Below are 72,089 nucleotides of genomic sequence, written 5' to 3'. Positions count from 1 at the left end.
AATGTCCTGTTTATCCCAAAGGCAGCCTACCAAACCTGAAAATGTGCTTTAGTAAAATTTCATGGTAAGAGCAGCATTTCTCTAACGCTCAGCTCAAAAAAATGTTTCAATTATATCACCACAGAAATTAAGTCGCTATTCTCGAGGATTTAATTATGTTGACTGGAAAAACAGATTGATCGATATGCTTATTGTGTTTTAACTGAAATTATCTTTGATTGCAGTTGAAGAAAATGTGTAAAGAAGGTGCTTATTGGGGTGAGTAATCTGCACCAAGTTCCACCCGTATATAATTCAAAATGGACGGTTAGAAAAGAGTTTCTTAGTTTCCCAATTTCTTGAAATGTTCGAGTGGATTATCTAACAATTCTTGTCTCTTTATTCAGGGACTGTTGCAGGGGTATATGCTGGAATGGAGTATGGAGCGGAGAGGATCCGTGGAACCAGAGATTGGGTAATTTGTATTGCATTTATATGAATCTGCCCAACCAATTGAATTTGAGGGCATGTACCATGTTACAATCTGTCAACACGGTACAGGCCCAATAGATGGAATTTAATCCTGCTTGCATATTCTGTTCTATCAACTCACGCATAGTAACAACATTCCCCACTATCTTTCCTTATGATAGACTCTGCGTCTCCAAACTGTGTATGGCTATATAGTCTCAGCAGGAATGCATCCACCTCGTCATCTTCGAATCCTGTTGAAGTCTTCTGACGTTGTGCCCCATGACCTTTGTTTTCCATCCGTTGGTAGAACCTTAGCTATTGCGATCCTCTTATCATTAGCTTATGAGAATAAGCTAGGGATGTAATCTTCCAGGGTATCATCTCCATACCATACATTAAGCCAAAATCGGATTCTATTCTCATTTCTGTCAAAAAGTGCAATGAACTTGGGAAAGTCCACTTTCTTATCATGATCCAATTTCACCAACTCGTCCTGTTGTGGGACAATACCCTCCTTTATGAACCAAGGTTAACTATTTTAACCATGTTTCACAGAGATAACCTTCATCCGGATGGTCCGGTTTTTATTGCAAATTTCAAATAGACCCTTGTGGTCCGCCCTTCCCCAGAACCCGTACATAGCGGGAGCTTAGTGCACCGGGCTGCCCTTTGCCTCTATATCCATTTTCCGAACAATGCTCGATTAAATATTTCCAACTTCTGAGATGTGCAATCCCCCAACTGCAACCAGTGGTTGACTATGAATGCTCAGTCTCCCATTTACCAGTAGAACCCAGCATTAATGAGGTTACCGCACTGACTACTGGTTACTAAAGTACCCCTTGATGAAGACTAGCAATTTGTATTTGCATTTACTTTTGGATTGCTGGAATCAGGATTTTAGTTATGTTAGATCTCCCTGAATCGAACTTTATGTAGTTTAAATCATAAGGTAAAGAGAAATCACTCTGGTTTAAGGTATTTTGAATGCTCTCTTCTGTAACAAGAGTCTATCGTTTGATATTCTTCAATATGTTTGCAGAAGAATGCGATGATTGGGGGTGCATTGACTGGGGCTCTCATATCTGCTGCAAGCAACAACAATCGTGACAAGATTGTGATGGATGCCATTACAGGAGGTGCTGTTGCAACTGCTGCAGAGTTCCTTAATTATCTCACATGAATTTCTTACCAGCTACTAAGAACATTGCAAAGCATTTGCTTTATTTCTTGAGTTGCATCCATTTAAAAGTACAAGCTTGTGACTGATGAATCTTAGACTATTTGACTATTTTTAAGTGAATCTATAAATTAGCCATCTTTTTCAATCATTTGCTTTACATATCAAGATGAATCAATAGCAGTGCCTCCTCTGGTTTAGTTTTATTCTTTGGCTTCTTAAAATCAAGAATTTATTTCTTCGCACCTCCATGCAAGCCTTTCAGTATATTTTAGAAGACTACTGTCACGACCCAAGCCCATCACATGTATTATCTGCTTTGGGCCTAGGTCTGCACAAATTTGTCTTTTGGACTACGTCACAACGAGCTCTAAAAGTGCTCGTACCATGTGAATTTGTGACATGCCTTATATCTTCACTTTCATATTCCATTCCAATGTAGGATTCACGTAAGGTGACATATGCACCCTTATTCAGAAGCTCGCCAGTCTATAAGCACGTCAATCCTTCTTGACCCGGCCTCCGTCAAGGGCATCACACTACCCTCATTTCTTCCAATTGGGCATGTCAGTCCTTCTTGACCCGGCCTCCGTCAAGGGCATCACACTACCCTCATTGCTTCCAATTGGGCGAGAGCTACACCTAACATGGGAAATTACTTATGTGCAATCAGTGTTTATATCATATCAAACAATTCAACCATAAAAGTTATAGATTAAAGAGCGAATACATATTATTTAACCATGGTTAAATGTTTATATAAGAAATATGTTTTATACTCATTTGCTTGTTATAAATATCAGGATCGACCTTTTATTTTTACAATCATGAAACTGTATAATCTATGCCTTACTGGGATTGACTTATAATGGAAGCGTACGCTTGTCCACAAGGCCACTAGATTCTAGATATGGAATATGGATTACTACTAGCATGCACATATATCTTAGTATCTTACGTATAATTTTATGTGAAATAGAACGCAGAATCTGAATGTGTGTATTAACGACTCAGGGATAAAAGTATCTAAAGAAAAAAGTGCCTTCTTGCAACTATGTTTTGTATTATATATATATATATATATATATATATATATATATATATATATATATATATATATATATATATATATATATATATATATTACGTGTTGTTGGCGGAGCTAAAATTTCATGTAAGAGTTTATGGACTTGCACATATATTTTGTATTAAGAATAATTGTATGTTGGTTGCTATTATTAAAAGGTTGACCCAAATTAAAAGTGATCTGCTAAGATTTAAAGTTAAATAGGTCTATAAGACACCTCCTAAAGTATGAGGTCTTATGTGTAGATACCCAGATGTAATTTCTAATTTAATGATGAGCTAAATTAGAATTACATAAACATGTGCAACTATAAATCAGTTTGGAAGAACACTAACCGCAAGACAACGAGTTTCATCCATTCATATGGATTCAGGTACACTTCCGGATCTAGTTTTTATTCTCGATGATTTGACATGATAGGTCTTGGATAAAAGATGAAGGATTTCATCTTGAAGTATTTTGATTCCAACAATTGGTATCAGAGCCTATGTCTGTGGAATCATTGAGATATATAAAATATCTATATCTATATATCTATATCTATATATATATTAAAGCAACAAAGTTTGCCTTCTCATTTAGCCAAGTGGAAAGTTATTAGAAATCCAAGTGGCAACCTATTAAAAATACACATGGCAACTTAATTTATTTAAACTTAATTTAACAAAAATGTAAGTTGTAACAACCAGATTTTTCGGGCTAGCAACTAACTGGGGAATCCCAAATGCATAGGCCTCTATTTTGTAAAATTTCCTATATTTAATATTAAAATAATACTAAATTATTGTATTTCATATCTCTAAGACAGATTTTTCGGGCTAGCAACTAACTGTGGAATCCCAAATGCATAGGCCTCTATTTTGTAAAATTTTCTATATTTAATATTAAAATAATACTAAATTATCGTATTTCATAACTCTAAGCCAGATTTTTCGGGCTAGCAACTAACTGGGGAATCCCAAATTTATTGCCTCTGTTTTGTAAAATTTCCTATATTTAATATTAAAATAATACTAAAATATGGTATTTCATATCTCTAAGCTAGATTTTTCGGCCTAGCAACTAATTTTATGGGCTGATCACACATTTTACGGATCTTTTTATGGAAATTTATTTTTCACAAATTTAATGCCCCTAAACACACGTATTTTGTTTCTTATTTATAGCAAGTAAATAAGATTATGCCAATATATATATATATATATATATATATATATATATATATATATATATACACGACATTTGACGGCATTTGACAGACAATCCTCTTATCAAATTTTCTCTAAGAAGAAATATGACGGCATTTGACTATATCAACAATATATCGAGTAACAAGATGAGTTGGAATTTGAAGGTACGAGTAGTGAGATTGTGGCACGTTCTAGACCGCGACAAATCAGACAACACCATCTCCTTTGAATTAATTATTCAAGACGAAAAGGTGCATTCTTTTTTAGTTGCATTTATTTTTTCAACCAATTTGACTACAATCTCCATCTTCTGCTTTGTACTATGAAATTCATTAGGTTACGCATGTATTTAATCAACTGCAATTTCAATTTTTTATGATCTAGATGGAGATACCTCGAATAATAAAAGATTTAATTTAGTAATGGGATTGCATATATAATTCTTAACCGGCTTTTCCTTATTTGATAATGAGGTGTGAATGATGCTAACTCTTAATCTGCAATTTTAGTAGAAAAGATTTTTGGTCAACTTGAAATCATTTGTAGTTTGTTCTAAAGGTTTTTTTAGTATTTTATGTGCGAGAACTTTTTTGGAGATCTTAGACAATAAAATATCTAAATTATTGTCATATGAACAGTACTTACCATAAAATATGCAGTATGTGTTATTTTGGAAAGGCAAGCATTCACATATTATGTTTTACCCATTGATGCTTGATTGTTTAATATACTCTGTGACCAGAGGCGGACCCAGGATTTGAGCACGACGGGGGCACCACTGTATGCTAATCACTAGCGATAAAATTCGGCGAGCAACTCTTTGAAAACTTAACGATTATGATAACTTATCATCCAAGTATTATTAAAAAAAAGTTCTAAAGAAAAAAAAGGAACCGAACATATATATATATATATATATATATATATATATATATATATATATATATATATATATAGAGAGAGAGAGAGAGAGAGAGAGAGGGAGAGAGAAAGAGAGATTTCTTCGCAAAATGGGTGCTATGGGAAGAAAAGGAATAAAATTAATTAAGTTGACTATTGTGTATTAGTACTAAACTATAAATAAATTCAAAAAAAAAGATAAAAGTAAAAAATAAAGCAATTTGCTATTAAATATAAATTACATTGTATTCAAAGAACTAAAATATTAATTAAGTTGACTATTATATATTAGTACTAAATTTTAATTGAATTCAAAAAAAAAGAGATAAAAGTAAAAGATAAAGCAATTTGCTATTAAATATAAATTACATTGTACTCAAAGAATAAAAATAGAAAGGAGGAGGAAAAAGTTGAACGTGGGTTTCGAACTTGCGTCACCAGCAAAGTTGGGAATTTAAGTGCTCAAAGCAACAAGTTCTCCCATTTGCCTCTTTGTTTATGGGGGCACATTTAAAATATTTAAGGGGTCCCATATAAATGTACATATATATATATATATATATATATATATATATATATATATATATATATAAAATACTATATACATACTTTTTGCCGAGGCTAACGGGTTCACGTGACCCCTTAACCCTTAACGTAGGTCCGCCTCTGTCTGTGACAACACTGTACAATTGAATATTTGCCTGACTTAATATTATTTATGAATTGTTTGTTTCTAGGGCGATCGAATTCATGCGACTGTTGGTCGGTCTCTTATACGTATGTTCAAACCAAAGATGAAGGAATTGAGTTTGTACTTTATGAAGAACTTTGTGGTTGGATCAAATAATATGAAACTTAAATACACGCGGTATAAATTGAAGTTGACATTTACTCATAAGACGATTGTAGAGGAATCAAATGTTCATCTTTTTGGTATGAGTATCTTCGACTTAAGACCTTACGAGTATTTGATAAACAAAATTGATGTGGAAGAAAGTGAACTCTTCGGTAAGTATTCCATTCGCAGTTCTTTTATTTGAATGTCTTATCAACTTTGTCCTGATCATTTTTTTAAAATTATTATAGATGTCATTGGAGAGGTTGTAAGTTATGGTGAAATAGAATCTTATAACCAAGGTGATAAGATGTCACGACCCGAAATTCTTACCTTCGGACCGTGATGACGCCTAATATTTGACTTGCTAGGCAAGCCAACGTTAGAATAATATTATCCATTTTAAAAATAATTTCTAAAATTTATTAATAACAAAGAACAAATGCAGAAGTAAAGTCTGAAATGTAGTGAATAATACATAATAAAAAAATAACGATGTCTAAATATCATCCCAGAATTGGTGTCACAAGTGCACGAGTTTCTAGAATAATACAAATAAAGGTCTGAATAAAATAAAGTTGTATGAAAATAAACACACAGCTAAAGTAAAATAGACGGGGACTTCAGAACTGCGGACGCCATGCAGTTATACCTCAAGTCTCCTCTGGGTAGCTGATATCCGAGCAAATCTACGGTACGCCGCTGGGACCAACTCCGAAATCTGTACAAGAAGTGCAGAGTGTAGTATCAGTACAACTGACCCCATGTACTGGTAAGTGCTGAGCCTAATCTCGACGAAATAGTGACGAGGGTAAGGCGGGTCACTTACATTAACCTGTACGCAATATTAGTAACAACAACAAATAATAGAAATAAATCAGGTAACTCATTTATAATAATTAAAGCCAATTCAGCAGTCTTAACCAATTATCATTTCCATCAAATCTGTTACAGCGTGCAACCCGCTCTCACAACATATTCACATTCAATTCTGTTGCAGCGTGCAACCCGCTCTCCCAATATATTGCTTTTAATCAAGTCTGTCATATATTTATTTCAATCAAGTATATATAGACTTTTAAATAAGTCTGTTGCGGCGTGCAGTTCGATCCCCCAATATTGACTTTTAATAAGTCTGTTACGGCGTGCAATCCGATCCCCCAATATTGACTTTTAATAAGTCTGTTGCGGCGTGCAACCCGATCCTCCAATATGGACTTTTTAATAAGTATGTTGCGGCTTGCAACCCAATCCTCCAATATAGACTTTTTAATAAGTCTGTTGCGGCGTGCAACCCGATCCTCCAATATGGACTTTTTAATAATTCTGTTGCGGCGTGCAACCCGATCCTCTAATATATCCATTTCAATCAATTTTGTTGCGGCGTGCAACCTGATCCTCCAATATATCCATTTACCAATTCTTATAAAAGAAATTTCTCCAATAAATACAACAATTAATATAAAATTATAAGACAACAAACATACAATAATTATGAAACAAACAATGACAAATAGCAAATTATTATGGAAATCAGGGAGAAAATAGACAGTTTAATATTTAATATGCTAAATGTCAAATAACAATTAAAATACATAATTCAAATAGCATGTAACAATTAATGCATGAATTCAAGAATTAATATTTGACAAAGAATAGGAGAAAAATAATTATTATAATAATTAATTTATGATTTAAAACAATTTATGATTTTTCAAGTAAGCAGGCAAACAATTAATTTGACGATGTATAGACACTCGTCACCTCGCCTATATGTCGTTCACATGCATTTCACATAACAAATAATTTAAGGGTTCTATTCCCTCAAGTTAAGGTTAACCACGACACTTACATCGCTTTACAAATTCCAATCAATTACTCGACCACAACCTTTCCTTATAAATTTGCCTCCAAAAGCTTCAAATCTATTCACAAACAATTCGATATACTCAATATGAATCATAGGAATTAATTCCATATGAATTTACTAATTTTTCGGATAAAAATTTAAATTTATTTAAATATTCGACAGTGGGACCCACGTCTCAAATCCCGGGAAAACTCATGAAATTCGAACATCCGTTCCGCTACGAGTTCAACCATACAAAAATTATCCAATTCCGATATCAAATGGACCTTCAAATCTTAAATTCTCGTTTTTGGAAGATTTTATAAAAATCTGATTTTTGTTCCCTAGATTCACGGATTCATGATGTAAATGAATATGGAATCATGAAATATAATCAATATAGGATAATGAACACTTACCCCAAGAATCATACTCTTAATCACCCATCGTTACCCAAACTCGAAATTGAAGATTAGGGGTTAGAACCTTACCTCTTTGATGAAGAACTTGAGGAATTTCTTGTTGGTTTTCAAGGCTTGGACAAGAATTTGATGAACAAGACACTTCATCTACTTCCTCTCTCTAGAACACTCTCACTTCTCTCTAAAATTATCAGATAAATGCCCCAAAATAAATCCCAAAGCCTATTTATCAAAATGGGGTCGGGTTATGAAAATAGAAAAATACCCCTCCGAAAATAGGTATGCGGTCGTATAATGGACCGCACAATTAGTTTGCGGGTCGCAAAATGACCGCATAAATCGGTGCCCAGAACTGGGCTGTTCTGGACCATTTTGCGACCAGCTTGCAGTCGCATAACCATTTTGCGATCTCATAATGGTCGCAGAATCGCATTCTATCAGCCTTTGGTAATTTGGTTATAACTTCTTGTAGGAATGTCCAAATGACAAACGGTTTGAAGCTTTAGAAACTAGACTCAAAGTTCTTTCATTTGATAGGTAATACACCATACACAACTTCGTATCATGAGAGTTATGCTCATTTGAAGTTAGCTCTTGTGCGTACTCACTTGAAACTTTAAACTTATGAAATTTCTAACTTCTACATTCGATGCCGAAACCTATCGAATCAAGTCCGATTGACCTCAAATTTTGCATACAAGTAATAAATGACATAACAGAGCTATAAAAAGTTTTAAAACTAGATTCCGACTCCGACATCAAAAAGTCAACCCTGTGGTCAAACTTGAAAATCTTTAGCCTTTAAATTACTAGTTTTCGTTAAATGGTCATAACTTGAGCTAGGGACCTCCAAATTAAATTTCGGGCATACGCCCAAATTCCAAATCACGATACGGACCTACCGAAACTATCAAAATACTGATGCGGGTTCGTTTACTCAAAATATTGACCAAAATTAACTCAGTTGAGTTTTAAGGCTCTATTTCATATTTCAATCCATCTTTCACATAAAAACTTTCCGGAAAATTTTACGGACTGTGTACGCAAGTAGAGGAATGATAAATAGTGCTTTTCGAGGTCTTAGAACATATAATTACTTATTAAATTTAAAGATGACACGTCCGACTAGGACTCCCAAGTAGATGCCTCTACCGGGTGACCTCTCTATTGCACTCGAACTGAAGGATAATTCTTAGACCTCAAATGTCGGACTTGCCGAGCTAGAGTAGCCACCGGCTCCTCTTCGTAAGTCAAATCTTTATCCAATTGGACTGAGCTGAAATCTAACACATAGGACGGGTTGCCATGGTATTTTCGGAGCATAGACACATGGAACACCGGATGAACCGCTGATAAACTAGGTGGTAATGCAAGCCTGTAAGCTACTTCACCCACCCTTTCAAGAATTTCAAAGGGTCCGATATACCTGGGGCTCAACTTGCCCTTCTTTCCGAAACTCATTACACCTTTCATAGGTGAAACCCAGAGCAATATTCTTTCTCCAACCATGAATGCAATATCACAAACTTTACGGTCGGCATAACTCTTTTGCCTAGACTGAGCTGTGCGAAGTTGTTCCTGAATAATCTTGACCTTATCCAAGGCATCCTGTACCAAATCGGTACCCAACAACCGAGCCTCTACCGGGTCAAACCAACCAACTGGCGATCGGCATTGCCTTCCGTATAATGCCTCATATGGAGCCATCTGAATGCTCGACTGGCAGCAATTATTATAAGCAAACTCCGCAAGTGGCAAGAAATGATCCCAAGAACCTCCAAAGTCTATAGCACAAACGCAGAGCATATCTTCCAATATCTGAAGAGTACGCTCTGACTGTCCGTCTGTCTGTGGATGAAATGCTGTACTCAACTCCACCCGCGTGCCCAACTCACATTGTACAGCCCTCCAAAAATGTGAGGTAAACTACGTACCTCGATATGAAATAATAGACACAGGTACACCGTGAAGGTGGACAATCTCACGAATGTAAATTTCAACTAACCTCTCTGAAGAATAGGTAACTGCCACTGGAATGAAATGTGCTGATTTGGTTAACCTGTCCACAATGACCCAAACTGCATCAAATTTTCTCTGAGTCCATAAGAGCCCAACAACAAAATCCATAGTGATACGCTCCCACTTCCACTCAGGAATCTCTAACTTCTGAAACAAACCACCAGGTCTCTGATGCTCGTGTTTAACTTGCTGACAATTCAGACACCGAGCTATATATGCAACTATATCCCTTTTCATTCTCCTTCACCAATAATATTGTCGCAAATCTTGATACATTTTGGCGGTACCTGGATGAATAGAATACCTGGAGCTGTGTGCTTCTTGAAGAATTAATTCACGAAGACCATCCACATTAGGCACACAAATACGACCCTGCATTCGCAGAACTCCATATTCCCCCACAACAACCTATTTGGTATCACCGTGCCGCACCGTGCCCTTAAGGACAAGTAAATGGGGATCATCATACTGCCTCTCTCTGATGCGATCATATAAAGAAGACCGAGCGACTGTGCAAGCTAGAACCCGACTGGGTTCTAAAACATCTAACCTTACGAACTGATTAGCCAAAGTATGAACATCTACAGCTAATGGCCTCTTACCAACCGGAATATACGCAAGACTGCCCATACTCACAGCCTTTTTACTCAAAGCATCGGCCACCACATTGGCCTTTACGGGGTGATACAAAATGTTGATATCATAGTCTTTCAACAACTCCAACCATCTTATCTGCCTCAAATTAATTTCCTTTTGTTTGAACAGATACTGAAGGCTACAATGATCAGTAAATACCTCACACGAAACACCGTAGAGGTAATGTGTAACGACCCGACCGGTCGTTTCGAGAGTTATAGCCCCATTTTTCCCATATCCACTTTTTTTTGTGTTATTCAGCTATATTATATTATATCGGGTTAGTTGATTCGGGACCGGAGTGGTTTCAGAGTGAATTGAGACACTTAGTCTCTTAAGTAGAAACTTAAATTGGAAAAGTCAACCGGATGTTGACCTATATGTAAACGATCTCGAATTTGAATTCTGATAGTTCTGTTAGCTCCGTTAGATGAATTTGGACTTGGGAGTGCGTCCGGAATGTGATTTAGAGGTTCATGGTAGAATTAGGCTTGAATTGGCAAAGTTGAAAATTTGGCGATTTTGGTCGGCAATGAAAAATTTGTTATCGGGGTTGGAATAGAATTTTGGAAGTTAGAGTAGGTTCGTAGTGTCATTTGTGATGTGTGTGCAAAATTTGAGGTTATTCGGACGTGGTTTGGTTGGTTTCGGCATCGGTTGCCGAATTTGAAAATTTAGAATTCTTAGGCTTGAATCCGAGGGTAATTTGGTATTGGATGTTGTTTTGAGTGATTCAAAGGTTTGACTAAGTTGGTATGTTGATATATGACTTGTTGGTATTTTTGGTTGAGGTCCCGAGGGCCTCACGGTGATTCCGGGTGGTTAACGAATTTGTCAAAGTTGGAAAATGCAGCTGAAGCTGCTGCTACTGCTATGTTCACACTTGCGGAAGAAAGAGTCGCAGGTAGGGGTGGGCATCAGTCGGTTATTATGAAAGTACGGTTCGGTTTATCGGTTTTGTAATTTTAATAACCAAATCAAACCAAAGTATTTACGGTTCGGTGCAGTTTTTTCAAAGTTCGGTTCGGTTTTTTGCGGTTTAATTTTCGGTTATAAACGGTTCAAGATTTTTATATCCAATGTAGACTACTTATGTAATTGAATATAATAGATGTGCCACTGATTCTAAGAATTGGCAGAGATTATAATAGACGTGCCACTGATTATAATAGATGTGCCACTGATTGATGTTTTTAAAAATCAGAAAATCAGAAATTTTCATTCCACTGGGGGCAATGTCCACTGATTCCATTCCAATTTTCATATGAAAATCAGAAAGCTGTAACAGAGACTAATTATTCTAAGAATTGAAAGCTTTTTTGCATCTCTTTAGCATGCATTCTAATTCTATCATTCTGATTATGATTAACCAATGCATAATCAGACAGACCCCTCTAGGATGAGTAAATTTCCATTAGCAATCAAATAAAATCACCAAAAAGCTACCAACTTCTCTACTTTCACCAGACAACTACTAGCTTTCAGATGAACCCACCTCACTTGCTCTACTTTCAATTTCTGCCATCTATAGAAAATCGAATGACAACAGAATTAAAAATGCAAACTGATAAACAATTTTAATTCAAAATACAATGAAGAATTCAACTATGTCGAAGAAGCTGAGGGAAAACATTTTGCTTGACTCGGTGGATAATAGGACGAGATATTTGGAATATACAAACAAAATAACCTTAACCACAACAACTGCAAATAAGCACCCAACATGAATGCACCTTTCGATCATAGAACAAGATATATTTTACAAGTTACACAAACACATTCAAGATCATATGAATCTATAAATGTGCAAAACTGCAGTCTAACATTGTGTCAAAGCATTTTTAAGAACATGAAATTATTGTAAGGAAAGGACAAGTCACGGTGACATGTCATTCAAATTCTAACTCAAAGCTTTCGATACATATTCAGGATCTCAACTAACTCTAACCTAAATCCAAATGCACTGCAGCAGTCGCATAGACTTCGAGTGACAGAGGAGGAAGTGACGAACCCTAATTTCTAATTTTTAATGAGTAAGGAAGGGAAAATAAGAAATGGAAAGCGAAAGTCTATAGTATAGGCTAATTAGGCTTAGGGTTTGGGTAAATTGGGTGGGCTGGTATTGGGCCTTCAGAATTTCAGATGGGGTGGGCTTAAGAACATTAAGTTTAGTAGTTTACATTTTACAACGTAAGTTTTGAGCATACCCAAAATTTCAGTTTTTCGGTTTAACCGAAAACCGAAACACCAAAACCGTAAACCACACCAAAAAATTGAAATCTAATAATTTAAAAACCGCAAACCGACCGAATAACCGATTAAACCGAAACTGAAAAACCGAAATTCACGGTTCGGCCGGTATTATGCCCACCCCTAGTCGCAGGTGCGAGGCCGCTGGTGCGCGTGAGGAGTTCGCAGGTGCGGGCAATGCTGGGCTAGGCAGGATACGCAGGTGCAAGTTGGAGGTCGCATCTACGAGCCCGCAGGTGCAAAATATGGGGCGTAGATGCAGAAAGGGGGAAGCTGGACAGGCTTCGCAGAAGCGGAGGAAACACGCAGGTGCGTCTTCGCAGGCGTAGGGTTTTGGGCCGCAGATGCGGAAGCTGGGCACCTAAGTGAGTTCTGCACCTGCGATGAATTTTTCCGCAAGTGCGGTGGCACAGAAGCGTGAAAGTTTCCGCAGGTGCGAAAAACCTGGGCAGAAACCATAAATAGAACCCTTCGCGAATTTTGGTGCATTCTTCACCATTTCTATTCGGTTTTTGAGGTTTTGGGAGAGATTTGAAGAGGGAATCAAGGGGGTTTTCATTGAGGTAAGTTACTTGAGCCCTAATACTCGTATATATGGTGATTTCCAGTTATTTAATCATGTAATTAGTGAAAATGAGGGGTTATGGCTTGGAATTTTTGGAGAGTAATTTAAGGATTTGAAGGACCAAACGATGTCGGGTTTTGATGAATTTGGTATGGTTAGGCTCATGAGTGAATGAGCTTTCTAGTTTTGTAAATTTTGTCAGATTTTGAGACGTGGGACCGAGGGCCGGGTTTGAGCCAATTTCAGATTTTGGTCTAATTTTGTAGCTTTTCTTGTGGAATTTATTCCATTAGCGCGTATTGATGGTATTGTATTGATTGTGAATAGATTCAGAGCATTGTGAGGCCGAGTCCAGAGGCAAGAGCATTGCGGGATAGAGATTTGACCGATTCGAGGTAAGTAACGATTGTAAATCTAGTCCTGAGGGTATGAAACCCCGAATTTTGTATCATTCTACTATTTTTAGTGACGCACATGCTAGGTGACGGGCGTGTGGGCGTACACTGTTGGAGATTGTGACTTAGTCTGTCTCGTAGCAACTGCATATTTTGTGGAAATTATGTGATACTTATATGTTTTAGAAAGAGTTTCTTTAAATTAGGTTGAATGCCATGTTTGGGCCTTGTGCCAGTGCTGTTTGGACCCTTAGGGGCCTTTTCTTACTATCCTCTCATTGTTTTCGATTGAAAATCTATACTCAGTCATGGTTATACTTGTTTACTACATAACTCAGTTTTATGACTCTATTTTGATGCATATAAATGTTGTTTTGGGCCGAATGCCCTATTTTTACTGAAATGTCCGAGTGGCTTGAGAGGTTTATGACTGATTAAGGCCGAGGGCCTGATTTGTGAGGATATTTATGGGATCGGACTGCACGCCGTAGCATGTTGCATATTTATGGGATCAGGCTGCAAGCCGCAACATGTTTGATATCGGCCGAGGGCCTGAGTGATTTATGCCATGATTTGGCTTGATATAGTGCTTGGGCTGAAGGAGCCCCTCCGGAGTTTGTACACACCCCCAGTGAGCGCAGGTACCTACTGAGTGCGAGTGCTGAGTGCTGAGTGACTGGGAGGCATGAGTGATTGTGAGGTATGCCCGAGTGGCAAGAGTGATTGTGAGGTATGCCCGAGTGGCAAGAGTGATTGTGAGGTTTGCCCGAGGGGCTGTTTATGATTTCTTCATTTTTGCTCACCTTTGCATTTTTCCTTTGTTTGAAAACTGTTAAAAAATATCTTTAAATGATTTTTACTGGAACTGGGTTTAAACGAGATGTTTTGATTTAAATTCTAATTTTAAAAGCATGTGGTATTTTACTGATATTTCCTGATATGAACGTTATATGCTTTATTGCTCGTCACTATTGCTCAGTCTTTATTTATTGTTGTTACTTACTGAGTTGGCGTACTCACATTAATCCTTGCACCTTGTGTGCAGATTTAGGTGTAGCTGGACACGGTAGAGGTTATTGATTGTTCGGGTTGCAGATTTTTCTTAGAAATAGCAAGGTAGCTGTTTGGTGATCGCAGCCCCTGCTCTTCTCCCTCTTATCTTCCTCTAGTTGCATTTAGCTATTTTCCAGGCTAAGTTAGCCTTGATATTGTTAGACAGATTGTAGTAGATGCTCATGACTAGTGACTCCCCGATGTCGGGCTTTTTCTTCCGCACTTTTATTTTGATTGGAACTCCTTTACGAAGGTTTTTGTGTTAAATAACATTGAAATTATCTTTGAAATGAAAATATCTATTTGTTTTGGAAATGAGTCGGCTTGCCTAGTTCCACGATAGGTGCCATCACGACATAGGTTAGTTTGGGTCGTGAGAGATTGGTATCAGAGCCTAGGTTACATAGGTCTCACGAGTAATGAGCTAGTTTAGTAGAGTCTTGCGGATCGGTATGGAGACGTCTATACTTATCTTCGAGAGGCTGCAGAACCTTTAGGAAACTCCACATTCTTGAATTCCTGTCATGCGAATCTGTTGATTCTAGTAACTAAACATCTGTTGTTTCATTCTCTTACAGATGGTTAGGACTCGTGCTACCGGTCAGGAGGGCCAACCACCAGTACCACTAGCCAGGGCCGCGAGAGGCCGAGGCCATGGTAGAGACCGTGGTAGGGGTAGAAGTGCAGCCCGTACAACAGCTGGGGCAGTACCTGCAGATCCACCGGTTGTCCCAGATCAGGACCAGGTTCCAGTTGTTGATGTACCAACTCAGGCACCACCTGTGCCTATTGTGATTCCAGGCCTTCAGGAGGCCCTAGCTCAGATTCTGACAATATGTACAGGCCTTGCTCAGGCGGTCTCTATCTCGATGGCCGCAATTACTTCTCAAGCCAGGGGAGGCACTCAGACTCCTGTAGTTCGCACACTGGAGCAGGTTATTCAGGGACTTCAGACACCGGAGGCACCACCAGACCAACCGGTTGCAGTTGCTCAGGATTATGTGGTTCATGCTATGCCTGAGGATGATCAGCGTAGGTTGGAGAGGTTTGGGAGACTCCAGCCACCACCTTTCAGTGGCATAAAGAGAGAGGATGCTCAGGACTTTTTGGACAGGTGTTAGAGGATACTCCGTACTGCTGGTATTCTGGAGACTTGTGGGGTCTCATTCACTACCTTTCAGTTTTCTGGGGCTACACTCAAATGGTAGGAGACTTACGAGAGGCGTAGGCCAATTGGCGCAGCACCCCTTACTTGGCAACAGTTCTCCATGGTCTTTTTGGAGAAGTTCGTGCCTCGATCCCGCCGAGAGGAGCTGCGCAAACAGTTTGAGCTGCTTTGCCAGGGTGATATGTCTGTGACATAGTATGAGATGCGGTTCTCTGAGTTGGCCCGTCATGCTATCTGGTTGGTTCTCACGGACAAGGAGAGGATCATGAGGTTTATTGATGGTCTCACTTATCAGCTACATTTGCTCATGACTAGAGAGAGGGTTTCGGGTGCTACTTTTGATGATGTTATCGACATTGCTCGGCAGATTGAGATGGTTTACGGTTAGGAGAGGGTTGAGAGGTAGGCCAAGAGGCCTCGTGGTCAGGTTGGATTCAGCGGTGCTCCTTTTTAGGGTTAGTTCCAGCACGGTAGAGGTCGTCATTTCAGACAAGCTCAGTCAGCTCGGCCATTTCATCGGGGTGCATCATCTGGCCATGGTTCTCACAGTTCTCATCAGGGCCATTCATCACTTAGTGCCCTTCCAGCTCAAATTTCGTCCCGTGCTCCACCTGTTCAGGGCTCTTCCATGCCAGGTTCTTCTCCCAGTCATCCCGGTACTAGGGGTTCCCTTCAGTTTCCGCCACCAGCAACAGGGAGTTGTTTTGAGTATAGGGAGCTTGGGCATATGTGGAGGCATTGTACTCGTCGTCATGGAGGTCTATCTCAGCAGAAGAGTCAGCTTCCGACTTCAGCACCAGTGACCTCACCACCCGCCCAGTCAGTTGGGGGTGGAGGTCAGTCAGCTAGGGGTCGCCCTAGAGGGGGAGGTAGATCAGGGAGTGGCCAGGGCTATTTCTATGCCCTCCCTGCCAGACCAGACGCTATTTTTTCAGATGCTGTGATTACAGGTATTGTCTCAGTTTGTCACCGAGATACCTCTGTATTATTTGACCTTGGTTCCACATATTCATATGTTTTCTCGTATTTCGCCCATTTTCTGGATATACCTCATGAATCTCTAGTTTCTTCTGTTCATGTATCTACTCCTATGGGCGATACTATTATTGTGGACCGCGTATATTGGTCATGTGTGGTGACTATTGGGGGTCTGGAGACCCAAGTGGATCTTTTGCTGCTTAGTATGGTTGACTTTGATGTGATATTGGGTATGGATTGGTTATCTCCATGTCATACTGTTCTAGATTGTCACGCTAAGACGGTGACATTAGCAATGCCGGGAATTCCGAGGGTTGAGTGGAGCGTTTTTGTAGATTATGTACCAAGTAGGGTGATTGCATATTTGAAGGCTCAGCGCGTGATTGATAAGGGTTGCCTATCTTATTTGGCTTTTGTGAGGGATGTTAGTGCAGAGGCTCCTGTCATTGATTCTATTTCGGTGGTACGTGATTTTCCGGATGTGTTTCCTGCAGACCTGCCGGGCATGCTGCCTGACAAGGATATTGACTTTGGTATTAATTTGGTGCCGGGCATTCAGCCCATTTCTATTCCACCGTATCATATGGAACCGGCGGAGTTGAAGGAATTAAAAGAACAACTTTAGGAATTCCTTGATAAGGGGTTTATTCGGCCTAGTGTGTCACCTTGGGGTGCACCGGTTCTATTTGTGAAGAAGAAGGATGGTTCCATGAGAATGTGTATTGATTACAGGTAGTTAAAAAAGGTCACATCAAGAACAAGTATCCTTTGCCTCGTATTGATGATTTATTCGACCAGCTTCAGGAAGAGAGGGTGTTCTCCAAGATTGATTTGAGGTCCGGTTATCACCAGCTGAAGATTCGAGATTCAGATATTCTTAAAACAGCTTTCAGGACCCGATATGGCCATTATGAGTTCTTGGTGATGTCTTTTGGGCTGACCAATGCCCCAGCAGCATTCATGCATTTGATGAACGGTGTATTCCAGCCCTATTTGGACTCATTCGTTGTTGTATTCATTGATGACGTCCTAGTGTACTCTCGTAGACAGGAGGAGAACGCTCAACATTTGAGGATTGTATTATAGAGATTGAGGGAGGAGAAGCTTTATGCAAAGTTCTCCAAGTGTGAGTTTTGGCTCAGTTCAGTAGCATTCTTGGGACACATGGTGTCCAATGAGGGTATTCAGGTGGACCCGAAGAAGATAGAGGCGGTGCAGAGTTGGCCCAGACCATCCTCAGCCACGGAGATTAGGAGCTTCCTTGGTTTGGCGGGGTATTACCGTCGTTTTGTGGAGGGATTTTTATCTATTGCATCACCTTGACCAAATTGACCCAAAAGGGTGCTCCATTCAGGTGGTCGGATGAATGTGAGGAGAGCTTTCAGAAGCTCAAGACTGCTTTGACCACAGCTCCAGTGTTAGTTCTGCCATCAACTTTAGGTTCTTACACCGTGTATTGTGATGCCTCGAGGATATGCATTGGTTGTGTTTTGATGTAGGAGGGTAGGGTGATTGCCTATGCCTCGCGCTAGTTGAAGACCCATGAGAAGAACTATCCTATCTATGATCTTGAGTTAGCAGCCATTATTCACGCCTTAAAGATTTGACGACATTATTGGTATGGGGTTCATTGTGAGATCTATACTGATCACTGGAGTCTGCAGCATCTGTTCAAGCAGAAGGATCTTAATTTGTGTCAGCGGAGATGGTTGGAGCTTCTTAAGGACTATGATATCACTATCCTGTACCATCCGGGGAAGGACAATGTGGTGGCCGACACTTTGAGTCACCGGGAAGAGAGTTTGGGGAGTTTAGCATATCTTCCAGCACTAGAGAGACCTTTGGCATTGGATGTTCAGGCCTTAGCGGGCCAGCTTGTCAGATTGGATATTTCCGAGCCTAGTCGGGTATTGGCTTGTGTGGTCTCCAGGTCTTCTCTTTATGACCGTATCAGGGAGCGTCAGTATGTTGACCCCCACTTGCTCGTTCTTCAGGATAGGGTTCGGAGAGTTGATGCTAGGGATGTGACTATTGGTGATGACGACGTGCTGAGAATGCAGGGCCGGATATGTGTGCCTAATGTAGATGGGCTTCGAGAGTTGATTCTTTAGGAGGCCCACAGCTCGCGGTATTCCATCCATCCGGGTGCCGCGAAGATGTACCAGGATATGAGGTAGCACTATTGGTGGAGGCGGATGAAGAAGGATATAGTTGGGTTTGTGGCTCGGTGTCTCAACTGTCAGCAAGTTAAGTATGAGCATCAGAGACCGGGTGGCTTGCTTCAGAGATTAGAGATCCCAGAGTGGAAGTGGGAGCGGATCACCATGGACTTTGTAGTTGGACTCCCACGGACTTTGAGGAAGTTCGATGCTATTTGGGTTATTATGGATCGGCTGACTAAGTCTGCGCACTTCATTCCAGTTGGTACTACTTACTCTTCAGAGCGGTTGGCTGAGATTTATATCCGAGAGATCGTTCGCCTGCATGGTGTCCCAGTTTCTATCATTTCAGATAGGGGTACTCAGTTCACATCGCAGTTTTGGAGGGCCGTACAACGAGAGTTGGGTACTCAGGTTGAGTTGAGCACAACTTTTCACCCTCAGACGGACGGGCAGTTCGAGCGCACTATTTAGATATTGGAGAACATGTTGCGTGCTTGTGTCATTGACTTTGGGGGTTCATGGGACCCGTTTCTGCCACTCGCGGAATTTGCATATAACAACAGTTATCAGTCGAGTATTCAGATGGCTCCGTGTGAGGCTTTATATTGGAGGAGGTGTAGATCTCCGGTTGGATGGTTTGAGCCGGGTGAGGCTAGGCTCTTAGGTACAAACTTGGTCCAGGATGCATTAGATAAAGTGAAATTGATTCAGGAGCGGCTTCGCACGGCGCAGTATAGGCAGAAGAGCTACGCGGATAGGAAGGTCCGTGATGTGTTTTTTTGGTTGGGGAGAAGGTTTTGATGAAGGTATCACCCATGAAGGGTGTTATGAGGTTTGGAAATAAGAGAAAGTTGAGCCCCCGGTTCATTGGGCCTTTTGAGGTGCTTCAAAGAATAAGGGAGGTGGCTTATAAGCTTGCCTTGCCACCCAGTTTGTCGAGTGTGCATCTAGTGTTTCATGTTTTCATGCTCCGAAAGTATATTGGAGATCTATCCCATATTTTGGATTTCAGCACGGTTCAGCTGGAGGGTGATATGACTTATGATGTGGAGCCGGTGGCTATTTTGGATCGGTAGGTTCGAAGGTTGAGGTCAAAGGATATAGCTTCAGTGAAGGTGCAATGGAGAGGTCAGCCTGTGGAGGAGGCCACCTGGGAGACTGAGCGGGAGATGCGGAGCGGATATCCACGCATATTCAAGACTCAAGGCATGTTTCTAGACCCGTTCGAGGACGAACGAATGCTTAAGAGGGGGAGGATGTAACGACCCGGCCGGTCGTTTCGAGAGTTATAGCCCCGTTTTCCCCATTTCCACTTTTTTGTGTTATTCGGCTATATTATGTTATATCAGGTTAGTTGGTTTGGGACCGGAGTGGTTTCAGAGTGAATTGAGACACTTAGTCTCTTAAGCAGAAACTTAAGTTGGAAAAGTCAACCGGATGTTGACCTATATATAAACGATCTCGGATTTGAATTGTGATGGTTCTGTTAGCTCCGTTAGGTTATTTTGGACTTAGAGTGTATCCAAAATGCGATTTGGAGGTTCATGGTAGAATTAGGCTTGAATTGGCGAAGTTGGAAATTTGGCGATTTTGGTCGGCAGTAGAAAATTTGATATCGGGGTCGGAATGGAATTTCGGAAGTTGGAGTAGGTTCGTAGTGTCATTTTTGACGTGTGTGCAAAATTTGAGGTCATTCGAACGTGGTTTGGTTGGTTTCGGCATCGGTTGCCGAATTTGGAAATTTAGAAGTTCTTAGGCTTGAATCCGAGGGTAATTTGGTGTTGGGATGTTGTTTTGAGTGATTCTAAGGTTCGACTAAGTTGGTATGTTGATATATGACTTGTTGGTATTTTTGGTTGAGGTCCCGAGGGCCTCGGGGTGATTTCGGGTGGTTAACGGATTTGTCGAAGTTGGAAAATGCAGCTGAAGCTGCTGCTACTGCTATTTTCGCACATGCGGAAGAAAGAGTCGTAGGTGCGAGGCCGCTGGTGCGCGTGGGGAGTTCGCAGGTGAGGGAAATGCTGGGCTAGGCAGGATGCACATGTGCGAGTTGGAGGTCGCATCTACGAGCCCGCAGGTCCGAAACCTGGGGCGCAGATGCGGAAAAGGGGACACTGGACAGGCTTCGCAGAAGCGGAGGAAACGCGCAGGTGCGCCTTCGCAGGCGCGGGGTTTTGGGCCGCAGATGCAGAAGTTGGGCTCCTAAGTGAGTTCTGCACCTGCGATGGGTTTTTCCGCAGGTGCGGTGGCGCAGAAGCGTGAAAGTTTCCGCAGGTGCGAAAAACCTGGGCAGAAACCATAAATAGAACCCTTCGCGAATTTTGGTGCATTCTTCACCATTTCTATTCGATTTTGGAGGTTTTGGGAGAGATTTGAAGAGGGAATCAAGGGGGTTTTCATTGAGGTAAGTTACTTGAGCCCTAATACTCTATATATGGTGATTTCCAATTGTTTAATCATGTAATTAGTGAAAATGAGGGGTTAGGGCTTGGAATTGTTGGAGAGTAATTTAAGGATTTGAAGGACCAAAGGATGTCGGATTTTGATGGATTTGGTATGGTTAGGCTCGTGAGTGAATGAGCTTTCTAGTTTTGTAAATTTTGTCGGATTTTGAGACGTGGGCCTGGGGGCCGGGTTTGAGCCAATTTCGGGTTTTGATCAAATTTTGTAGCTTTTCTTGTGGAATTCATTATATTAGCGCGTATTGATGGTATTGTACTGATTGTAAATAGATTCGAAGCATCTGGAGGCCGAGTTCAGTGGCAAGAGCATTGCGGGGTAGAGATTTGACCGGTTCGAGGTAAGTAACGATAATAAATCTAGTCCCGAGGGTACGAAACCCCGGATTTTGTATCATTCTACTATTTTTAGTGACGCACATGCTAGGTGACGGGCGTGTGGGCATGCACTGTTGGGGATTATAACTTGGTCCGTCCCGTAGCAACTATAAAGTTACATATTTTGTGGAAATTATGTGATACTTATATGTTTTAGAAAGAGTTTCTTTAAATTGGGTCGAATGCCATGTTTGGGCCTTGTGCCAGTGCTGTTTGGACCCTTAGGGGCCTTTTCTTACTATCCTCTCATTTTTTTCGATTGAAAATCTATACTCAGTCATGGTTATACTTGTTTACTACATAGCTCAGTTTTATGACTCTATTTTGATGCATATAAATGTTGTTTTGGGCCGAATACCCTATTTTTACTGAAATGCCCGAGTGGCCTGAGAGGTTTATGATTGAGTGAGGCCGATGGCCTGATTTGTGAGGATATTTATGGGATCGGGCTGCACGCCGCAGCATGTTGCATATTTATGGGATCGGGCTGCACGCCGCAACATATTTTATTTCGTATGAGGGCCTGAGTGATTTATGCCATGATTTGGCTTGATATAGCACTTGGGCTGAAGGAGCCCCTCCGGAGTCTGTACACACCCCCAGTGAGTGCAGGTACCTACTGAGTGTGAGTGCCGAGTGTCAAGTGTTGAGTGATTGGGAGGCATGAGTGATTGTGAGGTATGCCCGAGTGGCAAGAGTGATTGTGAGATATTCCCGAGTGGCAAGAGTGATTGTGAGGTTTTCCCGATGTGCTGTTTATGATTTCTTCATTTTTGCTCACCTTTGCATTTTTCCTCTGTTTGAAAACTGTTGAAAAATATCTTTAAATGATTTTTACTGGAACTGGGTTTAAACGAGATGTTTTGATTCAAATCCTGATTTTAAAAGCATGTGGTATTTTACTGAGATTTCCTGATATGAACGTTATATGCTTTATTGCTCGTCACTACTGCTCAAGCTTTATTTATTGTTGTTACTTACTGAGTTGGCGTACTCACGTTACTCCCTGCACCTTGTGTGCAGATTCAGGTGTAGCTGGATACGGTAGCAGTTATTGATTGTTCTGGTTGCGGATGTTTCTTGGAAATAGCAAGGTAGCTGTTTGGCGATCGCAACCCCTGCTCTTCTCCCTCTTATCTTTTTCTAGTTGTATTTAGCTATTTTCTAGGCTGAGTTAGCCTTGATATTGTTAGACAGATTGTAGTAGATGCTCATGACTAGTGACACCCCAATGTCGGGCTTTTCCTTCCGCACTTTTATTTTGATTGGAACTCCTTTATGAAGGTTTTTGTGTTAAATAACATTGAAATTATCTTCGAAATGAAAATATCGGTTTGTTTTGGAAATGAGTCGGCTTGCCTAGTTCCACGATAGGCGCCATCACGATAGGGGTTAGTTTGGGTCGTGACATAATGCCTCCAAATCTTCAGCGTATGAACAATGGCTGCCAATTCTAAGTCATGAACAGGATAATTCTTCTCGTGAACTTTCAATTGCCCCGACGCATATGCAATTACCTTGCCATCTTGCATTAATACTGCACCAAGCCCAATCTGAGATGCATCACAATATACTGTATACGATCCTGAACCTGTGGGTAAAAACAACACCGACGCAGTAGTCAAAGCAGTTTTGAGCTTCTGAAAGCTCAACTCACACTCGTCTGACCATCGGAACGGGACACCCTTATGGGTTAGTCTGGTCAATGGGCTTGTTATAGATGAAAACCCTTCCACGAACCAACGATAGTAACCTGCTAAACCCAGGAAACTCCATATCTCTATAACTGAAGTAGGCCTAGGACAATTCTGAACAACCTCTATCTTCTTAGGATCCACCTTTATGCCTTCTGCCGATACAACATGCCCCAAAAAGGCAACTGAACCTAACCAAAACTCACATTTTTAAAATTTGGCATATAACTGGTTATTCTTCAAAGTCTGAAGCACACTCCGAAGATGCTGCTCATGCTCCTCTCAACTGCTGGAGTAAATCAAGATATCATCAATGAATACAACCACAAAAGAGTCCAAATAGGGCTTGAACACCCGATTCATCAAATCTATAAATGTTGCAGGGGCATTTGTCAACCCAAATGACATCACTAGGAATTCGTAATGCCCATATCAAGTCCGAAAAGCTGTCTTAGGGACATCAGATGCTCTAATCTTCAGCTGATGGTAACCAGACCTCAAATCGATCTTCGAAAATACCTTGGCACCCTGAAGCTGATCAAAAAATCATCAATTCTTGGTAACGGATATTTGTTTTTGATAGTGGCCTTATTCAACTGCCGATAATCTATACACATCCGTATAGAGACATCTTTCTTCTTTACAAATAGTATCGGAGCACCCCAGGTAGAGACACTGGGTCTAATGAATCCCTAATCAAGCAAGTCTTGTAACTGCTCCTTTAATTCTTTCAATTCCAGCGGGGCCATACGGTATGGTGGGATAGAAATGGGCTTAGTGCCCGGAGCCAAATCAATACAGAAGTCACTATCCCTATCGGGTGGCATTCCCGACAAATCTGCAGGAAATACTTTTGGAAATTTACGAACAATTGGTACTGAGTCCATAGAAGGAACATCCGTACTGGGATCGCGAATATAAGCCAAATAGGCTAGACACCCTTTCTCGACCATATGCCGAGCTTTCATATAAGAAATAACCCTGCTGGCAGAATGACCAGGAGTTCCTTTCCACTCTAACTGAGGTAACCCCGGCATGGCTAGGGTCACTGTCTTGGCATGACAATCCAATATAGCATGATAAGGTGACAGCCAATCCATACCCAAGATGACATAAAAATCTACCATATCAATAAGTATAAGATCCACACTAGTCTCAAGATTACAAATAGTAACCACACACGAACGATAGACATGATCTACTACAACAGAGTCTCCCACCGGTGTAGATACACACACAGAAGCACTCAGAAAATCACAAGGCACAACCAAATATGAAGCAAAATAGGAGGACACATAAGAATAAGTAGTCCTGGATCAAATAGAACTGAAGTATCTCTATGGAAAACTGGAATAATACCTGTGATCATAGCATCAGATGACTCGGCCTCAGGCCTAGCTGGAAAAGCATAAATCGGGGCTCTACCCCACCACTCTGAACCGCGTTCCTGGGACGGCCTCTAACTGGCTGGCCTCCACCTCTATCTGGCTGGCCTCCACCTCTAACAGTATGACCTCCACCTCTAATGGCCTGACCTCCACCTCTCATGGCCTGACCTCCACCTCTAACTGTCTGACCCTACCTCTAGCTGGATGAGCAGGCGATGAAGCAACCGGTGCTGATATGATGGCACATGAATCCTGCCGAGATCTGTTACTCGCCAACCTAGGGTAATACCTCCTGATGTGAACAATGTTCCCACACTCATAACACCCATCCGGATGCCGTGGCTGCTGAAGCTGACCTAAATGGGATGGATAACCGCTGTAGTAACTCTGGAGTGGCGGTGCACTGATAGGAGCTGATTGTGCACTGAATGCTGGCTGCCTAGAGTAAGGCATAATATGACCGTGACTCCCTGAAGCACCGAGCGATGCATGAAGTGCTGAATGAAACGGTCTGGGAGGATGACCCCTACCAAAATTACCCCTGCCTCCAGACGAGGCACCATCGAAACCACCGAACTGACGAGGCCTCTTATCAGACCTCTGCCCTCTCTCTTGTGCAAGAACCATCTCGATCCTCCTCGCGACATTAGCAGCCGCCTGAAAAGAAATTTCACTTTCGGTCTATTTATCCATTTGAAGCCTGATAGGGTGAGTGGGTCCCTCAATAAACCTCCTCACTCTCTCTCCCTCAGTAGGTTGTAAAAGGAGAGCATGACGGGCCAAATCCACAAAACGGGACTCATACTAAGTAACAGTCATACTGCCCTGCTGTAGACGCTCAAATTACTTGCAAAATTCCCCTCTCAGTGTGATAGGGAGGAATTTCTCCAGAAATAGGTGAGAGAACTGCTCCCAGGTAAGTGCAGGCGATCCAACTGGTCGGGTCAATGTATAATCTCTCCACCACCTCTTGGCGAAACTCGTCATCTGAAATACAGCAAAATCAACCCCATTGGTCTTAACTATACCCATATTCCGCAGCACCTTGTGGCAGCGTTCAAGATAATCCTGTGGGTCCTCAGAAGGTGTACCACTTAAGTGAACTGGAAAGAGCTTAGTAAACTTATCCAGTCTCAATAAGGCCTCAAAAGCACATGGCAGGCCTATCACCGGTCTGTGCCGCAACAACTGGCTGAACTACCCCAACTGGCGAGGCTGCTGGAGCTTGATTCTAGGGAGCCATCTGCTCCGGAGCAGTAGTAGTGGACGTTTTTTCTCCTCCCCCAACCTGTGAGACGGCTGGTGCCACTGGAAATGTACCATTCTGGGCCACTCCCTCCATAAGACTTACCAAACGGACTAGAGCATCCTGAAGTACTCGAGTGACTATGAATCCTTCAGGGACTTGAACTGGTCCAACTGGTACATTCTTAACTGGAACCTCCTCCTGAAGGTCCACCTGAGGTTCTTCAACAGGTGCAGCTGCTCGAGCTCTGGACTGAGCTCTACCTTGGCCTCAGCCTCGACCTCTACCCCTGGCCATAGTTGCCACCGGGGGTTCTGGTCCCTGACCATCGGTAGAGGTATTACGTGTTCTCACCATCTGCGAGAGAATAAGAGTAGAATGGTTCAATCATCGATGGTAGAATAAAATCGCACGACAGAATAAAATAGAAGTGATATTGTTCCTAAACTTCATAGCCTCTGAGAGATAAGTACAGACATCTCCGTACCAATCCTTTAGACTCTACTAAGCTTGCTCGTGACTCGTGAGACCTACGTAACTTAGTTCTCTGATACCAACTGTTACGACCCGAAATTCTCATATTCGGACCATGATGGCGCCTAATATTTCACTTGCTAGGCAAGCCAACATTAGAATAATATTATCCATTTTAAAAACAATTTCTAAAATTTATTAATAACAAAGAAAAAATGCGGAAGTGAAGTCTGAAATATAGTAAATAATATAACAATAACAACAACAAGAACAACAACAACAACCCAGTAAAATCCCACTAATGGGGTCTGGGGAGGGTAGTGTGTACGCAGACCTTACCCCTACCCCAAAGGAGTAGATAGACTGTTTCCGAAAGACTCTCGGCTCAAGAAAAAAAAAAGACAAAAGGACAAAAGGAGACAATATTAGTATCACCACAACAATCATAGAAAAAATAGAAATACCATGAAATACTGAAGAAAGATGCAAAGCAAAAGCGATAGCTAGTAAATAGGATATGCACTGAAAAGCAAAGTAGTAAAATACAACATTGTCACTAGCTATCTTAGACAAAAACCCTACCTGGCTAGTCCCACAATGGTACGATAGGTCGAGACTCAACTACATCCTAACCTACAACTCTAATACTCGACCTCCACATCTTCCTATCAAGTGTCATGTCCTCGGAAATCTGGAGCCTCGTCATTAGTAAATAATACATTAAAAAAAATGGTGTCTAAATACTATCCTAGAATTGGTGTCACAAGTGCACGAGCTTCTAGAATAATATAAATAAAGGTCTGAATAAAATAAAGCTGTCTGAAAATAAACACACAGCTAAAGTAAAATAGATGGGGACTTCAGAACTGCGGACGCCATGCAGTTATACCTCAAGTCTCCTCTGGGTAGCTGATATCCGAGCAAGTCTACGGTACGCCGCTGAGACCAACTCCGAAATCTGCACAAGAAGTGCAGAGTGTAGTATCAGTACAACCGACCTCATGTACTGGTAAGTGCTGAGCCTAGCCTCAACGAAGTAGTGACGAGGCTAAGGCGGGTCACTTATATTAACCTGTACGCAATATTAGTAACAACAACAAATAATAGAAATAAATCAGGTAACTCATTTATAATAATTGAAGCCAATTCAGCAGTCGTAACCAATTATCATTTCCATCAAATCTGTGCTCTCACAATATATTCACATTCAATTCTGTTGCAGCGTGAAACCCGCTCTCCCAATATATTTCTTTTAATCAAGTCTGTCATATATTTATATCAATCAAGTATATATAGACTTTTAAATAAATCTTTTGCCGCGTGCAGTCCGATCCCCCAATATTGACTTTTAATAAGTCTGTTGCGGCGTGCAATCCGATCCCCCAATATTGACTTTTAATAAGTCTGTTGTGGCGTGCAACCCGATCCTCCAATATGGACTTTTTAATAAGTCTGTTGCGGCGTGCAACCCGATCCTCCAATATGGACTTTTTAATAAGTCTGTTGCGGCGTGCAACCGATCCTCCAATATATCCATTTCAATCAATTTTATTGCGGCGTGCAACCCGATCCTCCAATATATCCATTTACCAATTCTTATAGAAGAAATTTCCCCAATAAATGAAATAATTAATATAAAATTATAAGACAACAAGCATACGATAATTATGATTTAATTATGAAACAAACAATGACAAATAGCAAATTATTATGGAAATTAGGGAGAAAATAGACAGTTTAATATTTAATATGCTAAATGTCAAATAACAATTAAAACACATAATTCAAATAGCATGTAACAATTAATGCATGAATTCAAGAATTAATATTTGACAAAGAATAGGAGAGAAATAATTATTATAATAATTAATTTATGATTTAAAATAATTTATGATTTTTCAAGTAAGCAGGCAAACAATTAATTTGACTATGTATAGACACTCGTCACCTCGCCTATATGTCGTTCACATGCATTTCACATAACAAATAATTTAAGGGTTCTATTCCCTTAAGTTAAGGTTAACCACGACACTTACATCGCTTTGCAAATTCCAATCAATTACTCGACCACAGCTTTTCCTTTTAAATTTATCTCCAAAAGCTTCAAATCTGTTCACAAACAATTCGATATACTCAATATGAATCATAAGAATTAATTCCATATGAATTTACTAATTTTTCGGATAAAAATCTAAATTTATTTAAATATTCGACAGTGGGACCCACGTCTTAAATCCCAAAAAACTCACAAAATTCGAATACTCGTTCCGCTACGAGTTCAACCATACAAAAATTATCCAATTTCGATATCAAATGGACCTTCAAATCCTAAATTCTCGTTTTTGGAAGGTTTTATAAAAATCTGATTTTTGTTCCCTAGATTCACGAATTTATGATGTAAATGAGTATGGAATCATGAAATATAATCAATATAGGATAAGAAATACTTACCCCAAGAATCATACTCTTAATCACCCATCATTACCCAAACTCGAAATTGAAGATTAGGGGTTAGAACCTTACCTCTTTGATGAAGAACTTGAGGAATTTCTTATTGGTTTTCAAGGCTTGGACAATAATGTGATGAACAAGACACTTTATCTACTTACTCTCTCTAGAACACTCTCACTTCTCTCTAAAATCATCAGATAAATGCCCCAAAATAAATCCCAAAGCCTATTTATCAAAATGGGATCGGGTTATGAAAGTAGAAAAATTATCCCTCCGAAAATAGGTATGCGGTCGCATAATGGACCGCACAATTGGTGTGCGGGTCGCAAAATGATCGCATAAATCGGTGCCCAGAACTGGGCTGTTCTGGACCAGTTTGCGGTCGCATAACCATTTTGCGATCGCATAATGGTCGCAAAATCACATTCTGTTAGCCTTTGGTAATTTGGTCATAACTTCTTGTAGGAATGTTCAAATGACGAACGGTTTAAAGCGTTAGAAACTAAACTCAAAGATCTTTCATTTGATAGGTAATATACCATACACAACTTCGTATCATGAGAGTTATGCTCATTTGAAGTTAGCTTTTGTGCGAACTCACTTGAAACTTTAATCTTATGAAATTTCCAACTTCTACATTCGATGCCGAAACCTATCGAATCAAGTCCGATTGACCTCAAATTTTGCACACAAGTCATAAATGATATAACGGAGCTATAAAAAATTTTGGAACTGAATTCCGACTCCGACATCAAAAAGTCAACCCCGTGGTCAAACTTGAAAATCTTTAGCCTTTAAATTACTAGTTTTCGTTAAATGGTCATAACTTGAGCTAGGGACCTCCAAATTAAATTCCGGGCAGACGCCCAAGTCCCAAATCACGATACGGACCTACTAGAACTATTAAAATACTGATCCGGGTTCGTTTGCTTAAAATATTGACCAAAATCAACTCCGTTGAGTTTTAAGGCTCTATTTCACATTTAATCCATCTTTCACATAAAAACTTTTCGAAAACTTTTACGGACTACGCACGCAAGTCAAGGAATGATAAATAGTAATTTTTGAGGTTTTAGAACACATAATTACTTATTAAATTTAAATATAACATTTTGGGTCATCACATAAGACCAGCACTTTTATGAATGCAGAACTTGAAGATCATGAGTAAGGTTGCGTATATGAATTTACTTTGTTTTATATTTTGGGGAGAATTCGTAGACCAGATCTTGCCACATTTAGAGGGATCACCCCATCAGCCAATCATAGTTGTTATGCAGCTGATAAAAGCTCACAAATTTCAAGGTATTTCTATTGTCTTGATGACATGGGAATTTATTTTATGTTAACTTTTTGGTTCATAAACTAAAGTTATATATAGGCAAATATTCTGTGCTTAATACTTGGCATGCCTCAAAGCTCTGGATTAACCCGGATCTTCCTCAAGCTGTTGATTTTAAGTCCAGGTTAGTTATTTGATAAATTAAGTGTATGTGGATACTAAAAAAATAATTGTTTATTGTTAAAACTAATACAACCTTGCGTAAATACAGACCGGCAAGTGTGAATGAAGCTAACTCTTTTGAGGATTAGCCAAATACCTTCTCAGCGTAGTTATTATGTTTCTGATGAGTTGGCTACTGGAACTGTAGAAGTTAAAACTATTAGAGAATTGGTCGACTGCATGAAGGTGATTAATCTATTAAACTCCTTTAGTACTGAACTTATGTTATGTTGTGTATTTATAACACTGTTACATCTAAAAATACTATTTGTTTTCCTAAATGTGCACATATATGTTTTTTAGAATCCCTGTTGCATAAGTTTATGAGCACTACAAAATCTGAATATAGAAATATCAAAGATAGAAAGCCAAGAATTATCCCTTCAACTCCAGAAGGAAAACATTCTGTAGTTGTTAAAAGAATTTAACCTCATACATTCAATAACTCATTTAATGGGCACCTTTTGACCAAGCAGATTAAACAAGACCTGACCTCAAGTATATCTTGCATTTTAGTCACATGGGCCAGACAAACAAGAATAGATGAATGAGATCACAACATAACTGGAAGTTGGAAAATCTCAATACACTTTTTTAAGATCTCTTCTGCCAAGCTTATTCCCCTTCTACAAATTCTCCCAAACTTATATAGCAAGCACAGAAATATTATAGAACAAAACGAGCAGCAATAATCTAGAGGCGGGGAGATAATTCAGCACCCTATATTAACTATCAGAAAAAAATAAATGAGTGCCCTATATTAAAAACTGAAACAAGAATGTGAAGGAATATAGACAGACCTGTCTGGCCATAAGCAAAACATGTTGCTTTTGTGCGCTGAAAGATGGTAGGAATAATTGGTTGCACAGTAGGTCGATAAACCTGCAAAATATTGCTTAAGGTACAACCATGATAGGAAACTGGAAACCAACACATTAAGCTGGAAATGCTTTACATATGAAAGAACAGAAGTATGAGATAGTAGAGGAAAGCGATGATAAAATACCACTCCTTGAAAAGTAAAAAGCTAAAGGTAGTTCAAATAAATTTTTGACATAATCTCTGAACAAACACATAAATCAGTTGTCTTTGTGATTAGTATTTTCATTTGTAAGATGAAACAATACCACATCATTTGTAACATGTTCATCTAGGACGACATCAAAACAGAACTCATGTTTCTCCACATCTAGGACAATCAAGTTTGCTAGATACATTGCTACAACTTTACTTCTTTTCAGGAAGGACACATTTGGATTGTTGCGACTGTAGTGAATCTGCTACTTGAAAAAGAATGGTCATATTTGGGGTGCAAGAGATGCTCGAAGAAGGTTGATAAAATTGGAAGTAAATTCCACTGCAAGAAATGTGACCGCCTTGATAGTTCTGCCACTCATATGTTTGATAAGCTTCTCTATTTACTTAAAAAATTAAATAAAACTAAAGTTTCAATTTCTTATTCTAAACGTTTCTTTCGGGTACAAGCTTCAAGTGCAAGTAATGGATCGCACTGGTTTTATATCTTTGTTGCTTTGGGATCGTGAAGCAACAAACCTCATTGGGAAGTCTGCTAATGAGTTAAATGAAAGTTCAATTGAGGTATGTTTTTTTTATTTTAATTGTTAGTATATTTTTTCAATAAACGTAAAAAGGTAAATATGTTATATTTGCAAAATTATAGTAAAAATTCTAGACATCAAAAACACCCTTAAAACATATTAGAATTGACCATTTGTTATATCACTCAAAAGGAAGAGCTCTATTATTGTTTTTGATACCATTCCTACCAGAATGAAAAGCAGGCTAACGATTTAAGGGATGGTTTAGTAGTTGTACTTTTTTTTTTAATTTTTTGTGTTTTAGCACTTCTAACACTAATCCGGTCTTAGACTTCTTGTGCTGTTGATGAGTGTTCTTATCCAGTGGAGTTGTATGATATTCTTAACAAAAAAATCCTGTTTAAAGTGACTGTTAAGAACTCCAACATTAAAGTGCATGCGAAAGTTTATAATGTTGTTAAGATCAGCGAGGACGATAACCTTATACAACAATATAGTCAATCTCCACAAGATGATACATTCACTGTATGTGATCGTTACTCAAATACTTCATAATATACCAATTTTTCTTTTGATTTTATATAAGGGATTATCAAGTTTAAATTAATTATGTTATTATTTTCTTAATAGGACCCTGATTTTGAGTGTGAACAACACACTGATGCAGACACAACTTTCAAGGTAACTAATTCAAACTTTGCCTGTATAGCTTCTTATATACAATATGGTTTTGATAATTTATTTTTTCTTTGTAGGATTCAATGGCTGATAATGAGATGACTTATCCTGCAAAGACCCATGCCAAAAAGATAAGTACAAACATCTCCATACGATAAGTACAGACCCATGTGATTCTGCAAGAAAATCTTCTCCTTGCATGCAGAACGGAAGATGTACCAAGCATTTTCCAAAAAGGTTTGTTGAGTCAACAACAATTGATGAAGAGGGTTATCTTGTTTATAGGCGAAGGGATAATGGTAGAACTATCAAAAATGATGGTATTGACTTGGATAGTAGGTATGTGGTGCCTCACAATCGGTTCTTATTACTTAAGTATGGTGCTCATATTAATGTGGAATGGTGCAATCAGTCAAGATCCATTAAGTACTTATTTAAGTATATTAACAAAGGAAATGATCGTGTTACTGATGCTTTTTCTCAAAGTGTGCAAGAGGAAGATTCATCAAATATTGATGTAATAAATATGTATTATGATTGCCGATACATATCACCATGTGAAGCTGCGTGGAGAATAATCAAATTTCCAATTCACCATAGAGAACCTCCTGTGGAAAGATTATCATTTCATCTTCCAAATGAACAAAATGTTATATTCTCCGATGATGATCCAATTGATGATATTGCTAATAGACCAAGTGTAGGAGAATCAATGTTTTTAAGTTGGTTTGAGACAAATAAAACATTGCCAGAAGCAAGAGAATTGACTTATGCAGAATTCCCTCTTAAGTTTGTTTGGAAGAAACAATTGAAAAGATGGGAGAAAAGAAGAACTTCAACATTTTCCATTGGAAGAATTTTCTTTGTTCTGCCTGGAACTGGCGAATTATATTATCTCAGATTGTTGTTGAATGTCATTAAAGGTCCAAAATCCTATGAGGATCTTAAAAGAATCAACAATCATAACCATCTCACTTTTAGAGATGCATGTTATGCACTTGGGTTATTGGATGATGATAAAGAATATGTGGATGCCATAAAGGAAGCAAGTAACTGGGGAATGCCATCATATCTTAGGCAATTATTTGCTATGTTGCTGTTATCCAATTCGATGTCTCGGCCAGAATATGTTTGGCAATCGACATGGCAATTATTATCGGAAGATATTCTCCATGAAGAAAGAGTATTGTTGAATAATCCAGGTACAAATATCAGCTTCCTATTTTCAAGTTATCAAATAATTTCTTTTTATATAATTTCAGTGTCTATATGAGGATATTAAGTAGTTATTTGTAGCATAATAACTAAATATAGTTATAAAGAGGATAAAAGGATAAAAATTACATGCATATATATTCTTATAGTTATTTTAGTGTACACGTGAGTATATAACCAGTCTAGCTCCAAGTATATTTAAAGGGTTAACATATTGAGTCTTTAATAACTCCACGACTAAATTTTGCACAAAATTTAAAACAAAATCTGCAAATTTTGAACGAAAATATAAACTTCTATATGAAACTCTTTGTATTTGATTTCTTTACTTAATTTTTTATAATTGATATTCTTTAATTTATGACCTTTATGTTTAAGATAATATGGAGTTTCACGACATAGCATTCATAAGTTCTTTGTTGTGTAAATCATTATTATAAGCAAATAACCTAACTAAAAAGCTAAATTAAATATACCTTATTAGTGTAATCATGTAATGTATTTTTTATATTATGGTTATTTAAATTCTATAATTCTTTTTGTTCTTTGAGAGGCAGAGCTAACAGATGATGAATTGAAAAATCGTCGTTTACAAAAGTTGGAAAAAGTTTTGAAAAGCTGTGGAAGAAGTTTTCAGGATTTTCCAATAATGCCAAGACCTCTTTACAATGAAGGAGAAGTTGACCATAGCAATAGGTTAATCCTTGATGAATTGCGTTATAATCGTCGTTCTCTGTTAGAGGAACAACAATAATTATTAATGAATTTGACAGTTAAACAAAAGTCGGTCTATGACAAAATTATGAGGGCAGTGAATGAAGCCAAAGGTGGATTCTTCTTTTTGTATGGTTATGGAGAAACTGGAAAGACTATTATTTGGAAGACTATGTCTTCTGGCATACGATCTAGAGGAGACATCGTGTTAACTGTTACATCAAGTGGAATTGCATTTTTTTTGTTATCAGGTGGTAGAACATCTCATTCGAGATTTGCAATCCCTCTCAATCCAACTAAAGATTCAACATGCAATATAAAGCAAGGTAGTCCTCTAGCAAATTTGATTATAAAGACAAAGTTGATTATTTGGGATGAGGCACCGATGATGCATAAATATTGTTTTGAAGCTCTTGATCAAACTCTTAGAGATATTCTTAGATTTAAAGACACATCCAGTGCTGATAAACCTTTTGGAGGTAAAACAGTTATTCTTAGTGGCGACCTCACACAAATTTTGCCTGTCATTGCAAAAGGATCTAGGCAAGATATTGTTAACGCTACTCTTAATTCTTCGTATTTGTGGACTCACTGTGAAGTCTTAAATCTAACAAAGAATATGAGGTTACAAAGAGATCAGTTAGATGCACATTTGGATGAGTTAAAAAAATTTTCTGAATGGATTTTAGCAATCGGTGATGGAAGGATTGGGAGTTCCATTGATGGCATTGAGAAAGTCCAAATCCCCGATGATCTTCTCATAAATAATTGTGATGATCCAATATCGACAATTGTTGAAAGTACATATCCAGATTTCTTTAGCCATTCTAGTGACATTGATTACCTCCAACAAAGAGCAATTCTTGCTCCGACTCTTGATATGGTTGAGTCGATCAATGAATATATGGTTTCACTCAATCATAGTCATGAGAAGACATATTTGAGTTCTGATACAGTTTGTATGTCTGATCATTCTTTTTCAGCTTTGGAGCACGTACATACACCTGAATTCCTAAACAGTATTAAATGTTCTGGAATTCCAAATCACTCTATCACTTTGAAGGTTGGTGTTCCTGTGATGTTGCTGAGAAATATAGACCAGTCATCAGGATTGTGTAATGGCACGAGGTTGATCATCACAAGACTTGAAAATCGGGTTATTGAGGCCAAGGTTTTATCGGGTAATGTGGCTAGACAAAAAGTGTTTATCCCGAGAATGACGTTGACACCATCAGATGCAAGAATACCTTTTAAGTTCCAGCGAAGATAATTTCCAATTGTTGTATCTTTTGCCATGACAATTAATAAAAGTCAAGGCCAGTCATTGTCTCATGTGAGATTATTTTTGAAGAAGCCAGTATTTACTCATGGACAACTGTATGTTGCTCTTTCACGTGTGACAAGTAGAAAAGGGTTGAAGATTTTAGTTTATGATGATGAAGGCCAAATAACGAATGAAGCTAGAAACGTGGTGTATAAAGAAGTTTTCCATAATTTAGTTTGAGATGAATCTAGAAATGGTGGAACTATCAGGTATTTACAATATATTTTTCTGATTTCTATAATTGCTTTAGCTTTTGAGTAAATATTACTGTTGATTATATTTTCACTGTATAGTAGTTGTAAATGAATTTAAACGTGTAATTCTTTTTTAAACGTGTAATTCTTTTTTGCCGGAGTAGGTTTAACTGGTCTGACTCACCTGGATCTCTTTGGAGCTCATATAACAGATGCAGATACAAAGTATGTAACATGTACGTTGAAGCAGCCATTCTCTTTTCTAACTACATCTTAAATTTGCTTTCTTTTCACTTCTACCTTTCACCCCTCCCCTCCTCTTTGGTGCGTATACATAGTTGACCAATTGCACTGTGTACATAGGTAAAATATTACGTTTTAGAAGTATATAACACATATTGAACACCTTTTGTCGGAAATTTTTTTTACTTCTTTTAAATTTGAACACCCTTGGAGAAATTTCTAGCTTCGCCATTGTTGGGGCTTATGCTAAGTTTAGTATTCTTCATTGTGAGAAATCATGATTTTTTAACTAAAGCGCCAAGTTGATTGAGGCGTAGCAGTATGGTGCCTTATGCATAATGTTAGCAGTGTGAAATTGGTCACACCTCACAATGGAGTCCAATTTAACAAGTTCTAACTAGCCTGGTCATTGATTTGATGCAGAGGGCTCCATTACAAATGAATAGTCGATATTGTTTGTGATTATTTTCTATCACTATTCTTTTTAATGAGTATGTTCATTCTTTGTAATCTCCTAACTGAATTAGGCATATATTTAGCAAGTGTTTTGGTACTTGGGTCTCATCGATGTTCCAGCTTTAAAGTTTCTTCCTTTCCAAATTCTGAATTGTGTATCAATGTCTCATCAGATTTCAGAAATCTGCAATCACTTGACCTTTGTGGTGGTGTGTTAACTGATGCTGGAGTCGAGAACATAAAGGATCTTTCTTCCCTGATGTTTCTGAACCTGTCACAAAATCGGAATTTGATGGATAAGACCTTGGAAGTCTTATCAGGTAGTTTTGTCTATACTCTAGGTTACATGTATATGCAGAGACGGATCCAAGAACTTTTTTTTAGACGCATAAATTGAACTCATCATACAGTTTCAAAACTATTAGATTCTTGCAAACAACAGCAAATCAAATTGTTACAAGAGGGGCCTGTTCAACCTTTCCCCTTGAGTTGATTATGCATAAGAACACCATTTCTTAATACATAATAGATAATATAGAATACCACAGAAGAAAAGGAGCCCCTCGAGAGATGGTCACAGCAACTAACCCATGGCATACTTTTGAGTCCAGCTCCGGGCGGTTGTTTCGTACTTGCTTCTATCAGTCTTGTACATATGAGCAATCTCCGGCACCAAAGGATCATCAGGATTAGGGTCTGTTAGCAGAGAACAGATTGACAGCAATACCTTGGATATTGTAAGTGCCGGGCTCCACTGTTCCGTCGAGGCAAATGCTACCATTGCTGTTGATGTTTGGGTGGAAAATGAATGGTAACAAGAAACACTCCACCAGTATAAGGGCTGTCCAGTGGACCCATAATTGTTGCTTGCCAATGAAACATGTCAGTAAGAAAAATAAGTGCATTTTAAAAGTTTAAGCTCTTTCAAGGATTAACACTTGCAATTTAAATTGCTTAATTATATTGTATCTCCATACGCCCTTACCGAAACAATTAATGGAATTCTTTTTTTGATTACTTATTTTGGTGTTTAATTGCAAGGTTTACTAATGAATTGTATACCTTTTCTGGAATTTCACTTCAGCTAAAACAAATGGACCAACAATTGGATATGTATAAATCCAATTTTTTGGACCTATGCTTTAGAACAGGTTATATTGATCTACCTTTTGATTAAAATAACCTCGATTTTGTTTGTTCATGAAACATAGAAAGATGAAGATGAACCATAAAGTCTTGATGATAGCCTATGCACCTACAATTGATGGGTATACTGGGACAGTTAAGGCCTTAGAGCTACTTTACTCATAGTCAGCCATTGAGGTCACTTCGTTCATCTATACATCCATTGAAGTAGAGATGTAAGAAACCACAGTCATATACAATCTTGAGAGTGTTAGCTCCATCTTTGGATACAATTGGAATAGTTCAACAATTGTGTAATAATACAGGAAAGATTTGAGTTTTCAGTTAGCTGAATAAACCATAATGAGAATGAAGCATACAAATTAGTACTAACATTACTGTTTACTTTCTGTTCATTTTGCATTCTTGCATTTGTAGTGCATATTTTCACAGGCCAGAGTACACCTATGAATGTCTTTATCACTTTTAATTCTTGGAATATTTCACAATTTATCTCTCATTTCAAGAAAGCTACTACTATCGTACCATACTTTCAATAGAATTCAAATGAGCAAATAATTAAGAGCAATATTATCATGCTAATATATTTTTTTTTACAATCCGCGCATCGCGCGGGTACATATACTAATTGTTTAAAAAGGTAGTTAAGAAAAAGTTACTGGTAAACGCTGCTTTTGTGGATGATGTCTACTACCAGAAAAGATTGCCTTTTTGTGTTCCTTAGTTTAAGAACTTGGGTTTACTGGTGCTGCTATTGCGGCATATCAATTTTAATTTACAAAAGTATATTGTACGCCACCAGAAAAGGCTAGTTCTTTGTGAATCAGTATTGTTGAGCTTTTTTACGAATATATTTCTATGTAAGTTTGGTTTCAATATAGCTAATGGTTTAATACGTGGACTATTATAAATCATGAAGGAGTTATTTGAATTTCATGTTCAAATTATATTCATTGTTGTTATGCCTGGTACTAAGTTAACTTGAGAAATAGATTTACAAGGATATTCGTACAACAATATAATAAAAATATAAGATACAAGTTTAGAAAGGAATAAAAAATTTAAGCTTTAATTCCATATTCCTTTTTGTTATTATGTGGCTTCAGATGAAAGTTTGGAGGTATTTTTATGTATTTTTCATTATTCATTATAAAGATTATATTCATTATTATGTATTTTTGGCATAAGGATTTTGGAGGTTTTAACCTCAATTACATATTGCTGTGAGAAAGTTTATTACTTTAGGTTATATGATTAATTTATTTGTGTGCTCGAGCAAACTTAAGGAGCCGCTTTGCGGCTTGCCAAATCCGGAGAAAAGGAAAGGGAGGTATTGTCCTCCATTAGGTTTTAGCGCTCATTTATGAATTTTAGGTTTATTTGACCAAAAAGTACGATTTTCGGTTAAACTATTATAAGTATAAAATGATGGGTTAAATTTAATTAACAATAATATCTCTAAACATGGATCCTAAAAGCGTGGATAATGTGAGACAGATCTAATAGGAGATTGATAATGACATGCACTAAATATTCATAAAGTATGAGCAATAATAGAGGAGTAACTAGCAATAAATGCCATTTAAGTAAATAGGAGGAGTGATTCACCCAATAAAGAATGGACTAGGTGATTGTTCCTCCTGACAACGATGAGTGACAGACAAATCTTAGAATGTTCGAACTATTCTCGGATCGGACGGGAAAGTATGGAATAACATGAACCAGAATCTTGATTAAAAAGTAATGTTTGCATCTTTGCTAGAGAGAGAATCTTTCTTAGAAAAATGTTCTTATCAGATCAATATTACCTCCTTCCTGTCCTTATCTTTTGTATCCTTTATATGGGACACATCCCTAGTAAACTCTAATAGTACATGTGCAGAGAATATTCTTTAGAATATCCCCTATTATTCTATTCTAAAAACTAGCTGTTACAGTTCTTTCCGCGGACTTCGTCCTCGACTATTATAAGCATCCCCACCACGAGCTTCGCCATTTCCTGATCGACCTCGACTGATTTTTCCTCACACTAATGTTCCATAGTAGATTTCGACCTATACAATTAGTCCCTCCGCTTATTGAGGCCGTCCTCAGACGACCTTGATGAGCGGACTTTGTTGGTTATGGTCGAGCATAGTGGACGAGTGGGTCGGGCAGTTAAGCTTGGGATGAGCCGCCAACGTGGCCTTTCGAGAGCCGCAACTTTTGGGGTTACGTCGTTTCTGCGCTAGAATGACGTCACGACATCATGCGTCATTATGGCGCGTATTCCCGATGCTTTACGTCATTTTCCGTGCGACTGTCTGTTGGAGCTGCCGTTTCGATCCTAGTGCTGGGTAATGATGGCACAATCTTTCGATTTTGGTGCCCGAACTCTTATAAATAGAGATATGGTGACATTCATTTGTTCTTCACGTGTTTTCCTCATCAAAACCTTGAGATTTCTTCTCCCTTCTCCCTCACTGTGTGTCTTTTTTCTGGTCTTAGTGATTCTCGTTGCTTCTAATCCTTCTTTCTCATCGGAAATATGGCTAATGTATCCTCTGGTTCCGATGCGGGAACTGACCCTGTCCCTTTGGTGGTGTTTATGCCTCCTCACGCTGATGGCGTCTCTGTCGCCATTGAAGATGAGAACTTCCCTACGGTGGAGGAAATAATTCCTCATAGCGAGAATGTTAGGTCTGATTTTTCGAAGGCGCCTAGGGACGAGCCTGAGGTTTCTCAGTCGGCTATGAAACGGGCCGACTTAGCAGAGCTTAGGGTAAAATTCAACGTTCATGCCCGCATCGATTTGGTCCCACCAGGGCGTGATATGGTACAAGTCCACCGCCCTGGGTATTGCGCGTTTTATACATATCCCTTCCAGGTCGGCTACGCTCTTCCTCTTCTCCCACTGGGGGAGGAGTTCTGTCACTACTATGGCGTGTGCCCGGCTCAACTCGGCCCATATATCTACAAGCTCATCAGGATGCCTACTAAATTTGCGGAGTTAGCCGGGGTCGAGATCACACTCCGGCATCTAATGCATCTCTTCGCCCCTAGTTTCTATAGTGGGACAATATTGAACCTTCGCCATCGGGGAGGCAAATGCCTGGTAGTGAAGATGGACGACAAGGCAACTCGTTAGTTCTGGCACAACTTCTTCTTTGACAGAACCGAAGACGTGGTGGCCAACATGGATGGCTTCCCCGAGACTTGGAACCTCACTCGTAGCTGTTTATCCTTCTCTTGTTAAAACATTTGATCTGCCTGCTTTAGTCGTGGGCTCTGAAACTTTATCTCTTCTTTGTGCAGCAATGACTACGCCCCTCCTTTGGTCGGGGACATTTCTGACTGGGTTGGCCGGATTCTACCTCACATCGCGGGAATTCGTGAGTGGCCGGGCTTTTTCAAGAAATCCGGGCCTGCTCCTTCCTTGGCCGGTGAGTTTTCCTATGTATGTTTTTGCTGTTTTGGCCTCTTGGTCGCCTATTTATTGTAGTTTGCTATTAGTGGTGATGATAACCTTGCTTTGGTTTTTTTTCTTTTTTTTTCTTTTTCAGCTAGAGGATCTTCGAGAAGGCCGAGGGCTCCTTCTCCCGTGTTTCGTAAGAGGAAGGCTGCCTCCTCTTCGGCGTCTATTCCCGCTGTGGCGGCGGCTAGACCTACTCGATCATCTGCCTCTGTTCCTTCCTCAACCGCGGCCAGGTGTGCTCAGTCATCGTCCCCATCTACTGCTGCCTCAGCATCGATTTCTTCTCCGCCCGCGGATATTTCGACAGCTGAGCTTCTGGCTTCCCCTTTGTACCGTCTAGTAGATGAGGAGGAGGAGTTGCTGAGCGGCGGGAATTTAGTTCCCCGTAAGAGGAGATCGGTGGACGTTGATGATAGGGTCGCCCAGGCTGTGGATTCAGCATAGGATGATTTTGTCATCCGTGAGATAGTGACCATAACACTCGAGGAGGACGTTGAGGTGACATCTGATGTTCCGATATCAGCGGTAGGAGCCGAAGGGCCGACCGCTGTGGCTTCTGATAATTTACGGCAGGAGGGATCCTCGACTTCGCAACCGGCTAACAATGCTTCTTTGCTGGCCGAGGAGAGAGGCAAAAGCGTTGCCAAGGATGGCTACGAGACAGGTTCCGATCTCGATGCTGGCGAGATGAGGATGATGGAAGAGGGATTTACTCAGCTGGAGGTGAGACTGGAGGGGTCCACGCGGATTATTGTGATCCCTATGGATCGGGATTTATTAAAAGATACTGAGGATGTGGTTCCTGCCCTCGGTCCCCTTTGTTCTGATCTGGAGAGTCGAACTCTCCAAGAGCTGAAAAATGCTACCTTATCGAGGAGCATAGGCGACCTCGCTCTCAGGGTAAGTTTTTTGATGCTTCTGTTCGTTATGCTCAATGTTTAGGCTTTGTTCTTACTCTATTTTCTTTCTTTATTTTCTAGACCATGATCTTGGAAATTGAAAGCGCCCGAAGAGAGGAGCGACGTAAGGCTATTTTTATGAAGTTGCAGCAACAATATCGCGAGTACCGTGGCAAGCATTGGGAAATTTGTAGGTGGTTCGGTAATGTTCTTCAAGATGAACTGAAGGAGAAGGATGACGAGCTGGTGAGGGTCATTGAAAAGTGCAGCGTCCTCGAGGGAACGTTAAGAAATAAAGAGGAAGAGCTTGAGGTTAGCAGGGGGGAGGGGGTCGAAGCCTAGTGTGGCGACCTTCAGGCTCAGGTGGTTTCTCTGCACGCACAACTTGAGGAGTGGCAATTCAAAGTAGATGCTCTAAGAAACAAGGTTGCTAAGAAGGCAGAGGACCTCGAGAAAGCTGAGTTTGTTCTGTCAGGGGCTATAAGGAAGGCGGAAGCTTTGGAGGTCGTGATTCGTATTCTTCGCTCTGAGTGAGAAAATGACATGGAGACGACCAGACTTAAGGAAGATCGGCTTGCTGAGAGGATTGGGGAGTTGGAGAAAAACAACTCCCTCCTTCAGGACCAGGTGGCTGCCTTAGAGGCTGAGAAGGCTCAAATGCTTGCACGGCCGCAGTCTTCTCGTACTTCAGATTTCCCAAACTTTCCCCGGGGCCTGTACGAGGAATGGATTCACGATGAAGCCCAGTTAGACGTGCTCCGAGATTTTCATGCGGCAGAGTTTGTTCTCGGGGACGCCCTTGAAGATGCCCGTGAAGCTCGAATCACTTGCGGATATGATCTGGCTACGCCGGAGGCTAGTGACAAGAAGAGGGACGCGGATGTGGATCAGATTGAAGAGGACGCTTGGTACGAGGACGTGTACCCTGAGGACGTTTGTGATGGCGAGGGGGCAGATGGTCAAGCCGATGGCACTGATGGTCCTGGTGGCGACCAATAGTTTTTCTTTTTCTTTCATTTATTTTGCCACAAACTTGTGCGTTTTTTGTAGGCGTCTTTACAGGCCTTTGTAAAAATATTCTAAGTATTAAATGCCGACTTTGTTACTTGTACCTGATTCTTTTTCTTTGGCACTTGTATGCTTTTTAATTTTCTTTGTCGTGATCGTTTAGCTCGAATGAGGTTGAACGTATCCTATGTTTAATTACGGCCGAGGGCCGGTTAGGTGTTAACTTGAACGAGGTTGAGTATAACCTCTATTTGGTTATGGCCGAGGACCAGTTAGGTGTTAATTCGAACAAGGTCGAATATAACCTTTTCAATTATGGCCGAGGGCCAGTTAGGTTTTAATTCGAACAAGGTCGAATGTAACGTATGTTGTTATGGCCAGGGGCCAGTTTAGGTGTTAATTCGAACGAGGTCGAATATAACCTCTTTAATCATGGTCGAGAGCCAGTTCAGGTATTAATTCGAACGAGGTCGAATATAACCTCTGTTTAGTTAGATATGTCTCTAGTTGCGGCATTTGTCGACGTTGTGAACTTTAAGGCGATGTTGCCTTGGTTGTATATCCGGAGAAATAGAAATAAACTTCATGCATTTGTGCTTTGTTCATAAACTTGGAGAAATTTACATGGGCATTGGATGGCGTTCCAGTCCTAGTCCCAGTTTATCTAGTCCCTTCATTGGTTGGCCTAGAGAAGTCTTGAGAGGCCGGGCAATGAACTAGCCATCCTATGCCTCCGTCCATGCGTACTTAGACCTGAAGTGTCCCCTTCGTCGCCTCGTTAAAAACCTCATTGAGAAAACCCAATTGGGATAAAACTCAAGTGAGGGAAAAAGAGTACGACTTGGGGGACATGTTATCTCTTAAAAGTTGAAGTACTTGAGGTGGGTAATGTTCTAGTTGTTTTGTAGTAGCTTTCCTTCCATTGTTTCTAACTGGAATGACCCTTTATTCGTTGTTGCCGTGATTTTGTAAGGGCTGTCCCAATTTGTTCCCAGTTTACCTTCCCGTGGGTCTTTGCTTCCTTGTGTTTTAGCTTTAAGCACATAGTCCTTGACTTTGAGTGGCCTGACCTTCGCCTTTTTTTATAATAGCGTTTTGCTTGTTGTTTTTGGGTGATCATTCTTATGTAGGCCATATCTCTTCGTTCTTCGGCTTCGTCGAGCTCTTGCTTTCTGCTTTCATCGTTCCCTGGTCTGCTCCCGTGGGAATATCTTAGGTTGGGCTCCCTGACTTCGACCGGTATTACTGCATCGGTCCCATAGACTAATGAGTAAGGTGTCTATCTGGTGCTTGTCTTCGGCATTGTTCGGTAGGCCCACAATACTTTTGGTAATATTTCCGGCTACAACCCTTTGGCTGTTTCAAGTTTTTTCTTCATGATGTTCAGTATTGACTTGTTGGAGGACTCCACTGTCCGTTGCCCGTGGGACGATATGGCGTTGAGAGTATTCTTTTGATATGCCTTTTCACAAAATATTCAGCGACTTTCTTTCTTGTAAATTGGGGTCCGTTGTCGCAGTTGATCTCTTTGGGGAGGCCAAATCGGCATACGGTGTTTTTCCATATGAAAGCGATCACTTCCTGTTCACGTATTTGGGCGAACACTCCTGCTTTTACCCATTTAGAGAAATAGTCAATCAAAACTAAAAGAAATCGTACGTTACCTTGTCCTGCCGGGAGGGGGCCTACGATGTCCATTCCCTATTTGATGAACGACCAAGGTGAAATGATTGAGTGGAGGTGTTCGCCTGCTTGGTGAATCATTGGGGCATACTTTTGGCATTGCTCGCATTTTTTCACAAAGTCCGCAGCCTCTTTTTTCATGGTGGGCCAGTAATAACCTGCTAGTATGAGACATCTGGCCAAAGCCCGATTGCCGGAATGAGCTCCGTAATGGCCTACATGGACCTCTTCAAGAATGCGCCGCGTCTGATTTAGGCCCAAGCATTTCGCTAGAGGGCCACCGTACGTTCTCTTATACAGGTCGTTATGGATGATGTTATACCTGGCTGCTTGCATTCTCAGTTTTTTGGCCTATTTTTTATCACATGGGAGCACGCCGTCCTGCAAATATATGACAGTACGGTTGCGCCAGTCCCAAGTCAGGTTTATGGTTCTTACCTCGATTAGGTCTATCGATGAGTTAAGAAGGTGGACTACACTTCTATCTCCGGTTGCAATGTTTTTGGTGGCTGCGGCTAATTTGGTGTGGCCGTCTGCCTCGATATTCTGTGTTCGGGGGATTTGGTCGAGTGGCATTCGTCGAACTCGGGCAGCAGCTTGCAGATTTTGGTCTGGTACTTTTGCAACCTTTGTTCCTTGATTTGGAAAGTTCCTGTGACTTTTTTGACAACGAGTTGAGAATCACAGCGTAATCTTAGCTGTTTCGCCCCGTATTTGAGTGCTAGTCTCAATACTGCAATTACGGCCTCATACTCGGCCTCATTGTTAGTCATGTCCGGGTACCTTATGGACTGGCAAATCACTTTACCGGTTGGGACTTCGAGTACGAGTCCCGGTTCGGACACTGACGCATTGGACGCGCCGTCAGTATACATGACCCAGAGGTCTTGTGTTTGGGGAGAAGCGTGGGCGTCTTCTTTTTCGACTTCGGGCATTATTTTTGTGCTGAAGTCGGTGACGAAGTCTGCAAGGACTTGTGACTTTATCGCTGTTTGCGGCTTATATGTGATATCGTGCTCACTTAGTTCGATGGCCCATTTGGCCAACCTACATGATAGCTCAGATTTATGCAAAATGCTTTTAGGGGGAAAGTCGAGACGACCGAGATGGGGTGGCATTAGAAATATGGTCTAAGCTTTCGTGAAGCTACGACTAAGGCCAGAGCCAGTTTTTCGAGGTGAGGGTATCTCGTCTCGGCGTCGACTAGTGTTTTGCTAATGTAATAGATGGGAGACTGCCTTCTTTTATTTTCTCGGGCCAGGACTGCGCTCACAGCTACTTCGAATTCAGCGAGGTAGACGAGGAGACGCTTCCCCGGCTCTGGTTTTGAAAGTAATGGTGGCGATGACAAATAAGTTCTTATTTCCTTTAGGGCTTGGACGCACTCAAAAGTCCATTGGAGGCCGTTATCCTTCTTGAGTACGCCGAAGAATCTGTGACACCTATCCGATGATCGCGAAATGAATCTTGAAAGGGCAGCGATACGACCAGTTAACCTCCGAACCTGTTTCTTGATGGTTAAGTGTTCTGATATTCCTTTGATGGCTCTAATTTGGTCGGGGTTGACTCCGATCCCTTGCTGCAACACTAGGAAACCTAGAAAGTTTCCTGAGGCCACGCCAAATGCACACTTTTCGGGATTCAGTTTCATTCTGTACCGTCTGAGTATGTCGAAGGTTTCTCTTAGATGGTCAATGTGATCCTCTTTCCTTTTGGACTTGACCAGCATATCATCTATATAGACTTCCATCGTTTTGCCGAGTTGGTCTTTGAACATCCTCGTCACTAACCTTTGGTAAGTTGCCCCTGCGTTTTTCAACCCGAAGGGCATGACCTGTAGCAGTACGTCCCCAGATGGGTGATGAAAGTGGTTTTCTCCTAATCCTCTTCTTCCATGAGGATTTGATTATAGCCCGTGTAGGCGTCCAAGAAGCTTAGTGTTCATGCCCGGCCGTTGTGTCGATGAGTTGGTCGATATGGGGTAACGAAAATGAATCTTTGGGGCATGCTTTGTTCAAATCTGTAAAGTCTATGCACACCCTCCATTTCCCATTCTTCTTCTTCACCATGACCACGTTGGCGACCCATTGGGGGTATTTCGACTCCCTGGCGGAGCCGTTTTCCAATAGTTTTTCCACCTTTTCGCGTACCGCATCATTAATTACGGAGTTGAACTTACGCCTAACTTGCCTCACCGGGGGATGGAATGGATCAACATTCAGCTTGTGCATGGCGATTTCCTTCGGGATACCTGGCATATTTGCATGGCTAAAAGCAAACAAGTACGCGTTAGAAGTTAAGAATTGACAAAATTTACCTGGTTCCTGAAGCTTGCAACTGATGTAAGCTTTCTTGCTGTGGTCGTTGCTATCTAATTGAACGGGGTCGAGGTCTTCTACGGTCGATCCTGCAACTTCGACCGTATCGGGGTCTCTGATTACGTTTTCGCTATCATCGCGCATCGACCCCGACCCTATTGATTGCTATGCCTCTTTTTCTCTGTCCTTCGTCTGTTGAGTGACTTTGAAGTCTAGAGCGATACGGTAGCATTCCCGGGATGTGCGTTTTCCCCCTCGTATATTGCATATCCCCCATGGAGTTGGGAATTTGATGATTTGGTACAAGTTGGAGGGGATGGTCCTCATGGTGTGTATCCATGGTCGCCGTATTATGGCGTTGTATGTTGTGTCCTGGTCTATGATATGGAATGTGGTTTCTAGAGTGATGCTTCCAGCCAAGACGGGGAGTGTGATCTCGCTGGATGTTCGCTCCACTTCATTGTTAAAACTTGTTAGCGTGATGCAGCGCCGTACTATCTTATCCTCGAGTTTCATTTTTGCAAGTACTCGAGGGTGGATAATGCACGTGCCACTCCCATCGTCTACCATAATGCGTCTCACATCGGTATCTAAAATTTATAAAGTGATAAAAAGGGCATCATAGTGAGGGAAAACCAAACCGTTGGTATCTGATTTATCAAAGATGATACTTTCTTCGAGTTCGTCATACCGTTCATGGGTGATCGACCATTTGAGATTGTGGGTTGTGGTGAACTTCACACTATTGATGGAGGCATCATCACTGCCGCCGATGATCATGTGGATGGTGCGGGTCAGTGAGGGTGGTTCGGCTGTCCTTGATGTTGTTTGCGACCTCTAGTAAAGTTGATCCTTCCCGGTCGCTCAGTAACTCTTTGAGGTGTCCCTGTCGTAGCATGTTTACGACCTCTTGTCTTAAGGCGATGCAATCCTCAGTTTTGTGCCCTCGCTCTTGGTGGAACTCGCATAGGGCGTCCGACTTTCTAGTGTTCGGGTTCGACCTCATCTTTTACGGCCACTTCATCTTTGGTCTGAGCTTCTCCAAGGCGTAGATTATTTCTGTAGAAGACACACATAAATTGTGAGCGGATAATAAATGGGGAATACCTCTTTCGTTCCGATGAGTCCCTGTTCTTGATCGGGGTAGGCCCTCTTCATGGAGGGAGGTGGACGCAATGGCGGTTCTGACATATGGTAGATGTTGTTCCCTGTTGGGTCGTTGAGCTACGAGATCCCTTCTGATATCATTTCTTCGATCTTTTCAAGATTCAGCTTGTACCGAAGTTAGCCGATGAGTCGGTCCGTTGAGGTCGCCCTCGTCTGCTCGGACCTCAGCGCAATACGCGTTGTGTATTTCATCCCAAGTGGTTGGGGGGTACTTCATAAGCCGACTCAACAACTTTCTTGTTGCCCTTGAACCGTTACTATTCAGCCCGTTTAGAAAGTTGTGGCCGCCATCCCTTCCGATATATTCGGCAAGGTCATTCTTACTCGGTTGAACCAGGCGAGGAAGTCCCTCAATCCCTCTCCCGGAGACTATTTAATAGCAAATATGTCGTTTACTCTTTCCTCGGCCTTCTTGGCCCCAGCATGGGCCGTTACAAACTTATCGGCCATATCTTCGAAAGTTTCAATGGAACGCACAGATAGTTGTGAATACCACGTTAATGCTCCTCCCGTAAGTGTCTCGCCGAATTTGTTTAACAAAATGGAGGATACTTGTTCCTTGGCGAGATCATTGCCTTTTACGGCGGTGACGTAGTGAGTCACATGGTCTTCGAGGTCGGTCATGCCATCATATATTTTTAGATAGGGTGGCATTTTAAAGATCTTTGGTATGGCATGTGGGGTGGCTTCATCACTATATGGCTGCTCGACGAACCGACCGGCATCTCTCTTCGGCAAGAAATTAGGGGCGCCCAATATCTTATCGGCCCTTTATTGGTGCTCTTTCATTTGGTTCTGAAGTGCTTTGTTCTCATTCTCCATTTCCTCCATCCTTTTCAGAATGGCTGTGAGAGTGTCGTCACCTGCACTACTAATGACATTGTGAGAAATACTTGTCGTTGGAGGATGGGGGAATTGATCATGTTGCTCGTTCGATGGTGGTATAACGCAAGCCCTCGCATTTTCTATAGCTGTGTCCCAAACGAGCTTATGAGGATGCTGATTAGCGTGCTGGTTATCCTAGCTTCAAGGAGCTGTTTTACTGCTCGTGGCGTCTCTTCCACCACGGATGTGGGGGCTCCCTTACCAAGAGATTTTGTGATGCTACAGTGAGGAGGGGTGACCCACCTCGCCTGGGGGAGGCATTGGGTGTTGCGTCCTCGTCCCCTGCTTCAGAGCTCTCATTGATGATATTCATGAGGTTGGTTAGGGGGTTACTCATTATTCTTGTTCTTTCTTCCCCGTTACCTACCATAGTAGATCTGCGCATACAAAGAAAGGGGAGCATGCTCTTGCTTCTTTTTTTTTTGGTTAGCTATTCGTGTCAGTTATAGATCTAGAGGAAACTAAAAGTTTAACTAGGAAATCCCCACAGACGATGCCAAATTGTTTGACCAAAAAGTTTGATTTTCGGTTAAACTATTATAAATATAAAATGATGGGTTAAACCTAGTTAACGATAATATCTCTAAACACAGATCCTGAAAGCGTGGATAATGTGGGACAGATCTAATAGCAGATTGATAATGACATGCACTAAATATTCATAAAGTATGAGCAATAATGGAGGAGTAACTAGCAATAAATGACATTTAAGTAAATAGGAGGAGTGATTCACCCAATAAAGAATGGACTAGGTGATTGTTCCTCCTGACAATGATGAGTGACAGACAAATCTTAGAATGTTCGAACTATTCTCGGATCTGACGGAAAGTATGGAATAACATGAACTAGAATCTTGATGAAAAGATAATGTTTGTATCTTTGCTAGAGAGAGAGAAACTTTCTTAGAAAAATGTTCTTATTAGATCAATATTACCTCCCTCCTGTCCTTATCTTTTGTCTCCTTTATATGGGACACATCCCTAGTAAACCCTAATAGTACATGTGTAGAGAATATTCTTTAGAATATCCCCTCTATTATTCTATTCTAAAAATTAGCCGTTATAGTTCTTTCCGCGGACTTCGTCCTCGACCATTATAAGCATCCCGACCACGAACTTGGCCATTTCTTGATCGACCTCGGCTGATTTTTGCTCACCCTAAATATTCCATAGTAGATTTCGACCTATACAAGGTTTATTATAGTACTTTTCTTTGAATTGTTACTTAAATACAAAGAAAAGAAAAGGGATAATAAAGGATATAAAGGAATTTAGTTTAAGAATTTGAAGGTTTGACCTTCTTTACGTGTGGTACCAACGAAAGATCTTTTCTTTAGGGCCTTAAGTTCATTAATGTTTTCAGTTATTAAGAACCCCCCAAAAAAGGATTTTTCAAAGAATTAAGGTGTCGTTTTTATGGGTGTGTTTGGTATGAAGGACAATGTTTTTTATGAAAAATGTTTTCCTAGAAAATGTTTTCATGAAAAATGAGTGATTTTATCAGTTTTCCCTTATTTTGTTGGTGAGTGAAATTTTTTTTATGGAAAATATTTTCTAGTGGTTTGGTTAGAGAGTAGAAAATATTTTTTTGAAAAATACTTTTTTATGCTACTCTCCTCATCTCCCTCCCCCCTTCGCCCTCCCCAAATCCCTATATTTCATGTGCACTCCCCCCTCCCCCCAAATATTTACCTCTTTATGCAAAAACAACGTTGAAATTTGTGTTCCATAGCTAAAAAGAAAAGGATGGGGAAGATTGAAAAAAGTTTAGGAAAATATTTTTTCTTTTCTTGATAGGGAAAATATTTTCCTCCAATTTGAGGAAAATGAGTTCATAAGAAAAATGTTTTCCAAAATATTTAATCCAATCAAACATGAAAAAATCGAAAAATATTTTTCGAAAAATATTTTCCTTCATACCAAACACACCCTATGTCTTAAGTATTTTCTTTTGATATAGTAATACATAGAAAAACAAATACTCCATCCGTTTCAATTTATGTGAACCTATTTCCTTTTGAGTCCGTGCCAAAAAGAATGACCTCTTTCCCTATTTGGAAATAATTTGCCTTTATGGAATGATTTATAGTCACACAAAATATATGTGCCTCATTTTACACCACAGGTTTAAAAGTCTTCTCTTTTTTCTTAAACTCTGTGCCCAGTCAAATGGGTTCACATAAATTGAAACGGAGGGAGTAAGAGAGTTAGCTGGTACTATTACGGGATGGTGGCTGTCAGAAAAGTACCTTATGGATTATTTTGGTTACTTTCTATTTTTCACCAAATACAGAGAACAAATAAATACTAGCAACTCCTTTAATTTGGGATAAATTTCGGGCCCACCATAATTTATTTGAATTTGAACGAGACCTATGTTGCACCATAATTTATTTGAATTTGAACGAGACCTATGTTGCACCATTTTTTAGATGGAATTTGATTTCTGTTTCTGTATTAGACAAGTTTGATTATTTTTATTTATTTGAAAATAATAAAAAAAAATTAGTCTCTTTCGTAATTCAAAATTGGTTGGTCCCGGTTCTTTATCAGGTTACAATAATCTATACTTACTTGATATAATTGCTTCGTTTAATGGACCTTGCATGTTAACATAACTGGTAATAAGGGTAAATTAACCATTCAGCAGTAAGCTTTTTTTTATGGCACGAGAGATTAGGTCATATCTCTAAAGGAGAATTAAGAGGCTTCTGTCCAATAATAATTTCTATCCCCTTAATTTTTCAGAATTTTTATCCCGCTACTAACAACTTGGTTGGATGGTTGTTACACATCGTTTCATAATGTATCGTATTGTATTGTATTGTATTATATTGTATTGTACTGTATCGTTTGATGAATACAATGTTTGGATATATTGTATCGTTTGCCGTTGTTTCATGATATCATGCACCAACAATATGAAGAATAAATTTGCAATATTATAAAGAAAAATTATGATACGTTGTAAATTTATTATATAAAAAGGAAGGGTAAATGATAAAATAAAATAATTTAATAATAGTGAAGAGTGAGATGAAAGAAAAAGACAAGATAATGACGCAACCACACCAAATCGGTCATTACATAAAGTGGCACATTTCGTCGTTACATAACAATAAATTTAACGATACGATACAATAAAATTTAAGTAACAACCAAAACAAAAATCATATTTAAAGTAACAATACGATACAATACAATAGGTAACGACCATCCAAACAAGCTGTGAGGCTACCTTTTCAATAATGTGAGGTTCTTTGAGGATGTTGAGTTTGCGGGGGGAGAGAGAGGGGGGTGGGGGGTGGGGGAGTTAATGTAACGATCCGACCGGTCATTTTTCTTACTAGAACCCTATTCCCCTAAATAAGACTCCATCTATGTGCTTTTACTATTTTATGACTTGGGGGGACAGTTAGTTCGGGTTTGGAAGGGTTCGGGTTGAAATCGAAACACTTAGTTCCTTATTATTGGCTTAAAATGATTAAGTTTGACTTGGGTCAACATTTGTAGTAAACTACCCCGGAATCGGGATTTGATGGTCCCAATATATATTTATGATGATTTTGGACTTGGGCGTGTATTTGGATCGGGTTTTGGATGACCCAGGAGCGTTTCAACATTTAAAGTTGAAAGTTGGCGCATTGAAGGTTTTAAAGTTCTTTAAATTTGTTTTGAAGTAGTATTTGGTATTATCGAGGCCCGTTAGGGATTCCGAGCCTGGGAATAGCTCCGTATGGTGATTTAAGACTTGCACGCAAAATTTGGTGTCATTCTGAGTAGTTTAAGTATGGTTCGACGCGTTCGGGGTGAGTTGGAAGAACTTGAAGTTCATAAGTTGATTTGATTTGATTTGGAGTATAATCCTTAGTTTTGATGTTATTTCACGTGTTCCGAGGGTTCGAGGAAGTCCATTTTATGATTTCGAACTTGTTGGTATGTTTGGACGAGGTTTCGGGAGCCTCGGATGCTATTCGGGCAATTCGCGGAACTCATTTGGACTTGGAAGAAGTTGCTGAAGCAGCAGGGGTTCTGGTACGTTCACATCGGCGGAGGATTGGCCGCAGGTGCGAAATTGGGCTATGTGGGCTAAGTCCGCAGGTGCGGACATGGAGGCGTAGATGCGCGACCGCAGAAGCGGCCTTGAGCTGGAGGGGCATGGGCGCAGTTGCGAAGGCTCGACCGCATCTGTGAGCCCGCAGATGAGAAGAGGGTGCCGCAGAAGCGGAAGGAGGCCAGCTGGGGAGGGCCCCATCTGCGATGCATTTTCCGCAGATGCAGAGCCGCAGAAGTGGCCAATTCTCCGCAGAAGCAGAACCACTGGGAGGCAGTGAGGTTCATTTAAGACGAGACTTAGGCCATTTTGGTTCATTTATTTCACTTTTTGGGCGATTTTTGGAGCTTCTTAGAGAGGGGTTTCCACCTAGCTATTGAATGTAAGTAATTCCTACCAAATGTAAGTTAAATAAATAGATTATGGGTAGATTTTAACATGTAAAATTATAAAAATTATGGGTTTAGTTGAAACAAACCCTAGGTGTTGATAAAAATTAGATTTAACCACGAAAATAATTATGGAATTGGGTGAAAATTATATATTTGAGTTCGTGACGTTATGGGTAACAATTATTTTCGAAAATTTTCGGAATCCGAGCACGTTGGCCTGGGAGTGAATTTTAGGAATCTTCCAATTAGGGGTGGGTAATTACCATAATAGTTAAATTATGAACTTTTGAGTATATATTGATTTATTTGCATAACATTTTGCTAGTTTCGGGTTGTTTGGCACCAAGTTGAGGATTTAGAGCGTATTTGTGGACCGAAAGTGAGCTTGAGAACGAGGTAAGTCTCTTGCCTAATCTTGTAAGAGGGAACTCATCCCCTTAGGTGTATCTTGTTGTGTGTTAGTTGTGTGGGGAGTTATGTATGTACTAGATGACGAGAGTCCGTGCGTGGTTATATTTTATGAGATGTCCAGGTAGTCTTAGATTAACATCATGCTTTAATTGTACTGTCATATTTGTTATGCATATTAATTATCTTAAATAGAGTTGAGACTAGAGATTTTAAAGTTGAAAACTTTCAATGTAGATTTCTTATTTTGGGTAATAATTGATGAATACTTTATATCTCTGAGAAATTCATGTCCTCTCGCAATGCAAGTACTTCTGCGAACAAGGTAAACTTCTCTATTCTCATGGGAGCAGTCCGTTCGCCTGGGCAATATAATAGATGCATCTATGATTCGTGCCGTTCGACTCTCGGTAGTGCACATAATATATTTTTGGATTGGGCCTTACGACCTCGGCATAAATCGTGCGTGCCAATACTCAGAGCTTGAATACACTTGATATTATTTTATGGCTTGAGAGGTTATAATTTACTTAATGACATAAATTGATTTGGGGTTAGTAGGTGTTGGCTAGAGATTTTGGAATTTATTATTAGTTAAGGAGTCATTTATTCACTACTTGTTATTATGTTATTATTATTATTATTATTATTATTATTATTATTATTATTTCCATGTCCCATACCTGTTTAGAATTCCTGTATTTTATTGTTGGCCCATAGTAAGTGTCGATGTCGACCCCTCGTTCCTACTTCTTCGAGGTTAGACTGGATACTTACTGGGTACATGTTATTTATGTACTCACGCTACACTTCTGCACTAATCATGCAGGATTTGAGGCAGGTGCATTTGGCAGTCATCCCGGCGCGCACCCTTGTACTCCGAGATTTAGTGGTGAGCTGCTTTCCGAGTCCGTTCTACAGCACCTGGAGTCTCTCTTTTGAATTTACTTTCTCTCTACTCTATTTCAGACAATAGTTTAGTATTTTTTATATTCTACTAGTAGCTCATAAGATCTTGGATTTATGCTAGTAGACATTTGATGGCTTTTGAGTATTTATTTCATCACACTTGTTCTTATATTAGTTTACACTTTATTTTATTAAGATTTTCACCACACTTTATTTTATTAAGATTTTCACCTCTTACTTACTTAATAAATAAATAAATAAATCAACTATTTCGAAATTGTTAAAAAGAATAAATACATGGCTAGTTCACCGTTGTCTTGCCTAGAGGCGACGGTGGGCGCCATCACGGCCTATAGGTGAAATTGGGTCGTGACAACATGGTATTAGTGGGTATTCAGGCCATCAGGGTTAGGCTTCAGGTCAGCAGTCCACCGTTCCGAAGGGTTGTTATGAGTGTGGGTATCCTGGCCATATGAATAGGTTTTGTCCCAGACTTCGGGGCACGGCAGTACAGCAGGGTCACCAGCCTATGATTTCAGCACCAGCTACCGCACCAGCTGTCCGGCCGCCCATAGGCGGAGGGCAGGTGGATAGGGGCCGTCCCAGAGGTGGAGGCCAGTCAGGTGGCTCTCCAACTAGGTTCTATGCTTTTCCGGCCATACCAGATGCAGTGGCCTCAGATGCCGTGATCATAGGTATTATTTCTATCTACGGTAGGGATGCTTCGGTACTATTGATCCAGGGTCTATATATTCATATGCTTCATCTCTGTTTGCTCATTTCCTGGGTGTTCCTCGCGAGTCCTTGGGTACTTCTATATATGTGTCCACGCTAGTGAGCGATTCTATTGTGGTGGATTGGATCTACCGGTCCTGTATCGTGACTTTCTATGGTTATGCGACTAGAGCTGATCTTTTGTTTCTCGATATGACCGACTTTGAGGTTATCCTAGGCATGGATTGGTTATCTCCATATCATGTCATCCTTGATTGCCATGCTAAGACTGTTACCTTGGCGATGTCGGAGCTTCCTAGATTAGAGTAGAAGGGTTCGTCTGTCAGTGCATCTAGTTAGGTTATCTCTTTTCTGAAGGCTCAACACATGGTCGAGAAGGGTTGTTTGGCCTATATAGCTTATGATCTAGATACTACTACAGAGGCTCCGGTGATTGATTCAGTGCCCGTGGTCCGGGAGTTCTCTGATGTGTTTCCTTATGATCTTCCAGGTATGCCACTAGATCGTGATATCGACTTCTGTATTGATTTGGCTCCAGGTACTCCGCCTATCTCTATTCCACCGTACCGCATTGATCCGAAAGAGTTGAAGGAGTTGAAAGAACAACTTAAGGAATTTCTAGCAAAGGGGTTCGCCAGACCGAGTGTGTCACCTTGGGGTGCACCTGTGTTATATGAGAAGAAGAAATATGGGACTATGCGAATGTGCATTGATTACCGCCAGTTGAAAAACGTTACCGTTAAGAACAAGTACCCGTTGCTATGTATTGATGATTTATTTGACCAGTTGCAGGGTGCCAGGGTGTTCTCTAAGATTGACTTGAGATTGGGGTACCATCAGTTGAAGATTCGTGATTCGGATATTCCGAAGACGGCTTTCTGGACTAGATATGGCCACTATGAGTTTCTAGTGATGTCCTTCGGTTTGACTAACGCCCCGACGACGTTTATGGATTTGATGAACCGGGTGTTCAGGCGGTATATTGACTTGTTTGTCATTGTCGTCATTGATGACATTTTTATCTACTCGTGTAGCATGGAGGAGCACAAGCAGCATATGCTAAGTTGTGATTCAGACCTTGCGGGAACAGAAACTATATGCTAAGTTCTCCAAGTGTGAGTTTTGGTTGGATTCAGTGGAATTCTTGGGGCATGGTATATCAGGAGAGGGTATTAAGGTTGATCCCAAGAAGATCGAGGCAGTTCAGAGTTGGCCTCGTCCTACCACAATGACCGAGATCAGGAGCTCCTTGGGGTTAGCAGGTTATTATCATCGGTTTGTGGAAGGCTTCTCATTTATTGTAGCACCTTTGACTAGATTGACCCAGAAGGATGCTCCATTCCGATGGTCCGACGATTGCAAGGCGATCTTTCAGAAGCTCAAGACCGCCTTGACTTCAGCACAGGTATTAGTGTTGCCTTCCAGTTCAGGGATGTATACTGTGTATTGCGATGCTTCACGCATTAGCCTGGGTTGTGTATTGATGCAGGAGGGAAGAGTTATTGCATATGCTTCTCGTCAGCTGAAGCCCCACGAGAAGAATTACCCCGTGCACAATTTGGAGTTGGCCGCGATAGTTCATGCTCTTAAGATCTGGAGGCATTATCTTTATGGGGTGACCTGTGAGGTTTACACCGATCATCGCATCTTGCTGCATTTGTTCAAGCAGAGAGATATCAACTTGAGGCAGCGCAAGTGGCTTGAGTTACTAAAGGATTATGATATTACCATCCTTTATCATCCGGGCAAGGCGAATGTGGTTGCGGATGCCTTGAGCAGAAAGGCGGAGAGTATGGGTAGTTTTGCATTCATTTCACCAGAGGAGAGGCCATTATCTTTGGACATTCAGTCATTGGCTAACAGACTTGTGCGGTTGGATATTTCAGAGCCCAGCCGAGTTCTTGCATGCGTCGTCGCCCAGTCTTTACTATTCGAGCAGATCAAGGTTCGCTAGTACGACGATCCGCACTTATTGGTTCTTAGAGAGGTGGTACTATAGGGTGGTGCCAAGGAGGTTACTATCATTGGGGATGGTGTTCTATGACTCCAGGGTCATCTATGTGTCCCTAATGTCGATGGATTGAGGGAAACGATTCTAGAGGAGGCACACATTTATCGGTATTCTATTCATCCAAGTGCTACGAAGATGTATTGCGACCTGAGGGAGCACTATTGGTGGCGGCGGATGAATAAGGACACAGTTGAGTATGTGGTGAGGTTCCTAAATTTCCAGCAGGTTAAGTATGAGCATCAGAGGTCAGGTGGCCTACTCCAGCAGATGGTTAAACCTGAGTGGAAATGGAAGCGCATTACTATGGACTTCGTAGTTGGGTTGCACGGACCTTGAGAAAGTTTGATGCAGTTTGGGTCATTGTCGACAGGGTTGACCAAGTCGGCACACTTCATTCCGGTTGTGACCACGTATTCTTCAGAGAGATTAGCTCAGATTTACATTCAGGAGATTATTCAGTTGCATGGTGTGCCTGTTTCCATTATATCAAATAGAGGCCCGCAGTTTACTTCGCATTTCTGGAGGGTAGTACAGAGTGAGTTGGGGACCCGGGTAGATCTCAGCACATCCTTTCATCCACAGACAGACGGGCAGTTGAAGTGGACAATTTAGATCTTGGAAGATATGCTCAGAGCATGTGTGATTGACTTCAGAGGGCAGTGGGATCGATTCTTGCCTTTGGCCGAGTTTGCTTACAGCAACAGTTATCAGTCCAACATCGAGATGACTCTATTTGAGGCTTTATATGGTCGGTGAAGTCGTTCACCCATCGGATGGTTTGAGCACGGCGAGGCTAAGTTATATGGTACGGATTTGGTGAAGGATGTCTTGGAGATGGTAAATTTGATTCAGGAGCTACTTCGCACAGCACAGTCCAGATAGAAGAGTTATGCGGATCAGAAGGCACGTGATTTATCATTTATGGTGGGCGAGAAGGTTCTCTTGAAGGTCTCGCCGATGAAGGGAATTATGAGGTTCGGGAAGAAGGGCAAGTTGAGCACAAGGTTTATAGGTCCATTTAAGGTGTTGAGATGAGTTGGGGAGGTTGCTTATGAGCTTGCTTTGCATCCTAGTCTATCGGGAGTTCATCCGATTTTCCACGTGTCTATGCTTCGGAGGTATCATGCCGACAGGTTGCATGTGTTCGACTATAGCATAGTTCGGCTAGATGAGAGCCTGGGCTATGAGGAGGAGCCAGTTGCCATTATTGATAGGCAGGTTCGCTAGTTGAGGTCCAAGAAGATTTCTATGGTAGAAGTTTAGTGGAGGGGTCAACCAGTCGAGGAGGCGACTTAGAAGACCGAGGAGGACATGCATAGCAGATATCCACACTTATTCGGCACTCCAGGTCTGATGTCTGTTTGAGGACGGATGTTTGTTTAAGAGGTGGAGAATGTAACGACCCAATCAGTCGTTTTTCTTTCTAGAACCCCGTTCCCCTAAATAAGACTCCATGTATGTGCTTTTACTATTTTATGACTTGCGGGGATGGTTAGTTCGAGTTTGGAAGGGTTCGGGTTGAAATCAGAACACTTAGTTCCTTATTATTGGCTTAAAAGGGTTAAGTTTGACTTGGGTCAATATTTGTAGTAAACGACCCCAGAACTGGGATTTGATGTCCCAATAGGTTCGTATGATAATTTTGGACTTAGGCGTGTGTTCGGATCGGGTTTTGGATGACCCGGGAGCGTTTCAGTGCTTAAAGTTGAAAGTTGGCGCATTGAAGGTTTTAAAGTTCTTTAAATTTGGGTTGAAGTAGGTTTTGGTGATATCGGGGTCCGTTTGGAATTCCGAGCTTGGGAATAGCTTCGTATGGTAATTTAAGACTTTCACGCAAAATTTGGTGTCATTCCGAGTAGTTTAAGTATGGTTCGGCGCATTCGGAGTGAGTTGGAAGAACTTGAAATTCATAAGCTGATTTGATTTGATTTGGAGTGTAAGGAGGCCAGTTCGGGAGGGCTGCATCTGCGATACATTTTCCGCAGAAGCGGAACCAGTGGGAGGCAGCGAGTTTCATTTAACATGGGACTTAGGCCATTTTGGTTCATTTATTTCACTTCTTAGGAGATTTTTGGAGCTTCTTAGATAAGGGTTTCCACCTAGCTATTGAAAGTAAGTAATTCCTACCCAATGTAAGTTAAATACATAGATTATGGGTAGATTTTAACATGTAAAATTGTGAAAATTATGGGTTTAGTTGAAAAACTTAGGTTTTGATAAAAATGGGATTAAACCACGAAAATAATTATGGAATTGAGTGAAAATTATATATTTGAGTTCGTGAGGTTATGGGTAACAATTATCTTCGAAAATTTCCTGAATCCGGGCACGTGGGCCTGGGGTGAATTTTAGGAATCTTCTAATTAGGGGTGGGTAATTACCATAATAGTTAAATTATGAACTTTTGAGTATATATTGATTTATTTGCATAATATTTTGCCAGTTTCGAGTTGTTTGGCACCAAGTTGAGGATTTTGAGTGTATTTGTGGACTGAAAGTGAGCTTGAGAACGAGGTACGTCTCTTGCCTAACCTTGTAAGAGAGAACTCATTCCCTTAGTTGTATCTTGTTGTGTGTTACTTGTGTGGGGAGCTATGTATGAACTAGGTGATGATAGTCCGTGCGTGGCTATATTTCATGAGATGTTCGAGTAGTCTTAGATTTACATCATGCTTTAATTGTACTGTCATATTTGTTATGCATATTAATTATCTTAAATAGAGCTGAGACTAGAGATTTTAAAGTTGAAAACTTCCAATTTAGATTTCTTATTTTGGGGAAGAATTGATGAATACTTAATATCTCTGAGAAATTCATGTCCTCTCGCGTCGCAACTACTTCTGCGAGCGAGGTAAACTTCTCTATTCTCATGAGAGCGGGCCGTTGACCTCGACAGTATAATAGATGCATCTATGGTTCGTGTCATGCGACCCTCGGTAGTGCACACCGTATATTTTTGGATCGAGCCGTACGACCTCGCATAAATAGTGCGTGACAATACTCGGAGCCTAATTACACTTGATATTATTTTATGGCTCGAGAAGTTATAATTTATTTAATGACAGAAATTGATTTGGGGTTAGTAGGTGTTGGCTAGAGATTTTGGATTTTATTATCAGTTAAGGAGTCATTTATTCAGTACTTGTTATTGTGTTATTATTATTTTTTCCATGTCCCATACCTGTTTAGAATTCTTGTATTTTATTGTTGGCCCATAGTAAGTGTCGATGTCGACCCCTCGTTACTACTTCTTCGAGGTTAGACTGGATACATGTTATTTATGTACTCACGCTACAGTTCTGCACTAATCGTACAAGATCTGAGGCAGGTGCATTTGGCAGTTATCCTGGCATTTGGTCTCGGCCAAACCCACACCACAATTAAGTAGTGAGGCGGTCTATTCAATAATAAACCCAACGAAGGTCGGGATCGAATCCACAGGGAGTTAGAATATGGGATTAGGTGTATATCTAAGTTAATTGCAAGTTTTGGCTCCAATTACACTTCCACAACTTGATTGGTGTTCTACTTCTACTTTACTCTATTGCTTGCAATTATAAAACTAATGACAATATTTTTGGTTTTGAGTTTTTCAAATGATTAAAAAGGGACTAGGGTCGTGACTTCTACCTAGGTGGTTATCTAATGGGTTGTAAACTCCAGGGCAAATTTGATTAGTTGGGGTCATGATGTAGCAATCACATCCGGGTAATCACTCTATACCTCTCGGTAGTTTGAGTGATTTTGCCCAATTTGTCTTTCTCAAGTCCAATTGGGTATTTGCACAATACAAATGATATTAGTTCAAGTCGGGTATTTGTTATCTAGGTTTAACCCTTTAATTGGGGCTATTAATTTTATGAGTTCACCCCAATTTCTTGTTAGCCAAGTTTTCCTAGACTTAGTCTCTCTTTCTCAAGTAGAGGCTAAGTCGAATAGGCATGAAGCAATGCTTGCAACCATTAATTCTAGGGTTCAATCATGAACAAGGCTAAATATCACTAATCCAATCACAAATATACCCTAAATTAAACACCCATCAAATACCCACAAGGGTTGGGTCACAACCCTATCTAAAGATTTAGTTACTCATGAAAAGTACAGAAATCAAAGAAGAAATTAAGATAGAATGCATATTAATTGATTAGGGAAAGAAAATCTATTGTATAGATGTCAATCTAATACAAACATCCTCAAATAGCAAAGAAAACGGCTCAGGTGCTCTTCTCCAACGTCACTTCCCCTAAAAATGACAAAAAGTTCTATTTATACTAAGCTAAAAATATCTGAAAAAATGCCCCTGCGGAGGTTGTCGGCCGCATAATTCTGTTGCGGTCCGCACATTGAGCTTCTGTGGCCGTACAATTATTGTGCGGTCTGCATTCTTGGAATTTTGGGCTTGGTACTTCGGGGTTCTGCGGTCCGCATAAAAACGAGTGCGGCCGCCCTTCTAATTGTGCGGCCGCATAAAAATGATGCGGTCCGCACTCCTTGATTTTGAACTTGAATCCAACTCTCTGATTCTTTACTCCTGCGGGCCGCATAATAGTGAGTGCGGCCGCACTTGATATTCTGCGCGCACAATTTTGGTGCAGTCCGCACTCCTTCAGCTTGCCTAAATACCATTCTCTGAATCTCCTCTCTGCGGACCGCATAATAGTGAGTGCGGCCGCACAATTTTGGTGCGGTCCGCACTGCTGGCCTTTTTGCCCTATTTTGGTTCTTGGTCACTTTTGACTCCTTTATGAGTTGATTTTGACTTCTTTGGCTCATATCCCAATATTTCTGCAAGTAAGCACATTTTGTTAATTTTCGGGAATGCCTTTAAGCATTTTTGAGCTAAATCGCCAGTAAAAGAGAGCAAATAATCGGTTAAAATCCCTACTTATCAACTCCCCCAAAGCTTAAGTTTTTTCTTGTCCTCAAGAAAATAAGGCAATTCCCACCTCCACTAGAAAAAAAGATATTTCAGATGGCTTAAGGTGAATCAACCACACATCAATTGGGACCAACAGTACCCACAACACATATGAATTATCAACAATGCAATAGTTTGAATTTTGAGTACAATAGTTCTAATGTGACACTAGAGCATCAAGAGCTCTATTCATCAAGGAAGCTCGCTCTTTCATGTAGGTCATTGTGGATCCCAAACTCCTCATCCTCTACTCTCCCTTAGCACATCTCACTTTAGAATGCAACACTCGATATAAGGATTGTGAAAAGTTCGCTTATCTCTCTCAAAAGAATGCCACAAGTCCGGCTTTAAGTACCATAAGCTTGCCCCTCATGTAAATTACCACTAATGTAAGCTCACTCAACTTGAAATCATTTAGGGCTTTTGCGGGATGTAATGAAGGCTTTTGGACCAAGGTAGGACTTGTTGGAATAGAATGGTTTCATCTTTCCTTAAGCACTCCATTTTCTCTTTTCGGCTCATACTTTCTCGACTCTTTGAGTCATTTTCTTCTTCCTCGGGAGAACTAGAGAGACATAACGTCACTCTTTCTTGATCATGACATTAATGTTTCTCCTTTTCTATTTACTTTAGCCTTTATCCCCACTTTATTTTGAATTCCCTTCAACTCTTCATTTTATTCACTTTCTTTTTGGCATTTTTCTTCTTTATTTTGTTTTTCTTTGTCTTCCCTTTTCTTCATTTCTTTCTCTTCTTTGTACCTTTTATCACTTCAAACTCCTCGTCTCTCCCCCAAACTTATGTTTTATCCTATTGTTTCTCAAGAATGCTAAGAAAAGATCGGGTGCCAAGAGAGGGTCACTATAGAACGGAAAAAGTCTTGTAACGTGGTTATTGAATGAAAAAGGCTTCGGCTCAAAGGGGTTGACTAGGGTTATCACATTGGTAGGCTATGGAAGATTTCAATTTCAAATTGGATCAAGGAGAGCCTACAATCATTTCTCAAGCCAAGCTACACTTAGAATTTCGCCTAGAAAAACACTCGGGGCAAGTTCTAGGCTATTGGCATGGGAACTTGGACTTGCAATTCAATATCTCACCTCTCACACTGCTGGATTGCTAAAGAGAATGGAGTCGAGGGCCCACAACAACCCTAGCTAAGATTGAGAATCACAAATGGATCGACTGAATCACTCGATGATTGTTTGAGTCAACATAAGAGTCTGAAGGTCATAACTAGAGCTATTTTATGCCAACAACTTTGTTTTTAACCAGAAGGTCAGAGGTAAATGTGTTGGTACCAAGTGAAGCATGCTCGAGACACTTTTATTAATTACTACTATATTTTGTCAAAACATAAAAGAAAACGGACTCAATCCCTTAAGAAGGTTGTCACGCCATCCATCGCTGGGAAGAGCCACCTAGTTCACACAAAATTCACCTTTGGAAAGAACTATGGCATTAAGAAAACCAAAGGCTTATTGTTCACTCAAAATGTAAAAAGAAGCTATCAAATTAAAAAGAAGCTACTAAAGTAAATAAGAAGTTACACTACTAAGGAAAAGCAAACTAAAGAAGCTATGAAGTAAACTACGGGAAGGGAGATAAATGAATATACAAACCGAAGTCAAATGAATATATACATAAGGGAAATGAATATCTACATAAAATAAGGATAATATATACATACCAAAGGGAAAATAAGAATGAAAGAAAAATAGTATCAGAGTTATTACATGCCAAATGTCAAATGTCAGTTAATCATAATAGACCACCCCCCAAATGAAAAATAAGCATTGTCCCCAATGCTTAACAAAAATAGTAACAGGGAAGGGGTAGAAAGTCAAGAGAACTCCCTGTGTGGTCTCAGTCTGCATGGGATCATCAGCACCCCCTGTCTCCTCTAACTGTATGTCATCATCTTCTGGCTGAGGGACAACTGGGTTGCTGAGCATCTGTATCATCTCCTCAGCAGTGTGTGCAATCGCAACCGGCTCCTCAGACTGGCCGGCTGCTGCTTCTGGTGCTGGGACTGTCTGCTCCATAAGCAAATCCAATGGAAGATCTTCGGCAGATGCAATCTTTGCAACCTCTTTGCTCAGCATCTTTACCAACTTCTTTGATGCTTGGGATCTATGCATCTTCTTGACCTATTTTCTCAAATCCTTAATGACCTTCTCATGCATCGCCAGAGTATCAATAATGTTCTTCTGGTTCTCCAGAATCTTCTTCAATGTTTTCTCCACTAACGGAGGTACCTGTGGCTCTGCTGGGGCCGAGGACTGTGCTGCAACAGCACTGGATATTTCAGTCAGCTTTGTAGTAGCTGCCTGCATCCAGTTGTTGAGACTCACCAATGTCTAGGAGACTCACAGCGCAGTCTGAGGATATATAGATAAAGCCGACACTGATAATGGCACTGATAGTCTAGCAGAAGTAGGTGGTCTAGAAGATGATGGTGGCATGGCTGCTGTCCCGGTAGAAGTACCGGCTGCGGTGGATGGCTCGGCAGTTGAATCAGTAGCCACTACCACTAGCTCCTCAGACTGGCCAGTGGAGGTAGTAGCTTTACCGTTGAATTTCGGGTTGTCAGCTCCCTGAAGTTGGTACCAAGAGAAAGGCTTCTTGGCCTTTTGGTTTTGAAAAAGAGGGGTTGTCGTCTTTGCTTATTTATTTCTGCTTCGAAAAGATCTTCATGAAAGGGTTAGCAAAACATAACAGATTAGTGAGTAGTGCATGATTAACGAATGGAAAATTGATTACTACCTAATATTTCTTTTAACCCTATGTCTTTTGAGACTTGCCTAAGTTGTCTATGTAATTCAAAAGATAAAGTAAAATATTAAATCAAATATGATGAGAGCAGCGCCGTATACATGTAAAAGAATGTGATAACGAAATATAATAAAGCAGTAAATGGGTGAGGAGTGACTCTGGTTTGGCCTGAAAGAAGTAGGCCCAACAATCAGCAGGGATGGACAGCAATGAACTCCAGGCTTTCAGATGTACTGGTACGAGGTTTGGGCCTGAGTTCCTTAAGAACTCAGCAGGCCCAAATGGTTGCACATGTTCAAAAAAAAAAGAGAGAAGGTCATTAGAAAGAATATTCTATACATACAATCATGCATGAAATGTATAAGCAAATGATCGAAGCAAAATGTAACAAACTATCAATACTATAATACTATGAGAAAACTTATACTAATGTGGTTGTTGTACATGGCAAATAATTTACATTGAAAATTTTTTGTTGTCATTAAATACTTAACCCCCTAAAGAACAACAAGTGTCAATGAATTAAGGGCTAAGGAAAGAGTTCTACTCAAGGTCGATGCCCCCTTTGAATGCCTCAACACTTCAAAGTTCCCAAGGGTCTTAAGGCCTAGGGCAATGCTTGTGTCGGAGAAAGCAGCCCAACCTAGAGTTAAACTCCACTCCCAAATATCCCTAACCACTAATGATTTATTTTTCTATGGGTTTTGGTGCCAATGAGGCCTTTTCAATGTAAACTAAATACTATAATATTCCCTACCACAGAAGCATATTTTTCCCCTTAACAGAATAACATAAAGACATAAAGACAATTCTGTTCTTATGACTACATTTCTAAAACCAAATAAATATATTAAGTAAGTCTGAAGATCAATGTCACGACCCAAAATCCACTAGTCGTGATGGCACCTAATCCAACCCGCTAGGTAAGCCAACTAATAATTATCCAATTCCAATAATATTAACAAGATAATTAACAAAAGGAATTTTCTGAATCTTATACTTTTCCCAAGGACAGGTAGTACAAATCATGAGCTTCTAAGAATAGAATTTACAAAGCTGATATGAAGTAAAAACATCTTATGTTTGAAAAGTACATAAATAGAGTTTTTATAAATCTAAGGCTACCATGAACAAGAGACAGCTACAACAGGAACGCAGGTACATCTTCAAATCTGGCAACCATCGAGCACAGCAACAATAACAGCCAACATTTGCACGCAATGTGCAGAAGTGTAGTATCAGTACAACCGACCTAATGTACTAAGTAAGTAACAAACCTAACCTTAGGTTGAAAGCAGTGACGAGCTATCACAAGGTCGGGTCCAATACCGGTATTCTACAACAGTTCATAACAGCATAATATAAGTAATAAAAGGTATCTCTAAAGTAAGAGTGCTAAGCTCATTTACAGTTCCAGAAAATGGTCATGCTTTCAAGTATCTCAGTGAGAAAATCCAAATCTTTTACCAAAAATGCTAAAAATACGAGCAAGTTTGAAAATTGTAATCTTTTTTCCAAATAGCCTTTTCACAATAAATAAAATGTTTCATTTTCTCTCCAGATAACAAGCATAAAATCCCTCTCTATGCCCACATATCAATGTATAATAAGTCATGAATAACGTGATACCATATAGCATAAGGAAAAATGCATCTCTGTGCATGTATGTCATGTGTGCATGCAAATGCCATGTATCTCAAATATGAATCATGTATTCACACTCTCAGATTACTCAATCTCACTGTCTCACACTTTTCACTCATCATGCTAAACCACTCGGTACTGTATATGGCCCATACGGCCCAGGGAAGATCCATCCCGGAATATATACATCACTGACCATCAGTCACTCAGTACCGAGGAAAAGCCAATCCGGCCCCATGGAGAAGATCCATCTCCAGGTATATAAATGCTTCGGACAAGATCCATATCCAGGGAAGATCCATCCCTCAATATAATAAACCGCGCTCACTGGGGGTGTACAGACTCCGGAGGGGCTCCTACAACACAAGTGCTATCATAAGCCAGATCCAGGCATAAATCAATATAACATGCTGCGGCGTGCAACCCGATCCCATAACTGTCACTCATAATCAGGCTTTCAGTCTCACTCAGTCATCAATCTTTCCAGTCTCACTCCCGGGCTCACAATATCATAAAACTAGCTCGGCAACAATGATATGATATATCAATAAACAACAACTGAGACTGAGATATGATATGAATGCATGCATATGACTGAGTACAAAATATCAATGAAATCAGTGAGATGACAACAAGAAACGACCACTATGGGTCCAAACAATATCAGCATAAAGCCTAAATATGATATTTAGCATGATTGACAGCTCAGTTACTTTATCACATGGTGAAAACACAAATATCAATAAAATAGGGCCACTATACAGTGCCATGGGAACAACAGATTCCAAATTCACAGGGTGCACGCCCACACGCCCGTCACCTAGCATGTGCGTCACCTCTATACCAATCACATAACACGTATTGCGGGGTTTCATACCCTCAGCACTAAGTTTAGAAGAGTTACTTACCTCGAACGAGCCAATGCCAATGCCGAGCAAGCCAAGCGATGCTCCAAAGATGCCACCCCGCGCATTCCAACCTCCTAACGGCTCAAAACTAACTAAAAGCAACTCAAATACATCAAATAAAGCCCAAGGAAAAAATTTCAAATGATAAAGATCGAATCCTAAATCAAATCCCAAATCCGGCCAAAAATCACACCTGGGCCCGCACCTCGAAACCCGACAAAACTCCAAAAATCCAACAACCCATTCAATTACGAGTCCAACCATACTAGTTTCACTCAAATCCGACTCCAAATCGGTGTTCAAAACTCAAAAATTCATATTATGAAACTTTAGGCCAAAACCCCCAATTTCTCTTTAAAATTCCTCAACCAATAGCCAAAAATGAAGATAGATTCATGAAATGTAATCAAAGCTGAGTAGAGAATACTTACCCCAATCTTTGTAATGAAATTTGCTTCAAAAATCGCCTTAATCCGAGTCCCACATCTCAAAATATGAAGAAAGAACAAAACCCTCGATTTTTATAATTCTGCCCAGCACTTTCCTCATTTGCGGTCAAATTGTCGCATCTGCGACCACCGCTTCTGCGGTGATTCCTCTCTTCTATGAAATAGCCTCACTCAGCAAAACCTCGCACATGCGGTCCTTAAGCCGCTTCTGCGATCGCGCTTCTGTGCACTTGAACCGCATCTGCTGTTGTGCAGGTGCGTCCAAGCACCCCCACCTGTGATCCTCACGCCCATCTCCCTTTCTCGCTTTTGCGATGGCACTGCCGCTTTTGTGGCTCCGCACCTGTGCTATACACTCCGCAGGTGCAGTCATACCAGAACCAGAAAATCCTCATCAATGCAACATGGAATGAAAATGGACCGAACCTCGTCCGAAACTCACCCGAGCCACTCGGGACCCCGTCCAAATATACCAACAAGTCCCATAACATAACACGGAAATACTCGAGGCCTCAAAACACACATAACAACATCGAAATAATAAATCACACCTCAATTCGAAATTATTGAACTTTGAAACTTCAACTTTCACAACCGATGCCGAAACCTATCAAATCACGTCCGATTGACCTCAAATTTTATACACAAGTCACATTTGACATTAAGGACCTGCTCCAACTTCCGGAATCAAAATCTGACCCCGATATCAAAAATTCCACTCCCGGTCAAACTTTCCCAAATTCCAACTTTCGCCATTTCAAGCCAAATTCTACTACGAACCTCCAAACCACAATCCAGATGAACTATGAAGTCTAAAATCGCCCAACGGAGCTAGCAGAACCATCAGAAATCCAATCCGAGGTCAAATACTAAAAAGTCAAATTTGGTCAAACATTTCAAATTTAAAGCTTCTAGCTGAGAATCTTTCTTCCAAATCAATTCCGAATAACTTGAAAATCAAAACCGATGATTCAAATAAGTCATAATGTATTATACGGAGCTACTCATGCCCATAAACTACCGAGAGAAGTGCAAATGCTCAAAATGACCGGTTGGGTCGTTACAGTCAGACTTCAAACACACATGGGAGAGAAATAGAATCACTATAATAATACTGTTAAAGATCTAAACACTTAGGGACACATTCAATGGAAAGGTAAAGAGCACCCAATTCAGATATGCAGCAATACAAATGCTTCTAACAACAAAATTGGTTGACTCAGGCTTTGCAACTGACATTGTAACGATCCGGCCGATCGTTTTGAGAGTAATAACCCCGATCCCCTATTTACTGCTTTTCCCGTATCTGTTTCTGCTTATGTGACTTGTCGGGAGGTCTTGTTTTTGGTTTTGGAGTGTTTTGGGACACTTAGTCCCTAAAACGGAAGCTTAAGTCTTAGGATTTTGACCGTAGTTAGAACTATATGAAGACGACACCGGAATGGAGTTTCATCGGGTTCGTTGGCTCCATTGGGTGATTTTGTACTTACGAGCATGTTCGGACTGTAAATTTGAGGTCTGTAGCTAATTTAGGCTTGAAATGGCGAAAGTCAAATTTTGGGGAAGCTTGACCGGGGGGGGGGGTGACTTTTTGATATCGGGGTCGGATTCCGATTTTGGAAGTTGGAGTAGGTCCTTAATGTTGGATATGTTTTGTGTGCAAAATTTGAGGTCAATCGGACGTGGTTTGATAGGTTTCTGTGTCGTTTGTGGAATTTAGAAATTTCGAATTTCATTAAGTTTGGATTGGAGGGTGATTCTTGTTTTTGTTATTGTTTGACGTGTTTTAAGGGTTCGACTAAGTTCGTATGGTGTTTTAGGACTTGTAGGTATACTTGGTTGAGGTCCCGAGGGCCTCGGGTGGTTAACGGATCATTTCGGACTTAGGAGAAATAGCAGATTTTCTGGTATTTTTGTTGCAGACTTTTCTTCATTGCGTTCGCGAGAGAGGTCTCGCGATCGCGTAAGGCATTTGAAAGGCTAGCTGGAGTTGGTTTTCGCGTTTGCGAAGGTTTGCGGATCAATGCATTGAGAACGCGAGAAGGACATCGCGTTCGCGTAGAGGAAGTTGAGCAGTTGGGAACCCCAAGGATTTATTCTACATGTTCGCATAGCGAGTGTCGCATTCGCGAAGCATCAGGAAGTGAAAGGTACGCGTTCGTGAGGAGTCCCTCACGTTCGCGAAGGAGGAATTTTGGTCAGTGGGATTTTTGTTATACGCGAACGTGAGGGTGTGGCCGCGTTCGCGAAGAAGGATTTGCCTAGGCAGAATATAAGATTTCAAAAACGAGGGTTTGGCCATTTTTATCAAAACTTGAGTTTGAGAGCTCGGATTTGGGCGAGATTTTGAGGGATTTTTAGAGACATTAATTGGGTAACGATTATTCACTTGATTTTGGTTATATCCTACTAATCTATCCCTAATTTCATCTTTTAATTTTGGATTTGGGTGAAAAGTTGGGGAAAAATGGGAAGAAGTTCTTCAACTAAGATTTTGGGTTTTGATTGAGATTTTGATATTGGATTTGGAAACTTTTGGTACGAGTGAACTCGTGAGTGAATGGACTTTCGGATTTTGTGACTTTTGTCGGATTTCGAGACGTGGGCCCGGGGCCAGCTTTTGACCAATTTTGGATTTTGGCTTGTAATTTCGTATTTTGCTTGTGGAATTGATACATTTAGCCTATATTAATTATCTCGTATTGTTTGGGGCTAGATTCGGGGAATTTGGAGACTGATTTGAGGGGAAAAGGCATTTCGGAGTAGGATTTTGTGCAGTTGAGGTAAGTAACGCTTTCAAACTTGGTTCTGAGGGTTCGAAACCCCGAACTATGTTCTTTACGATTGGTATTGAGGTGACACACATGCCAAGTGACGGGCGTGCGAGCGTGCACCGTGAGAATTATGGCTTTGTTGAATTCCATGGCATTGTATATTGACTCTATTTTGTTGATATTCGTGTTTTCATCTTGTGATAAAGTAATTGAGTTGTCAATCATGCTAGATATCATGTTTAGGATTTATGCCGGTACTGTTGGGACCCCTAGTGATCGTTTCTTGCTGTCATCTCTCTGATTTTGTTGATATTATGTACTCAGTCATGTTCATGCATTTCATATCATATCTCAGTCTCAGCTGTTATTTACTAATACATCATATCATTGTTTCGGGCTAGTTTTCCTGATATTGTAAGCCTGTGAGTGAGATT

At 40.4% G+C, this 72,089-nt stretch overlaps 2 protein-coding genes, 1 long non-coding RNA gene and 1 pseudogene across 3 annotated transcripts in view; all 4 read left to right on the top strand.

The window, feature by feature from the left end:
* Positions 1–1,781, top strand: part of LOC104086188 (outer envelope pore protein 16, chloroplastic) — a 3,652-nt gene extending 1,871 nt beyond the window's left edge. Inside the window, exons 4-6 of the mRNA XM_009590387.4 lie at positions 225–258; positions 387–454; positions 1,496–1,781. Coding sequence (XP_009588682.1) covers positions 225–258; positions 387–454; positions 1,496–1,636 — 243 coding nt within the window. The 3' untranslated portion in view covers positions 1,637–1,781. The remainder of the gene's footprint in view (positions 1–224; positions 259–386; positions 455–1,495) is intronic.
* Positions 1,782–3,954: 2,173 nt separating this feature from the next.
* LOC108944533 (uncharacterized) lies at positions 3,955–5,954 on the top strand. Its single transcript, XR_011413582.1, has 3 exons — positions 3,955–4,161; positions 5,548–5,818; positions 5,897–5,954. It is a non-coding gene; the product is annotated as an uncharacterized lncRNA (long non-coding RNA).
* A 24,479-nt stretch (positions 5,955–30,433) lies between these two features.
* On the top strand, positions 30,434–33,131 carry LOC117272995 (uncharacterized). The gene is made up of 8 exons (XM_070194699.1): positions 30,434–30,537; positions 30,614–30,698; positions 30,786–30,922; positions 31,978–32,135; positions 32,222–32,335; positions 32,626–32,820; positions 32,926–32,976; positions 33,051–33,131. The coding sequence occupies exons 5-8, from the start codon at positions 32,237–32,239 to the stop codon at positions 33,129–33,131; spliced, it is 426 nt and encodes a 141-aa protein (XP_070050800.1). The 5' UTR covers positions 30,434–30,537; positions 30,614–30,698; positions 30,786–30,922; positions 31,978–32,135; positions 32,222–32,236.
* Positions 33,132–33,142: 11 nt separating this feature from the next.
* Positions 33,143–36,460, top strand: LOC104095902 (uncharacterized; annotated as a pseudogene).
* Positions 36,461–72,089: the final 35,629 nt, after the last annotated feature.

The sequence above is a fragment of the Nicotiana tomentosiformis genome, chromosome 2 (assembly GCF_000390325.3).
Source record: "Nicotiana tomentosiformis chromosome 2, ASM39032v3, whole genome shotgun sequence".
Classification (NCBI taxonomy): Eukaryota; Viridiplantae; Streptophyta; class Magnoliopsida; order Solanales; family Solanaceae; genus Nicotiana; species Nicotiana tomentosiformis.
Note: the sequence above shows the minus strand (reverse complement) of the source record. Positions and strands in the feature narration are given on the sequence as shown.

What these genes read in the sequence shown, in the direction of transcription:
- LOC117272995 (XM_070194699.1), top strand. Translation starts at nt 32,237, where the DNA reads ATGGATCGCACTGGTTTTATATCTTTGTTGCTTTGGGATCGTGAAGCA. An exon ending in TAAATGAAAGTTCAATTGAG is followed by an intron (nt 32,336 to 32,625) that starts GTATGTTTTTTT and finishes ATCCGGTCTTAG; the next exon opens with ACTTCTTGTGCTGTTGATGA. An exon ending in CACAAGATGATACATTCACT is followed by an intron (nt 32,821 to 32,925) that starts GTATGTGATCGT and finishes TTTTCTTAATAG; the next exon opens with GACCCTGATTTTGAGTGTGA.